The 54,259-nt window shown below is 50.9% G+C and overlaps 5 protein-coding genes across 5 annotated transcripts; 3 read left to right on the top strand and 2 right to left on the bottom strand.

Moving 5' to 3' along the window:
* Window positions 1-1,816: 1,816 nt before the first annotated feature.
* LOC127396310 (olfactory receptor 14J1-like) lies at window positions 1,817-2,338 on the bottom strand (the record flags this gene model as incomplete). Its single annotated transcript, XM_051643937.1, has 1 exon — window positions 1,817-2,338. A coding segment is annotated over one exon (522 nt), but the record flags the coding sequence as incomplete, so codon positions are not given.
* A 10,310-nt stretch (window positions 2,339-12,648) lies between these two features.
* LOC127396309 (olfactory receptor 14J1-like) lies at window positions 12,649-13,584 on the top strand. The gene has a single exon (XM_051643936.1). The coding sequence runs from the start codon at window positions 12,649-12,651 to the stop codon at window positions 13,582-13,584; it is 936 nt and encodes a 311-aa protein (XP_051499896.1).
* Window positions 13,585-28,683: 15,099 nt separating this feature from the next.
* On the top strand, window positions 28,684-29,640 carry LOC127396308 (olfactory receptor 14J1-like). The gene has a single exon (XM_051643935.1). The coding sequence runs from the start codon at window positions 28,684-28,686 to the stop codon at window positions 29,638-29,640; it is 957 nt and encodes a 318-aa protein (XP_051499895.1).
* An 8,585-nt stretch (window positions 29,641-38,225) lies between these two features.
* Window positions 38,226-39,191, bottom strand: LOC127396307 (olfactory receptor 14A16-like). Its single transcript, XM_051643934.1, has one exon. It carries the CDS (start codon window positions 39,189-39,191, stop codon window positions 38,226-38,228), a length of 966 nt encoding a protein of 321 aa, XP_051499894.1.
* Window positions 39,192-49,505: 10,314 nt separating this feature from the next.
* Window positions 49,506-50,471, top strand: LOC127396306 (olfactory receptor 14J1-like). The gene has a single exon (XM_051643933.1). It carries the CDS (start codon window positions 49,506-49,508, stop codon window positions 50,469-50,471), a length of 966 nt encoding a protein of 321 aa, XP_051499893.1.
* Window positions 50,472-54,259: the final 3,788 nt, after the last annotated feature.

Here is a 54,259-nt window from a genome sequence, read left to right as displayed (position 1 = left end):
TCACTGGGTGTCACTGGGTGTCACTGGGTGCACCAGGCCCCATTGGGTGTCACTGGGTGTCACTGGGTGTCACTGGGTGCACCAGGCCCCATTGGGTGTCACTGGGTGTCACTGGGTGCCACCAGGCCCCATTGGGTGTCACTGGGTGTCACTGGGTGTCACTGGGTGCACCAGGCCGCATTGGGTGTCACTGGGTGACACTGGGTGTCACTGGGTGCCACCTGGTGCCACCAGGCCGGCCGTGGGGCTCGGCCACCGCCTGCCAGGCCGCCGTGGGGCAGCAGCACCACATGCAGGGATGTGTGGGGCAGAGCCCGGGCTCCTCCTGCCCCACGGATCTATGGGGCACCATCCAGCTCCGGCCCTGCTACAACATCCAGGGCTGTTCCTGTGAGTCAGCCTCCCCTATAGCGACCTACAGCTGCCCACAGCACCCTATAGAGTCCTATGGAACTCTAGAGCTGCCCTGTACTGCCCTATGGAGCCCTATAGCTGCCCTATAGCCACCCCATAGAACTCAATATCCACCCTATAGCTTCTCCCATAGGCTCCCTCTATAGGGGTCCTGTGGGCTGAGGCCTCCCCGTGCCCTCCCAGTGCAGGGAACTGGTCAGACTGGAGCCCCTGGAGCCTCTGCACCCCCCTGTGTGGGGCCAGCCCCACATGCAGCCGCCAGCGCCGCTGCCAGCCCCGCCTGCCCCTCCCTGTGCATGGGGGCCAGGGAGGCTGGGGGGGCTATAGGGTCAATGGGGGATCTGTGGGGTCCGTGGGGGGCTATTTAGCTGGGGGGCTGTGGCATCAATGGGGGTCAGTGGGAATCAATAGGGGTCAATGGGGGTTAATGGGGTCAGTGGGATCAATAGGATCAGTGCAGTCATTGGGGATCAATGGGGCTCAATGGGATCAATGAGGGTCAGTGACAGCAGTGGCGGTTAATGGGATCAATGGGGGTCAGTGGGATCAATGAGATGAATGGAGGTCAATGGGATCAATGGGGAGGTTATGGAGATCAATGGGGGGGCTGTGGCATCAATGGGAATCAGTGGGGGTCAGTGAGATCAATGCGCAGCAATGGGTGTCAATGGGATCAGTGGGGATTAATGGGGTCAATGAGGATTAATGGGATCAATGGGGATTAATTGGGTCAATGGGGATCAGTGGGATCAATGGGGGTCAATGGGAGTAAATGGGGACATATGGGGTCGGGGGACCAGGGTGGATCTGTGGGGCTGGTGTTGCCTTTCGTGAAAGGCGTGACGACCTGGTTCAAGAACGGCACGGCGGCCAACCCCAGGCCGCTCGGTCCATCAGCTCACAGACACCAATGTGGTGGATGGCAAATGGCGTTTATTAGTGTTTACCGCGGTGTTTATATGAGTTAGGTCTGTGGTGTCACTTCCGTCTGCTTACACCGTGAACTAAGTGCTATTGGCTATTAGGAGAGGGGCCTTATCTTTCTGTTGGACAGCCAAGGACTCAGAGCACGTGTTAGAAACTGTAATAATGGATCAAAGGAAACAAAGCAGGTCCGTGTCTCAGTTGTAGCAACACAAGTGCAAACATCCTTGCAGGAACAAAACCATGGATGACAATAACAACAGTAGTAATGATAAATAAAATAATAATACTAACAATAAATATAGCAACAACAAACCCCCACAGAGCAGAATACCAAGAAAGCAAAAAACAAAAACAAATTAACAAACAAACAAAAAGGGTGCAAAGACATAAAGGAAATAAATATCATAAAAGTTATAAATGACAATTGTGGAAAGAGGCTATAAGTCTCTCACTCTTGAACAATGAAGAAATCACTTTACTTGTGGCATCCTTGAGCTCCTGGTTCCTCATGCTGTAGATGAGGGGGGTTCAGTGCTGCAGGTAACACTGAGTACAGAACTGCCACCACCAGGTCCAGGGATGGGGAGGAGATGGAGGGGGGCTTCAGGTAGGCAAACATGACCATGCTGATGAAGAGAGAGACCACGGCCAGGTGAGGGAGGCAGGTGGAAAAGGCTTTGTGCCTTCCCTGCTGAGAGGGGATCCTCAGCACAGCCCTGAAGATCTGCACATAGGACACCACCATGAAGACAAAACAGCCAAATCCTAAAAGGAGACTAAATACAATAAGCACAACTTCCCTGAGGTAGGAGTGTGAGCAGGAGAGCTTGAGGATCTGGGGGATTTCACAGAAGAACTGTCCCAGGACATTGCCCTGGCAGAGGGGCAGTGAAAATGTACTGGCTGTGTGCAGCAGAGCATTGAGAAACCCAGAGGCCCAGGCAGCTGCTGCCATGTGGACACAAGCTCTGCTGCCCAGGAGGGTCCCGTAGTGCAGGGGTCTGCAGATGGCCACGTAGCGGTCATAGCACATGATGGTGAGAAGGAACCACTCTGCTGTGATGAAGAAGACAAAGAACAAAATCTGTGCAACACATGCTGAGTAGGAGATGGCCCTGGTGTCCAACAGAAGATTGGCCATGGCTTTGGGGAGGGTGGTGGAGATGCAGCCCAGGTCGAGGAGGGAGAGGTTGAGCAGGAAGAAGTACATGGGGGTGTGGAGGTGGTGGTCCCAGGCGATGGTGGTGATGATGAGGCCGTTGCCCAGGAGGACAGCCAGGTAGATGCCCAGGAAGAGCCAGAAGTGCAGGAGCTGCAGCTCCCGCCTGTCTGCAAATGCCAGGAGGAGGAACTGGCTGATGGAGCTGCTGTTGCACATCCCAGCCCTTTCCTCAGCAGGTGCTGCCAGAGGAGGAAAGCACACTCACAAGTCAGGACAGCCCTAAGGAAATCTCTTCCCATTCCCTCCCTTTACACCCCAGCCCCTGAAAACAGACATTGTCTCCATTTTTACAGAACCTTCTTGGATCTCCCTGGCTGGAGCTCTGGTCATGTGGGTCAAGTGTGCTGTGAGGAGCTGAGCTCCCAAGGAGCTCTCCCTGCTCCACAGCAGGGGGGAGCTGGGAAAAGTGTGATTCTTTCACAAATACCCTCTTTTCCTCATCTGTGATCCACTTGTGCATATTCCTGTAGGAGAACCTCCACGAAACTCCTACAGCTGTGGTGCCACCAGCAGAGCTGGCTGGTCCCAAGTCCTCCAGCCCAGCATGTCCAGAGAACCTCAGCTGGGCTGGGCCCAGCGGTTTTGCTGCCCTGGCCACAGCTGCCTGAGAGCTCCTGCAGAATCGGTGTCTGAGCTGCACCTTAGACACCCTTGTCCTTAGGGAGCCTGAGGGGAAGGGCAAGGACAGCACAGGCAGGAGGGCCAGATGGAGAAATGCCCCGATGCTCCCAGAGAGGGAGGACAGGCACCCTGAGGTGGCACTTGGACGCTTCTCCTCCGCAGGGATCAAGCTGCTAAGCAGGTGAGTCAGGCTGAGATCCCAGTGCCTTGGAGCCAGGAGCTCTGCTGTGGAGCAGAGGAGACCAAGGGCTTGCTGCGGGGAAGGGACCTGACTGCAGCTGCTCCTGCTGGAAGCTGTCCCCACCTCTCCTCCCTGGCCCTGCTCACAGCCCCATCCCACCCAGCCTGTGCTCAGCTCTGCCCTGCAGAGCCCTCCTGGCAGCAGGACCCTGCCCAGGGGCAGCTCTGTGCTGGCCACTCCTGAAGAGGAGACCAGATCAGCCCTGGGGAGAGCACAGAGCTGAGGGCAGTGCTTCCTGCAGGCAGAGGAAAGGCTGAAGGCACTTTCTCAGGGGCCTTGACAAACCTGCTCCTCTCTCCCTGCAAAGCTGCAGGAGTCTGGGTCTCCTGTCCAAGCCAGCAGCTCCAGGACTGGTTCCTCCCCCCCGCACAGAGGGGCATGCAAAGAGACACTCACCATGCCCAGGGCTGTGAAGATGTCTCCTCCAGCAGCTCTCAGCCCTCCTGCCCCTCCTGCCTGCCTTTATCCTCTCTCCCTGCCTGGCTCCTCTCCCCTGCTGCCTGCAGGCAGTGCCCTCAGCCCCTGCTGGGGCTCCTCTCCACAAGGCAGGCTCAGCTGCACACTCCAACTTTCTGCAGCATTAATGGGTCCCAGGGAGGACCATTACCAGGAAAGGCTGCACAGGGGCTGCTTAGAGCAGGAACCTGGAAGCACTCATGGCAGGCAGGGAAAGGCCATGGCAAGGTGGCTCTGATGAGCAGTGAAGCTGAAGAAACCTCTCCAGAAGCCAGAGTCAGGTGCAAACTCCAGAGTTTCTGGCAGTGTGAAGGGGTCCCACTGAGGGACATCCCTGACAAAGCTGCCTGGGCTCTGGTGAGAGCAGGAACCTGGAGGCCCTGCTGACAGGCAGGCAAAGGCAAGGACAAGGTGGCTCTGAGGGGGAGTCAGCCTGGCTGGGGGAGATGATTCCAAGGTGCAAGCCCTGACCCAAAGGCCCTGGGAGAAGAGATCCTGCCCCTCACATGTTGCTCAGGGCTCTGCCCGGGCACTGGGATGTGGGGATGTGCAGTGCCTGGAGCAGGACGAGGAGACACTCTTTCTCAGGCTCACAGGTGTGATGAGGAGCCCATGGAGTCCTGCTGCTCTCATGAGAAGGTGTCTCCTCGTAGGCAGCAGCTGCAGAGAGAAGCTCCACAGCCCAGGAGATCAAGACCTGGGCTGGGGGCTCTCAGCCATGGCTGTGCCCCCAGCTGTCCCCACCACAGGCTGTCCTACAGAGTCTGACTCCTGCAGCTCTTTCCCTGCAGGCTGTGGACATCCCCCTGCTTCCCAAACTGGCCACCCATGGTGATGTCATGGCCATACATCCCATTTAAGGCTCTACTGCCCTATTTTGATGTCATGGCCATACATTCCATACAAGGCCATATGAGGTACTGAGGCCTGAACCAAAAAGGACCTCTAGAGGAATCTCACAACCCAGCACTATATATATATGTATATTTTGATGACAACCTCTAAATACCTAGTGCAACACTTACTGTGTAGCTGTAACCAGCAGACAGATCTCTCTTTATTTAGAGGCACGCTGCAAGGCCATGAAACCAGACATCTGGCCTTTGGGAGACAGATGTGGTTCAAGCCAAAACAGGGAGAGATACCACCCACCCACTGGCAGAAGAATGGACAATAGATGCCTCTGACAGAGCACGTACCTGGCCAGTGCTAATTGGCTAATTTGAACAGAGGTACTTTCTCAAACAGTGATTTCTGATCTATAAAAGAGGGCAAGATCTGCAGGCCGGTGCTCTCTGCCTGCCCAGGAGGAGACCCTGCTGCAGCAGCAGAAGCCATGGGAACCTAAGCAGACCCTGCTGCAGCAGCAGAAGCCATGGGAACCTGCAGCAGACCCTGCTGCAGCAGCAGAAGCCCCTGGAACGCCAGCCCCGCTGTCCGGAGGAGCCGAGAGGGAAGGGGGGGCTGCCCCGCGACCGCTGCCCGGAGAAGCGGAAAGGGGGGCACCTGTGCCCGCTCCCCGGGGACCCTGCCTGCCCAGCCTGAACCAAACCAGACCAAAGTAGGAGCTTGCCCAGCCTGCGTTTGTCATCTGCTTCAGGACTGGAGCCGTGCTTGGTGCAGCTGCTGCTGCTGGGAGGGGTCGCCCCGGTTCCCGGGAAGCCCCCCCACGGATCTCCTGCCGAGCCTGCCAGCGCATCCCGGGAACCACGCGCTGCGGAAGGAGGGTAAATACACACACACAGACACACACACACAGACACACAGAGACACACACTCACACTCACACACACACACACACACTCACACACACACACACACACACTCTAACTTTCCTGCCGGGCTCAACTCCTGCCCTTTCACTCCACTGATTTTACACTCCTCCTCGTAGTGTGCCTTTAATAAGACCATAGTACCTTGGAATCCCTTTTCCAATACACACCTGGACAACCTCTCCTGAACCTTGTTCCCTTAATTTGTGTTTACCCTTAATAAACCGATTAATTCATAAACTAAACTTTGGCCTCAGTAGCAATTTGTGAGCGTGGTGGGAGGGTGTTCTGATCTACCCTCTAAGATACGGCCCCGCGGTGGCTGTTCCTCCGTGAGAGGCAGCGCCGCGTGTGACCCTCGGGCTCATTCACAAACCCCTCCACATTGGGGGGCAAGTCACAGAAACATCCTGACAGCCAGGAGCCCCCGGTACCAGCCCGTGACACCCTTGTTATCATAGATCACCTCTGGCACCTCTGGGGGCTGTGATACACCCACTCAGTGCCCTTTGGCCCAGTCTGACTCCATCCTTGCTGGGTACCATGTCACATAGGACTTGTTTTCCAAAGGCCAGGACAGTGTGTGGGTGGTGGCAGGGGACACAGCAGATGTTTCCAGCCATCCGGTGGTTCCTTCCACCTTGGTGAGCACATGGCACTTGCCTTGGTGGTTGGTGGCAGTGTGATATGATCCACGTGCCAGACCTCCCCAGAGTTCTCTTTCAGTCATTGTCCTCCAAAGCAGGGAGGCTGGAACTGCTGGGCTTGTTTGATTGCAGCAGGTGTTTCAGGGCCCCTGAATGCCAGAGATATCTGTTCCATCCATGGGTTCAGCGGGGAGAAATGGTGAGGACTGTCATTGTTAACAGTCTCCAGGAGGTTGCAGCTGAAGGACAGAGGTGACAGCAGTGCTGACTCTGGATCCCGGGTCAGTCTCACCATCAGGGTCACACAGCCCAGCCCAGTGATGCCCTTGAGCCAGGCTCCAGAGGTGACCACCAGCACCTCCAGAAGCATGGAAGGTGTGACATCCCACAGCTCTCATAACAACTCAGAGAGCAAAGCAACCAACACGGTGCCCAGTGACTGTGAAACCAATACAATGAACAATTATAACTGCTTCATTTTACCATGCTCTGATCAGAGCTGTCCTTATCTGAACCCTTCCAGCCCCACGTTGGGCACCACAAATCAAAAGGACTGTTCAGGTTTAACCCCAGCCAGCAACTCAGCAAGACACAGCCCCTCGCTCACGTGGCCTCCTCCCAGTGGGACAGGAAGGAGAACTGGGGGAAAAAGGAAAGAACTTTGTGGGTTGAGTTGAGAACTGCTTAATGATTGAAACAAAATATAATCCTAATCCTAATATCAAAAATAAAATATATTTATATGACCAAAAATAATAAAAAATCCAAAACCAAACTGTCACAGCATTTCCTTTCCCTTGTCATTGCTCCCCCTCAGCCCCCACTGCCCCCAGGAAGAGCCCTGAGCCCTGTGAGAGGGACAGGATCTGCCTTCCCAGGGCCTGGGCTCAGGGCTTGGCCTTTCTGCTCCATCCAACAAAGCAAAGGGTTTCTCAGCAGGACAGGCACCTGCCCAGGGCCTTTGCCTCCCTGCACTCATGGCCTCCCATGATCTGCTCTAGCGAGGCCCTGGGGAGGCTTTGTCAGGCTCAGGGGGACCCCTGAGTGCTTCAGGGTCCTTCCTTTTGTTCAGGCTTCTCTCAGTATCTGAGGTTCATGTCATTAGCCCTAACGAGCTAGATCATCCTCATCCTAACAAGCAAGGATTACAAAGCACTAACAAGCTTTTCTTGTTGTTGTTTTACAGTTTTTTTAATTACTTTGACAGTGGCCTCCAATTACCTGCTGTAAGGAGTCCCTGGGGAGGCTCTGTCAGCAATAGCCCTCAGTGGGGCCAATCACTGCTTCAAGGTACTTTCAGTTTTGCTTCTGGCTTCCTGAGCACTTTGTTCAGTCTTCCCTCAGCACCTGAGGATCATGGACTCAGCACCAAACACACCCTGGGAGTCATTAAAGTGCAGAGAGCCCTGAGGAGCCTTTTGTCTCCCTGTCTCTTCAGGTCTTCAAGACCCTTACAGCTCATTGGGAGCATTTTCATCATGTAGTTCGGGAGGAAGATTTCAGACAGTACCTCAAAAATGGGGGTTATGTCAATGGGTATTTTGGATGATTTTCAGTTGAGAGAAGAGCTGATAGAAGCATTCTGCAAGTGATATTGGTCTAGGGTGTCTTTTTTAATAATTTATTATATTTTAAATACTGTTTTAAGATATTTAATAACAAAAGAGTTTTAAAATGTATGCTAAGCAAATGCAATTATACAACATATAAGAGAAAAATACAACATCATGAAATAGAGCAGAATGAAGTATAACATCACAAAATATCTACAATACAGAAATCACTGAAAAATAGAATGTTTCAAATATTTTTAAAGCAGTTATGAAGGAAAATGCAGCTCTGAAACTGATGTGAAGCAGAAAAAATATTTTTATGTTTTACTTGCATTTGTTTAACATTAATTTTAGAACAAGTCTGACTAATGATTTATTTGGCTTTATCTCATTGTTAGTTTTTCCTTTCTCATCTTGTATTGAGTTGCCTTTATCTCTCCTCTAAGCTGAGAAGCCACAAAAGAGAGCCTTTCAAATAAAGAAATCCAAGCCATTTTCATTAGGCACATAATGAAAGATTCCTCCTTAACTACATTATGAAAAGACTCCAATTAGCTGTTCAAGTTGTGAGGACCTGAAGATCATTACAGGAAAAGTCACAGCTCGTTAGGGTTGTTGTATTTTAATGAGCCCCACAGTATATTTGGTGCTGAGTCCACGAACCCAGGTGCTGAGAGATGGATGAATGAATGAATAGTTTCAAGAAGCCAGAAGCAAAACTGAAAGTACCTTGAAGCAGTGATTGGCCCCACTGAGGGCTATTGCTGACAAAGCCTCCCCAGGGACTCGTTAGAGCAGGTAATTGGAGGCTGTGATTGCAGGGAGGCAAAGTCCCTGTGCAGGTGGCTCTGAAGCTAAGAATTCTTAGTGTCTTTATTTATTCTATGAAGCAGTGAGGCCAAACTCTGAGCCCCAGGCAATAGGAAGGCAGATCCTACCCCTCACTTGTGGGTCAGGACTCTTCTTGGGGGCAGTGGGTGGGAGGATGAGCAACACCAACTGTAGGAAAACTGTGCAACACCTCCTGGCTACCCCAAGAAGGGACAAGGAAGAAACCAAGTCCAGAGCCTCAACACAAAATTTTGCCTGGTGGTCATGAGACAATGGCCCTTTCTAAAGCTGTCCTTCCAGGTGCAGACTGTCTAGACAAAGGCCATTTCTATTCCCATCCTGAGTCAAACCGTGACAGCAATTATTGGTGCCAGACGTGGGGCTGAATCTTTAGCCCAGGCTCGAAAGTCATTGGTGAATGTTGAAGATTCCAGCTCTGATGGCAGGAATCCCTCAGGTAGCAATGGGCTGCACTTCTGCTGAATCTACTGACGGGTGAAAAACTGAACAGACACTTCCTGCAAAGTTTCTGCTGCAGCTGTTTCCCAAGATGCAGTTGTACATGTGGTGTGCAGCTGGGATCATCCTGCTCTGTGGAGCTGCTCTGCTGATTCTTTTATGTAGATGTGATTGGTTCATGTATGTGATTGTTTTTTATTTATAAGACTGTAGCCAAAGCCATCATCTCTCCTGTGAGAAGATATTGAGTGCTCACAGGGGTTTTGATACTGATCTATAGGGTGGCAGTGTGTAGTAAGGGCTTTGATGTGAACAGAAAGGTCCATGTTGGCAATGGCAGGGTCAGCTTTACCTCTGCGTTTTGTCTCGGGCTGAATCTCCCAGCTCTGGATCTGAATGGCAGGTTTCAGTAGGGATGCTTCTGCTGAATGTTTAGAATGTTCTGTGGATGGTAGAGCAAGATGTTGTTCCCCTCACTGCCACTCCCCCCAGGCAAGGCTGCTGCCACCACTGCTGCTGCTGCAAAGACCAAGGCCACTCGCCCTCCATCCAGTGAGTAAAGGTTCATCCTGTCATCAAGGGAAAGGCAAAGACAACTGGTCCCAGAGCTCATCCCTGTCTGAAATCTCCACAGCTTCCACAGGACCAGGAAGAGAGTGATGGAGAAGATTCTTCTCAAGCAGATGGAGGAGCAGGCCCTTCTCAAGCAGATGACAACGATGACCTTGTCCAACCTTTCTCTCTAAAGGAACTGCACCTCATGAGAAAGGACTTGACCCTCCATGAAGGTGAGCCCCTTCTGCCTTGGTTGCTCTGCTGCTTTGATAGTGGGGCTGAAATCTATGACATGGACGAAAGAGAAGGCAGGCAGTTGGGATCCCTGGCCAGAGATGCTGCATTGATAGAGCCCTTGGGAGTAAGGCAGGAACTCCCAGCCTGTGGAGCCAACTTCTTTCAGCTGTGAGGCAGAGATACCCCCACAAGGGTGACATCGACTGGCGCCGAAGCAGAACAGCCACTCTTGAGAGAGACATCACGTGTCTGAGAGAACTGGCTGTGCCTGAGGTGATCTATGATAACAAGGGGTTACAGATCCTGGTGACCTTCTGTGCCACACACAAATGCTCCAGAGGTCTGTGCAGGCTGTGCCAGCAGCACATGCCCAGATGTTCTCCTTCAGGGGATGATTTGATGACTACAAAAGACCAACTGTGAGTGAAGTGGCTTTCAAAGCACGACAGTATGGAGACATGATCTCTGATCCCCATCAGTTCCACACCTCAGCCATGGAAGAAATGACTGAGGGAAGGAATGAGATGCCTGAGAGATGGGAAGGCTGGTGCTGCAGCCATGAAGGGGACACGTCCTGCTAGGAGACAGCAGCAAGAGAGGCAGGACCCACTTGGATGCCACCTGTGGTCTCTCTAGTGTGATCTTATAAAGAGGACATGAGAACCTGAGACAATAAACCCACTGCTGTTCTCCTGAGACGTGTACAAGGGCTGCTAAATAGAAGGAATGAAGGAGATGGTCCTTCCAGGAAGACTTGAGTCAGACAATGGGACTCCTTTCAAAACCAGTCTAGTGACTGGCTGGGCCAAAGGGGGGTGGGTGGGTGGTATCTCTCCCTATTTTGGCTTGAACCACATCTGTCTCCCCAAGGCCAGATGTCTGGTTTCATGGCCTTGCAGCGTGCCTCTAAATAAAGAGAGATCTGTCTGCTGGTTACAGCTACACAGTAAGTGTTGCACCTGATAGTTAGAGATTGTCATAAAAATATACATCTATATGTAGTGCTGGGTTGTGAGATTCCTCTAGAGGTCCTCTTTGGTTCAGGCCTCAGTACTTCATATGGCCTTGTATGGAATGTATGGCCATGACATCACCATGGGGCAGTAGAGCCTGAAATGGGATGTATGGCCATGACATCACCATGGGTGGCCAGTTTGGGAAGCAGGGGGATGTCCACAGCCTGCAGGGAAAGAGCTGCAGGAGTCAGACACTGTAGGACAGCCTGTGGTGGGGACAGCTGGGGGCACAGCCATGGCTGAGAGCCCCCAGCCCAGGTCTTGATCTCCTGGGCTGTGGAGCTTCTCTCTGCAGCTGCTGCCTACGAGGAGACACCTTCTCATGAGAGCAGCAGGACTCCATGGGCTCCTCATCACACCTGTGAGCCTGAGAAAGAGTGTCTCCTAGTCCTGCTCCAGGCACTGCACATCCCCACATCCCAGTGCCCGGGCAGAGCCCTGAGCAACGTGTGAGGGGCAGGATCTCTTCTCCCAGGGCCTCTGGGTCAGGGCTTGCACCTTGGAATCATCTCCCCCAGCCAGGCTGACTCCAGCTCAGAGCCATCTTGTCCTTGCCTTTGCCTGCCTGTCAGCAGGGCCTCCAGGTTCCTGCTCTCACCAGAGCCCAGGCAGCTTTGTCAGGGATGTCCCTCAGTGGGACCCCTTCACACTGCCAGAAACTCTGGAGTTTGCACCTGACTCTGGCTTCTGGAGAGGTTTCTTCAGCTTCACTGCTCATCAGAGCCACCTTGCCATGGCCTTTCCCTGCCTGCCATGAGTGCTTCCAGGTTCCTGCTCTAAGCAGCCCCTGTGCAGCCTTTCCTGGTAATGGTCCTCCCTGGGACCCATTAATGCTGCAGAAAGTTGGGAGTGTGCAGCTGAGCCTGCCTTGTGGAGAGGAGCCCCAGCAGGGGCTGAGGGCACTGCCTGCAGGCAGCAGGGGAGAGGAGCCAGGCAGGGAGAGAGGATAAAGGCAGGCAGGAGGGGCAGGAGGGCTGAGAGCTGCTGAAGGAGACATCTTCACAGCCCTGGGCATGGTGAGTGTCTCTTTGCATGCCCCTCTGTGCGGGGGGAGGAACCAGTCCTGGAGCTGCTGGCTTGGACAGGAGACCCAGACTCCTGCAGCTTTGCAGGGAGGGAGGAGCAGGTTTGTCAAGGCCCCTGAGAAAGTGCCTTCAGCCTTTCCTCTGCCTGCAGGAAGCACTGCCCTCAGCTCTGTGCTCTCCCCAGGGCTGATCTGGTCTCCTCTTCAGGAGTGGCCAGCACAGAGCTGCCCCTGGGCAGGGTCCTGCTGCCAGGAGGGCTCTGCAGGGCAGAGCTGAGCACAGGCTGGGTGGGATGGGGCTGTGAGCAGGGGCCAGGGAGGAGAGGTGGGGACAGCTTCCAGCAGGAGCAGCTGCAGTCAGGTCCCTTCCCCGCAGCAAGCCCTTGGTCTCCTCTGCTCCACAGCAGAGCTCCTGGCTCCAAGGCACTGGGATCTCAGTCTGAGTCACCTACTCAGCAGCTTCTCATCCTCTTTCCCATGTTCCCCCTCCTGTGGAGCAGGAAAAGCTCTTTTGGCAGCTGGGCTTCTCACAGCACCCTTGGTGAGCACAGACCAGAGCTCCAGCCGGGGAGCTGGGGTACGAAGTGGGGAAGGGAAGAGATTTGCTCAGGGCTGTCCTGACTTGTGAGTGTGCTTTCCTCCTCTGGCAGCACCCCATGAGGAAAGGGCTGGGATGTCCAACAGCAGCTCCATCAGCCAGTTCCTCCTCCTGGCATTCGCAGACAGGCGGGAGCTGCAGCTCCTGCACTTCTGGCTCTTCCTGGGCATCTACCTGGCTGCCCTCCTGGGCAACGGCCTCATCATCACCACCATCGCCTGGGACCACCACCTCCACACCCCCATGTACTTCTTCCTGCTCAACCTCTCCCTCCTCGACCTGGGCTGCATCTCCACCACCCTCCCCAAAGCCATGGCCAATTCCCTCTGGGACACCAGGGCCATCTCCTACTCTGCATGTGCTGCACAGGTCTTGTTCTTTGCCTTCTTCCTTGAAGCAGAGTGGTCCCTTCTCACCATCATGTGCTATGACCGCTACGTGGCCATCTGCAGACCCCTGCACTACGGGACCCTCCTGGGCAGCAGAGCTTGTGTCCACATGGCAGCAGCTGCCTGGGCCTCTGGGTTTCTCAATGCTCTGCTGCACACAGCCAGTACATTTTCACTGCCCCTCTGCCAGGGCAATGCCCTGGGACAGTTCTTCTGTGAAATCCCCCAGATCCTCAAGCTCTCCTGCTCACACTCCTACCTCAGGGAACTTGGGCTTCTCGCTGTTAGTGTCTCCTTAGCATTTGGCTGTTTTGTCTTCATGGTGGTGTCCTATGTGCAGATCTTCAGGGCTGTGCTGAGGATCCCCTCTCAGCAGGGAAGGCACAAAGCCTTTTCCACCTGCCTCCCTCACCTGGCCGTGGTCTCTCTGTTCATCAGCACTGGCATCTTTGCCTACCTGAAGCCCCCCTCCATCTCCTCCCCATCCCTGGACCTGGTGGTGGCAGTTCTGTACTCAGTGGTGCCTCCAGCACTGAACCCCCTCATCTACAGCATGAGGAACCAGGAGCTCAAGGACGCCCTCAGGAAAGTGATTTCTTCATTGTTCAAGAGAGAGATTTAAAGCCTGTTTCCACAAATGACACCACTTTATGTCATTCCACTCTTTTTGTTTGTTTGTTAATTTGCTTTTGCTTTTTGCTTTTTCGGTATTCTACTCTGTGGAGGTTTGTTGTTGTTTTATTTATTATTTGTATTATTATATTTCTCATTACTGCTGTTGTTATTGTCATCCATGGTTTTGTTCCTGCAAAGATGTTTGCACTTGTGTCGCTACAACTGAGACACAGACCTGCTTTGTTTCCTCCTGATCCATTATTAAAGTTTCTAACACTTGCTCTGAGTCCTTGGCTGTCCAGTAACCCAAATCAGCTGCTCTGCATGGCATCCTGTCCCCCAGCCATGTCACTTGCACCACTCAGCTCTCTAGGTCATTGATACAGATATTAACCAGGACTGGTCCCAGGACGGACCCCTGAGGGACACTTGTCACCATCTCCATCTGGACACTGAGCCATTCACCACTGCCCTCTGGATCTGACCATCTCACCCATTCCTCATTCCCTGAGCAGTCCACACATCAAACCCTTCTCTCTCCAGGTTAGAGAGAAGGATGTTTTGAGGGACCACGTCAAGGGCCTCACACAATCCAGGGAGGTGACACCCATGGCTCTTCCCTTCCCAATGATGCAGTCACTCTGCTGCCCTATTTGCAACTGGCCTTATCACTCTGAGCACACACCACTGGCTCCTGGGACACTCCTTGAATGCCCAGGCCCTTCTTCTCAGGGTCACTGCTGAGTTGCTCAGCTCTCAGCCAGCCCTCATTCTGGGGATGATTCTGCCCCTGGCAAAGGACTGACTGCTTCTCTGGGTAAAACTTTGTGAGGTTTCTTCTGACTAAATCCCAGAGTTTTTTGAAGTCCCCCAGGAGTGAAGCTGTGTTTGGACCCCTGTTAATGTGTGTGTACAGGTGGCTCACCCTGACATGGGGGGCCTCTGGCAAGATCAGAGCATGAGGAATTGCAGAACACCACATATCTCAGGTGAAGGCAGTAGTTTTATTCAGAATGTGGCCAAGGTAGGAATGCCCATGGTGACAAGCTCAGAAACACCAAATGAAGGTACAAAGGAAGCCAAAGCAAGGGCCAGGGAGGAAAGTGTGAGCAGAGTTGGGGTCTTTGTGTGGGAGGGCACAGAGATCACAGAATCACAGAACTGTCAGAGTTGGAAGATCATCTAGAGACCATCTAGTCCAACCCCCTGCCAGAGGAGGTTCACCTAGAGCAGGCTGTACAGGGGGTTTTACTGTCTCCAAAGAATCATAGAATCATTAAGGTTGGAAGGGACCTTAAAGATCAGCAAGTTCCAACCCCCATGCCATGAACTGGGCACCCTACCACTAGTCCAGGCTGCACAAATCCTCGTCCAACCTGGCCTTAAAATCCTCCAGGGATGGGGCATCAACAGCCTCCCTGGGCAGCCCATTCCAGCTCCTCAGCAGCCTCAGAGTGAAGAATTTCTTTCTAATATCTCACTAAATCTCCCCTCTCTCAGTTTAAAACCATTACCCCTTCACCTATCACTGTCCTCTCTCATGAAAAGCCCCTCCCCAACTTTTCTGGAGCCCCTTCAGGCACTGGAAGGTGCTCTAAGATCCCCCCAGAGCCTTCTCTTCTCCAAGCTCAACACCCCCAACTCCCTCAGCCTGTCTTCATAGCAGAGCTGCTCCAGCCCTTTGATCATCCTTGTGGCCTTCTCTGGACCGTCTCCAGCAGCTCCATGTCTTCCCTGTGCTGAGGGCTCCAGAGCTGCTCTCAGTACCCCAGGTGGGGTCTCACCAGAGCACAGCAGAGGGGCAGAATCCCCTCCCTCACTGTGAGGTGTGTTCACCTGATTCATGTTAAAATGGAAAATCACAGGGTGAGGAATAATCTTTTATGGAACAATGTTAGAGTCATAGAATGATGAATAATTCTTTGTGTATAGTATCTTTGCTTGTGCTGCCTGCTTTTGTATAGTGTAACAAAATTTGTATCTTCTGCTTGCATTGAATGAGATTTTTGTATTATGTAGCAGACATTGGGCAAACATCTTAAAGTTATTTTTTAGCATAGACCGGCTTTGTTGTAAAACAATGAGAATAGTATAAAACAGTTTCATGGAAATAATTAACATAACCCAACCCTTTTCTCAAAATAGTAATGCATATGTATTAGTCAAAAAGGATAAAACCTGAGAGATGAAACTGTTTGGGGCACGTCTTGGTGGAGCAGAGACTCCCGGCGCGCCCAGCGCTGTTTGCTGCTTCCGTTCGCTTAATAAATTACTGATTTGGATAAAGATCCCACTTGGGAACAAGTCATTTATCACAGCTGGGGGCTCGTCCGGGATGTTCTCAGTTCCAGAATTCTGACTTGATCTAGGAGGGGCACCCCACTGTTTGGTAGCTCCTGACCAGGTCAGGTTGGGACTAACGCCATCCTGAACCTGAACAGGTCTTCCAGCCGCGGTTCCAATCTCCCGCCAGGGACTTGGCCGGTGAAGGACTGAAGCGATTCTTGTGGTATTCGTGGGTGGGTGACAGGTCCTAGACCCCCTGCAGGACACTCTTACTGGGGACCAAGGGCTGGAGGAATTGCCACAGTAAAATTCCTAGGACCAGAAAACAGGGAGCAAACTCCCGGATAATGATTAGAAATTGGGATGAAAGGGGCCCCAGAAAAAGAAAAACAAAACAAAACAAAAGAAAACAACATCGGGTTTGTGGTAGCCCTGTTAAATACTACAGATGTAAGAAATTTTAGGAAGGAAATGGGGACCCTATTAGATGATCCCCTCAGAGTAGCTGAAAAGCTGGATCAATTCCTAGGTCCCAATACTTATACTTGGGAAGAAATACAATCCATTTTAGGAATATTATTTACTGCTGAAGAGAGAGGGATGATTAGACAGGCTGGGATGAGAATTTGGGAAAGACAGAATCAGGCAGGACTCCCGGGAGACCAGAAGTGGCCAAATGTGGATCCCCACTGGGATCATCAACAACTCCAGGGGAGACAGAATATGAGAGATTTCAGAACACTAATCATACAAGGAATAAGGGAAGCGGCCCCTCGAGGACAAAATATTAATAAAGCATTTAATGAATAACAAGGAAAAGATGAATCTCCAACAAAATGGTTAGAAAGGCTGAGAAAAAGCCTACAAATGTATTCTGGAATTGATCCAAATACAGTGGCTGGAACTGCACTTCTTAGGACACAATTTGTAGCTAAATCGTGGGGGGATATAAGAAGAAAGTTAGAAAAACTCGAAGATTGGCAGGAAAGAGGATTAGAAGAGTAACTTAGAGAAACCCAGAAAGTCTGTGTAAGGAGAGACAAGAAAGAACAAGAAGAAAAAGCAAAAATCCTTGTAGCAGCAGTAAGAGAAAGTCAGAAAAATAAAACTCCATCTGGAGAGAAAGAGGAAAAAAGAAAAGAACAGGCGTCTCCAGGACAACATGATAAAAAAAGATTCACGGCTCCTGTCTGTTATTATTGTAACAAAAAAGGACACGTTCAGAGGAACTGCCGCAAGCGGGAACAAGGTGAGAAAATGTTTAAAGAGGAATAGGGGTGTCAGGGGCTTTATTTTTTGGGGACTTCAACATCAACAGAGCCCTTGATAAAATTATTAATAGGTCCCCTACAAAGAGGAAGTTTTATTTTCAGTGGATACAGGGGCCGAAAAATGAACCATTCAGAAACTTCCAAAGGGAGTAGAAAAAGGAAAAGATTATATGTCAGTAATAGGGGCAAAAGGAGAGCCTTTTAAAGTACCCATCTTAAAAGATGTAGAAACAGAAACAGAAAAGAAAATTAGTCTTAATGACTTACTTTTGCTCCCTGAAGTAGAATATAATTTATTAGGAAGGGATCTGATTTTAAAATTAAATTTGAGCATTCAAAGCCAAGGGGAAAAATTTCAGATTGAATTATATACATTAGCACAGGAGGACGAAAAAGCCATCAACCCCTCGGTGTGGTATAAAGAAGGAGAAACTGGAAAAATAGAAATGGACCCCATAAACATTCAAATAGTCGATCCCCAATGACCAATCAGAATCAAACAATATCCCATCCCTATGGAAGGTCGAAAAGGATTAAAACCTGTAGTTGAAAGGCTTTTAGAAAAAGGAACTTGAGAACCATGTACGTCACCTCATAACACACCCATTCTCCCTGTAAAGAAACCAGATGGGTCATGTAGGATGGTACCAGACCTGAGGGCTGTGAATCAGCGAACAATTACTAAATTCCCTGTGGTGGCAAATCCTTATACTTTATTGAGTCATGTATCTCCCAAATATACTTGGTATAGTGTCATAGATTTAAAGGATGCTTTTTGGGCCTGTCCTTTAGATGAGAAATCCAGAGATTATTTTGCCTTTGAGTGGGAGGATCCCGAAACGGGACGAAAACAACAACTAAGATGGACTGTATTACCACAGGGGTTTACAGAATCACCCAGTTTATTTCGACAAACTTTAGAAAAAAAATTTTACAAGATTTTCTTTTACCTAAGGAAGTAAAATTATTGCAATATGTGGATGATTTATTAATTGCAAGAAAAAGTGAAGAGGGGACCCGAGAAGCCACCATTAAACTTTTTAGGAGAAAAAGGATTAAAGGTATCCCAGTCAAAGGTACAATTTGTAGAACAGGAGGTAAAATACTTAGGACATTGGCTGAGTAGAGGAAAGAAAAAGTTGGATCCTGATAGAGTATCTGGGATCCTATCCTTAAGACCCCCACAAACCAAAAAGGAAATTTGGCAAGTCTTGGGATTATTGGGGTATTGTAGACCATGGCTTGAAAGTTAACTAATAACAAACTTAAATGGTCCGCAGAAGATGATAAAAAAATTGAAGAAATAAAAAGGATATTAATACAAGCACCAGTATTAAGTCCCCCAGATATGGAAAAACCTTTTTATCTCTTTGTGAATACATCAAACCAAACTGCATACAGGGTCCTCACTCAAGACTGGGCAGGAATCAGAAAACCTGTGGGGTGCTGTTCTAAGTTACTTGACCCAGTGAGTAGAGGATGGCCTGCTTGTTTACAAGCCTTGGTTGCTACAGCATTATTAATAGAGGAAGTCAGGAAGATTACTTTTAATGCTCCTTTAAAGGTGTACACCCCACATAATGTTAGAAATGTTTTACAACAAAAAGCAGAAAAATGGTTAATGGGTAGCCAGATCCTAAAATACGAAGCAATCCAGCACAATTTTTGTTTGGAGAACCATCAGAGGAATTACAACATAAGTGCTTAGAAGTAATTGAGACCCAGACTAAGGTGAGACCAGACTTAAGGGACATTGAGTTGGAAAGAGGAGAAATACTTGTTATAGATGGCTCCCCCTGAGTAGTAGAAGGAAAAAGAAGATCAGGATATGCATGAGTTAATAAGAAATTAAAACTTGAGGAATCAGGATCCCTAAGCCCCTCATGGTCAGCTGAGGCTTGTGAGTTATATGCCTTATACAGGGCCCTGGAGTTATTAAATGGAAAAAGTGGGACTATATTTACAGATTCTAAATATGCATATGGAGTGGTCCACACTTTTGGAAAGATTTGGGAAGAGAGAGGTTGAATTAACACTCAAGGAAAGAACCTTGTACATCAGGAATTAATAATAAGAATTTTAAGGGCATTAAGAGACCCACTTTTTAAGAGCCCACAAATGTATTCCGGAATTAATTTGAATACAGTGGCTGAGACTGCACTTCTTAGCACACAATTTGTAGCAAAATCATGGGGAGATATAAAAAGGAAATTAGAAAAACTCGAGGATTGACAGGAAAGAGGATTAGAGGAGTTACTTAGAGAAGCCAAGAGAGTCTTTAAGTTAGGAGAGACAAAGCTGTTAGGAGAGAAAAAGGGAAAAGTTGTATGTACACAGCTTCGGTTGAACACTAGTGATGGGGAGGATGTGTACAATTGTGTGCAGATGTGTTCGGGGAAAAGAAGGGAAGAAGAAGCAGGAAGGAAGTTGTCTTCTGGGATCTCTGACCTTCCTCTGGGCTCACATAGCTCTCTGGAATGGAAGATCTCTGGCCAGTTTTGCTGTCTGTCTCACTCAGCCTCCTCCGGGGGGGTCAGAGATCTCCCTGTAGCGTCTGAGCCGGCAGAGTGAAGGTGCGACCTTGAAGCCCCAGCAGTTAGAGAAACATTCCAGTGTCTTATCAGCTCTAGCTAGGACACTGTTGCTAGTTAAAAGAAAGAAATTAAACTTGAGCATTCAGTCAAGGGGACAAATTGCAGATTAAATTAAAGACTTTTGGAAAAAGGGAATTTTAAAACCATGTACGTCACCTCATAACACACCCGTTCTCCCTGTGAAGAAACCAGATGGGTCATATAGGATGGTACAAGACCTAAGAGCTGTGAATCAGCGAACAATCACAAAGTTCCCTGTGGCAGCAAATCTTTATACTTTACTGAGTCATGTATCCCCCAAATACACTTGGTAGAGTGTAATAGATTTAAAGGATGCTTTTTGGGCCTGTCCTTTGGATGAGGGATCCAGAGATTATTTTGCCTTTGAGTGGGAGGATCCCGAAATGGGACAAAACAACAACTAAGATGGACTGTATTACCACAGGGGTTTACAGAATCACCCAGTTTATTTGGACAAACTTTAGAACAAAATTTTTTACAAGATTTCCTATTACCCAGGGAGGCAAAATTATTGCAATATGTGGATGATTTATTAATAGCAGGAGAAACTGAAAAGGGGACCCAAAAAGCCACCATTAAATTGTTAAACTTTTTAGGAGAAAAGCCTGGGGACAGTTGCTGTATGTTCCTGAGGCAGGTTGTAACTTACTGGGCAGGAACATGACTATACAATTGGGCTTGCAAATCAGAACACACTCAGAATGTGTGGTTATAACAGAACAAGATGAGGCTGGAATAGATCCCTTGGTGTGCGGTCTTATGAGAGATCGGGCAGAACCCCCTTGCTTTCACCGCAGTGGGAGGCTGGTGTGGCTGGATTCTGCCTTCGCTCTCCTGGGACGAGCTGCACGGCAGCTGCACACTTTGTTGTGGGGCAGGACCTGAGAAAAGGTTTAAAGATGATCCTAAATGGTGAAATTAAGATGCAAACAAGGTCAGATATCACCTGCACAGCAGATTTTTATTAGTGTAACAACCACCCTCAACCTAAAGTCCCCGGAAGTCCAAATGTTTTTTTTTTTTCTCTGCTACCACTCTCCTCGGGTCAATGATGTCTCCTTTGGCTGTAACAGTCCAATCGGTGTTTTCCGTCCACAGTGATAGCAGAAAGGAACCGAAAAGCTTAACAATTATAACAACTAACAATCAACATTAACAATTAACAATTTCTTAACAATCAATAATCAACATTAACAATTAACATTTTCTTAAACCGGGGTCTCTTGCTGGGAAGAGTTAGAGGGAATAGATTCAGTATTTTCAGGGGATGAGGGTGACCATCTACAGAAACAACTCTATACTCCACGCAACCAGAGACACAAACGACTACACACTCCACGCAAACGATTACAAGGCCAGAGCACATACAAAATAAAACCACAAAAAACGATAATAAGAAGAGCAAGCATGATGAGGTAGGCATGTACGGCACCTTCCAGGATTGCAGTTTGTTTTTCCATAAGCCCCTGGATGTTATTTTGCAAGGCCTTCATGTCGCTTTGCAGAATTTCGAAGCTGCTCATGGCTGGTCCTTTGTGTCCGGGTCTGGTGTCCTGGGGTGCGATGGGTGCGATGTGCAGAGGTGCAGCGCGCTGGCCTGGCCCGAGCTGGTCTGTCTGTGCCTGCGCTGGTCCGGCCACACAGAAGGATAAAGGATGCCCACGCCCTCGTCCCATCAAGGCGCCTGTGCAGCTCAGTTGTTTGTTTTTTGCTTCGTAGATCATTTTAGTTTTTAAGCTAGCTATGTAAAAACAAACTATAAAACACATGATAGGGAATCTGTGAAATAGCGTTTGCTCATAGAATCCTTACCTTTGATGGTTTTGGTTGGTAAACTGCACAAATGTGTTTAACACCGTCTAGAGATAAAATAGTTATAAACTGTGTCTTGGCTACTACATATTGGATAAGTTGGATAGAACATGGAGTCTACCCATTGTTCTGCTAAGAATCAGGACTGCTCCTCGCAAAGACATACAGGTGTCACCTTATGAAATGCTGTTTGGACTGCCATATTTAGGCAAAGGTGATGGACTTCTGAAAAAGGATGGACCCATGTATTGTGAGTAAAAGGTCTTCTATGAACTTTTCGGATGAAGAGGAATATGGAGAACTGTTCACACAACAAACTAAAGAGACATCAAGTTTATACTCCTGGTTCACCATACAGTCAGAGGAAACACTAAGACAAGTTCAATATATTTTCTGGAGAGATCGGGCCTTACCCCCTCAGACAGGAGGGGCAGGACTTTATAGGACTATACCATTATCTGTAACCTATGCTTTAGCTTGTGATTTAGAAAAGGACAATATTGTGATCCTCCAATACCAACTCACACTCCATGTATTAAACACCCCAAATTGAACCATTTAGGATGGGTTATGTGTAAATGTCAAATATGTCACCAATATTGGTCATGTATTTCATATAAACGAAGGCCCAGTTCTGAGAATACCAGAGAATTGGGAAGTATTTGAACAAAATTGGAATATGACTCTAAATTATTGTAGGCAAAAATTTGGAGGACAACTAGTTTAAATTAAGGGCAAAAACAACATACAAATTGGAAGGAGCTAACCTGAAAACCCTGCGAGTGTTCAGAAAAAGCCACCCCTTAAAATAAAAGACAGACAAGAGAGCAAGACCGGGTAGGGAACCGGTGGTGCGGCTTAAAAGGTCTGCCAAGGGCTGCAACCCCTTCGGGCTGTGACCGCCGACCACTATGGCCCTTACCAGACCTCTGCTAGTCCTGTTTGGGTGAGTTCTTTAGCCCTAACTACAGCCACCAACTGCACTCAATGTGTAGTTACTACTAAATGGGGACAGGTAAGCTCTCAAACTTTGGTGTATCATACTATCTATGACTGTAAAGGTCAAAAATTAAGACACTGTATTCATAACGAGCCCCAGTATGCTTTATGCAAAGAAGGAAACAGGACTATATGCTATGATCCAAAAGAACTCCCCTATCAATATTGGGTGGAGATTAGAACAAATGACCAGAATGGGAGATTGATAGGATCAAGTAAGGTGATTGGGAATCTGACTACACCTGTCTGAGTGTCTTTTGATGCATGTGACGCTATTGATGGTGACCCATACACTAATTGCGGGAACATGGGTTGGAGGAAACATTATAGTCAGAGTGAAAAATATGTATGTGTTAAACCTAAGTCGTCACTACCCACCAACTGCTATCACAGTGAGGTGGAAGAGACTGCCAGGAGCTATTACTGTTGTGCTGCCGGGTGGAGTTGTGCCTGTTGGAGTACAGCTCCTAGCTGGAGATGGCCTCCACAAGGTAAAGGTACCGGATTAGAGGCAGAAATAGCAAAAGGAATAATCCACTCCAATTGTACAGCTCATTCTTGTAACCCTGTTAATCTAACTATTTGGAATCCAGAAAAATGGAAACAACAAGAGGTGAAAATTGGAATACTGATTTATGGACCTGGAGAAGATCCAGGTGCTGTTTTACAGATAACAATTAAAGAAAAATCTAGAGAGTCAATACAACACCGGTTATTGTTTCACTCCTTTTATCATGAACTAGAAACAGGAGTAAAATATGAAATTCCCACCGTAGCCAAAAATTTATTTGTAAATCTTGCTGAAAACATTGCTAAATCATTAAATGTAACCAATTGCTATGTTTGTGGTGCAACAAATCAAGGAGAACGATGGCCATGGGAGGCTATGGAAAGCAATATAAGTGATCCAAACAGATGGAGAACAGTAGAAAAGGGAAACAGGAAACAACAATGGGTACTTCAAACAAGTATAATTGGAAGAAGTTGATGGCAAAATTTAAGGAATGATGGAAAACAAGTAGATGACCTGGAATGTGAAGGAGGTTACTTGTGGAATGAAACTCGAAAGGATTGGGACCAGTGGGGAAGCCCACTAGAGATGAATGGTCAATCTAAGAATTGGACCAATGGAACGAATATACCAAATGGTTGGTCTTCAAGACACTTACAGCTCATTGGGAGCATTTTCATCATGTAGTTCAGGAGGAAAATTTCAGACAGTACCTCATAAAAATGAGGGGTTAATTTAAAGTATATTTTGGTTGATTTTCAGTTGAGAGAAGAGGTGATAGTAGCATTCTCCAAGTGATGGTGGTCCAGGGTGTCTTTTTTAATAGTGTTGTGGGGTTTTTTTAAATACTGTTTTATGACATTAAATAACTAAATGCTTTTAAAATGTATGCTCAGCAAATGCAATTATACAATGTTTAAGATAAAAATCCATCATGAAATACAGTGTAATGAAGTAGAACATCACAAAATATCTACAATACAGATATCACTGAAAAATAGAATGTTTCAAAGATTTTTAAGGCAGTTATGAAGGAAGATACAGCTCTGAGACAGATGTGAAGCAGAAAAAATATTTGTATGCTTTACTTGCATTTGTTTAACATTAATTTTAGAACAAGTCTGACTAATGATTTATTTGGCTTTATCTCATTGTTAGTTTTTCATTTCTCATCTTGTATTGAGTTGCCTTTATCTCTCCTCTAAGCTGAGAAGCCACAAAAGAGAGCATTTCAAATAAGGAAAACCAAGCCATTTTCATTAGGCACATAATGAAAGATTCCTCCTTAACTACATGATGAAAAGACTCCAATTAGCTGTTCAAGTCTTGAGGACCTGAAGATCATTACAGGAGAAGTCACAGCTCGTTAGGGTTGTTGTATTTTAATGAGCCCCACAGTGTATTTGGTGCTGAGTCCATGAACCCCAGGTGCTGAGAGATGGATGAATGAATGAATGGTTGGTTTCGAGAAGCCAGAAGCAAAACTGAAAGTGCCTTGAAGCAGTGATTGGCCCCACTGAGGGCTATTGCTGACAAAGCCTCCCCAGGGACTCGTTAGAGCAGGTAATTGGAGGCTGTGATTGCAGGGAGGCAAAGTCCCTGTGCAGGTGGCTCTGAAGCTAAGAATTCTTAGTGTCTTTATTTATTCTATGAAGCAGTGAGGGCAAACTCTGAGCCCCAGGCAATAGGAAGGCAGATCCTACCCCTCACTTGTGGGTCAGGACTCTTCTTGGGGGCAGTGGGTGGGAGGATGAGCAACACCAACTGTAGGAAAACTGTGCAACTCCTCCAGGCTACCCCAAGAAGGGACAAGGAAGAAACCAAGTCCAGAGCCTCAACATGAAATTTTGCCTGGTGGTCATGAGACAATGGCCCTTTCTAAAGCTGTCCTTCCAGGTGCAGACTGTCTAGACAAAGGCCATTTCCATTCCCATCCTGAGTCAAACAGTGACAGCAATTATTGGTGCCGAACCTGGGGCTGAATCTTTAGCCCAGGCTCTAAAGTCATTGGTGAATGTTGAAGATTCCAGATCTGATGGCAGGAATCCCTCAGGTAGCAATGGGCTGCACTTCTGCTGAATCTACTGACGGGTTGAAAACTGAACACACATTTCCTGCAAAGTTTCTGCTGGAGCTTTTTCCCAAGATGCAGTTGTACATGTGGTGTGCAGCTGGGATCATCCTGCTCTGTGGAGCTGCTCTGCTGATTCTTTTATGTAGATGTGATTGGTTCATGTATATGATTGGTTTTAATTTATAAGACTATAGCCAAAGCCATCATCTCTCCTGTGAGAAGATATTGAGTGCTCACAGGGGTTTTGATACTGATCTATAGGGTGGCAGTGTGTAGTAAGGGCTTTGATGTGAACAGAAAGGTCCATGTTGGTAATGGCAGGGTCAGCTTTACCTCTGCGTTTTGTCTCGGGCTGAATCTCCCAGCTCTGGATCTGAATGGCAGGTTTCAGCAGGGATGCTTCTGCTGAATGTTTAGAATGTTCTGTGGATGGTAGAGCAAGATGTTGTTCCACTCACTGCCACTCCCCCCCAGGCAAGGCTGCTGCCACCACTGCTGCTGCTGCAAAGACCAAGGCCACTCGCCCTCCATCCAGTGAGTAAAGGTTCATCCTGTCATCAAGGGAAAGGCAAAGACAACTGGTCCCAGAGCTCATCCCTGTCTGAAATCTCCACAGCTTCCACAGGACCAGGAGGAGAGTGATGGAGAAGAATCTTCTCAAGCAGATGGAGGAGTAGGCCCTTCTCAAGCAGATGACAACGATGACCTTGTCCAACCTTTCTCTCTAAAGGAACTGCACCTCATGAGAAAGGACTTGACCCTCCATGAAGGTGAGCCCCTTCTGCCTTGGTTGCTCTGCTGCTTTGACAGTGGGGCTGAAATCTATGACATGGACGAAAGAGAAGGCAGGCAGTTGGGATCCCTGGCCAGAGATGCTGCATTGATAGACCACTGGGAGTAAGGCAGGAACTCCCAGCCTGTGGAGCCAACTTCTTTCAGCTGTGAGGCAGAGATACCCCCACAAGGGTGACATCGACTGGCGCCGAAGCAGAACAGCCACTCTTGAGAGAGACATCACGTGTCTGAGAGAACTGGCTGTGCCAGAGGTGATCTATGATAACAAGGGGTTACAGATCCTGGTGACCTTCTGTGCCACACACAAATGCTCCAGAGGTCTGTGCAGGCTGTGCCAGCAGCACATGCCCAGATGTTCTCCTTCAGGGGATGATTTGATGACTACAAAAGACCAACTGTGAGTGAAGTGGCTTTCAAAGCAGGACAGTAGGGAGACATGATCTCTGATCCCCATCAGTTCCACACCTCATCCATGGAAGGAATGACTGAGGGAAGGAATAAGATGCCTGAGAGATGGGAAGGCTGGTGCTGCAGCCATGAAGGGGACATGTCCTGCTAGGAGACAGCAGCAAGAGAGGCAGGACCCACTTGGATGCCACCTGTGGTCTCTCTAGTGTGATCTTATAAAGAGGACATGAGAACCTGAGACAATAAACCCACTGCTGTTCTCCTGAGACGTGTACAAGGGCTGCTAAATAGAAGGAATGAAGGAGATGGTCCTTCCAGGAAGAATTGAGTCAGAAAGTGGGACTCATTTCAAAACCAGTCTAGTGACTGGCTGGACCAAAGGGGGGTGGGTGGGTGGTATCTCTCTCTATTTTGGCTTGAACCACATCTGTCTCCCCAAGGCCAGGTGTCTGGTTTCATGGCCTTGCATCGTGCCTCTAAATAAAGAGAGATCTGTCTGCTGGTTACAGCTACACAGTAGGTGTTGCACCAGATATGTAGAGGTTGTCATCAAAATATACATATGTATATAGTGCTGGGTTGTGAGATTCCTCTAGAGGTCCTTTTTGGTTCAGGCCTCAGTAACTCATATGGCCTTAAATGGGATGTATGACCATGACATCACCATGGGGCAGTAGAGCCTTAAATGGGATGTATGGCCATGACATCACCATGGGTGGCCAGTTTGGGAAGCAGGGGGATGTCCACAGCCTGCAGGGAAAGAGCTGCAGGAGTCAGACACTGTAGGACAGCCTGTGGTGGGGACAGCTGGGGGCACAGCCATGGCTGAGAGCCCCCAGCCCAGGTCTTGATCTCCTGGGCTGTGGAGCTTCTCTCTGCAGCTGCTGCCTACGAGGAGACACCTTCTCATGAGAGCAGCAGGACTCCATGGGCTCCTCATCACACCTGTGAGCCTGAGAAAGAGTGTCTCCTAGTCCTGCTCCAGGCACTGCACATCCCCACATCCCAGTGCCCGGGCAGAGCCCTGAGCAACGTGTGAGGGGCAGGATCTCTTCTCCCAGGGCCTGTGGGTCAGGGCTTGGACCTTGGAATCATCTCCCCCAGCCAGGCTGACTCCAGCTCAGAGCCATCTTGTCCTTGCTTTGCCTGCCTGTCAGCAGGGCCTCCAGGTTCCTGCTCTCACCAGAGCCCAGGCAGCTTTGTCAGGGATGTCCCTCAGTGGGACCCCTTCACACTGCCAGAAACTCTGGAGTTTGCACCTGACTCTGGCTTCTGGAGAGGTTTCTTCAGCTTCACTGCTCATCAGAGCCACCTTGCCATGGCCTTTCCCTGCCTGCCATGAGTGCTTCCAGGTTCCTGCTCTAAGCAGCCCCTGTGCAGCCTTTCCTGGTAATGGTCCTCCCTGGGACCCATTAATGCTGCAGAAAGTTGGGAGTGTGCAGCTGAGCCTGCCTTGTGGAGAGGAGCCCCAGCAGGGGCTGAGGGCACTGCCTGCAGGCAGCAGGGGAGAGGAGCCAGGCAGGGAGAGAGGATAAAGGCAGGCAGGAGGGGCAGGAGGGCTGAGAGCTGCTGAAGGAGACATCTTCACAGCCCTGGGCATGGTGAGTGTCTCTTTCCATGCCCCTCTGTGCGGGGGGGAGGAACCAGTCCTGGAGCTGCTGGCTTGGACAGGAGACCCAGACTCCTGCAGCTTTGCAGGGAGAGAGGAGCAGGTTTGTCAAGGCCCCTGAGAAAGTGCCTTCAGCCTTTCCTCTGCGTGCAGGAAGCACTGCCCTCAGCTCTGTGCTCTCCCCAGGGCTGATCTGGTCACCTCTTCAGGAGGGGCCAGCACAGAGCTGCCCCTGGGCAGGGTCCTGCTGCCAGGAGGGCTCTGCAGGGCAGAGCTGAGCACAGGCTGGGTGGGATGGGGCTGTGAGCAGGGCCAGGGAGGAGAGATGGGGACAGCTTCCAGCAGGAGCAGCTGCAGTCAGGTCCCTTCCCCGCAGCAAGCCCTTGGTCTCCTCTGCTCCACAGCAGAGCTCCTGGCTCCAAGGCACTGGGATCTCAGCCTGAGTCACCTGCTTAGCAGCTTCTCATCCTCTATTCCATGTTCCCCCTGCTGTGGAGCAGGACAAACTCTTTTTGCAGCTGGGCTCCTCACAGCACCCTTGGCCAGCACAGACCAGAGCTCCAGCCAGGGAGATGGAGGAATCTTCTGTAAACAAGGAGAGAGTCAATGTCTGTTTTCTGGGGCTGGGGTTTGAGGGGATGGAATGGGAAGAGATTTGCTCAGGGCTGTCCTGACTTGTGAGTGTGCTTTCCTCCTCTGGCAGCACCTCGTGAGGAAAGGGCTGGGATGTCCAACAGCAGCTCCATCAGCCAGTTCCTCCTCCTGGCATTCGCAGACAGGCGGGAGCTGCAGCTCCTGCACTTCTGGCTCTTCCTGGGCATCTACCTGGCTGCCCTCCTGGGCAACGGCCTCATCATCACCACCATCGCCTGGGACCACCACCTCCACACCCCCATGTACTTCTTCCTGCTCAACCTCTCCCTCCTCGACCTGGGCTGCATCTCCACCACCCTCCCCAAAGCCATGGCCAATCTCCTCTGGGACACCAGGGCCATCTCCTACTTAGCATGTGTTGCACAGCTCTTGTTGTTTTTATTCTTCATCTCAGCAGAGTGGTCCCTTCTCACCATCATGTGCTATGACCGCTACGTGGCCATCTGCAGACCCCTGCACTACGGGACCCTCCTGGGCAGCAGAGCTTGTGTCCACATGGCAGCAGCTGCCTGGGCCTCTGGGTTTCTCAATGCTCTGCTGCACACAGCAAGTACATTTTCACTGCCCCTCTGCCAGGGCAATGCCCTGGGACAGTTCTTCTGTGAAATCCCCCAGATCCTCAAGCTCTCCTGCTCACACTCCTACCTCAGGGAACTTGGGCTTCTTGTGGTTAGTGCCTGTTTAGTGTTTGGGTGTTTTGTCTTCATGGTGGTGTCCTATGTGCAGATCTTCAGGGCTGTGCTGAGGATCCCCTCTCAGCAGGGAAGGCACAAAGCCTTTTCCACCTGCCTCCCTCACCTGGCCGTGGTCTCCCTGTTCATCAGCACTGCCATCTTTGCCTACCTGAAGCCCCCCTCCATCTCCTCCCCATCCCTGGACCTGGTGGTGGCAGTTCTGTACTCAGTGGTGCCTCCAGCAGTGAACCCCCTCATTTACAGTATGAGGAACCAGGAGCTCAAGGACGCCCTCAGGAAAGTGATTTCTTCGTTGTTCAAGAGTGAGAGATTTAAAGCCTCTTTCCAGAAGTGATTCCACTTTATGTCATTACACCATTTTGTTTATTTGTTTTTGGTTTTTGTTCTTTTGGTATTCTGTGCTGTTGGGTTTTTTAATGATTTTTTAATAATTAAGTTATTTCTATTTTTTTAAATTTTATTTATCATTACTATTGTTGTTGTTTTCATCAATAGTTTTGTTCCTGCAAAGATGTTTGCACTTGTGTCGCTACAACTGAGACACGGACCTGCTTTGTTTCCTTTGATCCATTATTAAAGTTTCTAACACTTGCTCTGAGTCCTTGGCTGTCCAGTAACCCAAATTAGCTGCTCTGCATGGCATCCTGTCCCCCAGCCATGTCACTTGCACCACTCAGCTCTCTAGGTCATTGATACAGATATTAACCAGGACTGGTCACAGGACAGACCCCTGAGGGACACTTGTCACCATCTCCATCTGGACACTGAGCCATTCACCACTGCCCTCTGGATCTGACCATCTCACCCATTCACATCCCCTGAGCAGTCCACACATCAAACCCTTCTCTCTCCAGGTTAGAGAGAAGGATGTTTTGAGGGACCACGTCAAGGGCCTCACACAATCCAGGGAGGTGACACCCATGGCTCTTCCCTTCCCAATGATGCAGTCACTCTGCTGCCCTATTTGCAACTGGCCTTATCACTCTGAGCACACACCACTGGCTCCTGGGACACTCCTTGAATGCCCAGGCCCTTCTTCTCAGGGTCACTGCTGAGTTGCTCAGCTCTCAGCCCGCCTTCATTCTGGGGATGATTCTGCCCTGGCAAAGGACTGACTGCTTCTCTGGGTAAAACTCTCTGAGGTTTCTTCTGACCAAATCCCAGAGTTTTTTTAAGAATTGAGAAAACAACACAGTGAGGTGCTGTGCTGGACCTTGATCTCACCTGCAAGGAAGGGCTGGTGAGGGATGCCAAGCTCAAGGGCAGCCTTGGTTGTAGCCAATATCGGCTCCCGACACCAGGGTAACCCCATTGCCCCTCACTCCATCACTCCATGCCCTAGGAAAAAGCCACTCCCCAGCTTTCCTGGAGCCCCTTCAAGTACTGGAAGGTGCTCCAAGGTCTCTCTGGAACCTTCTCTTCTCCAGGCTCAACACCCCCAACTCTCTCAGCCCTTTCATCTTCTTTGTGGTCTCCTCTGGACTCCCTCCAGGAGCTCCATGCCCTTCTGGTCTTGGTCACCCCAGAACTGAACACAGCACCGCAGGGAGGGTCTTCCCACAGCAGAGAAGAGGGGGAGAGTCACCTCCCTCGACAAGAGAAGGCCTGAAGAAACAGCAATACCAGTGATACTAATAAAAGACAAGACAGCATGCTGCACAAGACACCTGCTCACCACCCGGGACACCGTGCGCGTGATTCTTCCGAGCAACAATTCCCCACCCCAGCAACCCCCGAGCTGAGATGCTGAGCCTGACATCCTATGTGTTGAATCAATTCTTACCTCGTGTCTTGGTTTAAACAGACAGGGCGAACCACAGGAGGCCGAATTGCTCCCTATTACCCCTCTCCAGCCTCCCAAGGGAAGATAGAAGTGCAATAAGGAAGATAGACTGACGGGCTGGAAATGGAAACAGGAAGGAATTCACTCTAAAACCGGGAAGGGAGGAACAGGTCGGGGGGAGAACAGGTCTCTCCACTGATACACAAACACATACAAACCCCATCTAGCTGATGGCAGGAACGGGTGGGTGAGGGTCCCTTGCAGCAAGGCCACTTCAGGAGAGGCGTCCACAGCTCCTCACAGCACCTGGTGGAGTTGGATTCCAGAGAGCACCTGGTGAACTGAAGAATCCCCAGGCAGCAGCAGCAGCAGCAGCAGAAAGGAAGGAGGCAGAGGAAGGAAAGGGCCTGAGCTTCTGGTTCTCCTGCTTTTGTAGAGTATGGCAGGAACAGGGGGAATATTGACCCATCCCTGTTCCGACCCTCCTGGGTCTTTCAGGGAGTTAAGGACCCTCTCTCTAGTTCCTCTTACAGGTGCTCAACACCAGGCCAGAATCACTCAAACCCAAACACCCCTGACCCAGGTGCCATTGCCTGCTCAGGACCGACCTTCCAGCCCATGAATCCTGCAGACAGAGGCAGGTGACAGCAAGCCCAGCCCTGAAGGCAGGCTGTGGCCACCAGCAGGAAACACTCCAAGCTGCAACAGGCTGACAAATAGGACTCACAGCCCTGTGGGCAGAGATGGTGGCCAGCAGCTGGGACAGGCTGGTGGCCCTTGGTTCAAGGAAGCACATCCCTCAGCTGCATCCAGGTGGTTTGCAGGGGACGTTGCTGTCAACATGGAGTGACCTGGAGACACTGTCTGTCCTACAGACCCTCACAGCCCCTCAGGAAGAGCTGGGGGGGTTGTGCTCTCTGGGGTTCATCTCACCACCCACACATGATGCTCATGCTCAGGTCTTGTCTGCACAGGGCAAACAGGGACTCCTGCCCTTGCTGACAATGTGTCCCTGTGGGAGGGACAAGCAATCTCTGTCAGCTGTGGTGAGAGGCCAGTGCTGGGGTTGTTCTGGCTGCTGAGTGACAATGGCCATGGAGAGAGTGTCTCTCTCTTCCTCGGCCGGGCACAGAAGGCAGCAGCAGGACAAGGAGCTGCTGGGCTGATGGACCCGGAGCTGCTGAAGCTGCCCCTCGGGGTCAAGGTCCCTGTGCCGCCCGGCTCCAGGGCTGTGTTCCACAGGGCAACGCTGGGGAAACGGTAAAGGAAGCAGCAAGGGGTGGATGCTCGTTGGCTCTGGACAGTGACACTGACTGGACAGGTGGGTCAGGGGGTATCAAAGGGGCGAGGGCAGCAGGTGGGCCCTTCCCTCCTCCCTGAGGCCCGTTCGGACGCTTTCTGCCTGGGACACCCCCCTGCTGCGGACACTGGTGCTGGGACCCTGCCTGCCTGCCTGCCCCGGGTCCAGCCTGAGCCTCAGCGCCGAGCGTGCCGGGGTCCCGAGCCCTGGGGTCGGGGCCGGAGCCCCCTCCCCGTGTTGCTGCCACTGGAGGGGAAACCAGCGGCCGCTGCACCCGCTGCCGAGAGGCTGCCCCTCCGACACCACGGACCTGCCGTCCTGCCTGGCCAGAAGGGGCCACCGACCAACCCTGCCGCTGGGAACGGAGCCTGGGGACAGGCTGGGGGTGACACCACCTCACACACACACACACACACACACACACACACACACACACACACCCCCCACAACCTCTCCAGCAGGACTGACGTCGAGTTTCCTTCCCTCCCCCCTCCTCCCTTTGCTCCTTAACCCTCTCCCTCAAAAGCTCAGGACCTCTTGCATTGCCTCCCTAAAGGACACTTTCTCACCACACACATATTGATATCCCTGGTAGCCATTCACATTTGCATTGTCCCTAAACATCATCCCTGGGTTTGTGTTAACCCTTAATAAACCGATCAGTTTGTGGAGCAACCCTTGGCTTCAGAGGCAATTTCTGAGCGTGGTGGGGTGGGGGTGCTTTCTAACTCCCCCCCTGAAATACGGCCCCGCGGTGGCCGTTCCTCCGTGAGAGGCAGCGCCGCGTGTGACCCTCGGGCTCATTCACAAACCCCTCCACATCGGGAGGGGCAGTCGCAAAAGGATCCTGACAGCCGGGAGGCCCCGGTACCGGCTCGCTACAGCTGATATCATAATGGATGATGTCATAGTTGGTGATGTCATAGTTGGTGATGTCATAATGGGTGATGTCATAATGGGTGTCATCATAGTTGGTGACGTCATAATGGTTGACATCAAAATGGGTGACGTCATAATGGGTGACGTCATAAAGGATTACGTCATCATGGATGATGACATAATGGGTGATGCCGTAATGGATGACGTCATAATGGGTGATGTAATAATGGATGATGTCATAATGGATGATGTAATAACGGGTGACGTCATAATTGGTGACATCATAAAGCATGATGTCATAATGGGTGACGTCACAATGGGTGATGTCATAATGGTGATGTCATAATGGGTGACGTCATAGTGGATGACGTCATAATGGGTGATGTCATAGTTGGTGATGACATAATGGATGCTGTCATAGTTGGTGATATCATAATGGGTGACTTCATAATGGGTTATGTCATAATGGATGACATCATAATGGGTGATGTCATAATGGATGACATCATAATGGATGACAACATAGTTGGTGATGTCATAATGGGTGACATCCTAATGGGTGACATCATAATGAATTTCCACATAATGGATGATGTCATAATGGATGACGTTATAATGGGCGATTTCATAATGTATGATGTCATAATGGAATGGTTGACATCATAATGGGTGATGTCATAATGGGTGACATCATTGTTGGTGATGTCATAATGGGTGACGTGAAAATGGATGATGTCATAATGGATGACTGTTGAAGAATGGCTTGAGCAGCAAGGCCATGGGTCCTTGCAATCTCCTTGAGACTTAAACACAAGTAGCAACTGTACAAGCAATCTCCTTGTTAGCCTAACACAAGTATAACAGTCTCTTTGTTAGCTTAACAAAGGGAGGCACTGGGCCTTGTATATAAGAATGTAACAAGCAAACTAACACAAGGACAAGACAGAGAAGTAGAATAACAGAGAATAAGGAAGAACCCTGAGAACTCTGTGTGTATGTTACCATACAGAAGGTGGAGCATGTAAATAGAGCTATCCAATGATATCATGACTATCCAATGCAATCACTACAAGTAGTTTTGGAAAAGGGTATAAAAGTAACACTGTGTATTCAATAAATCGAAGCTTGCTTGATCAATCACACTGATTCTGGACTGCTTGCCTCCCTCGGCACCGGCAAGTGGCGCCCGAACAGGGACCCCCATTCCTTGTTGTCACCCAAGTCGGCGGGAGCTCCGGAGAAGCACCGGCAGCAGCGACTGGGGAGCAGAAGATCAGCCGCAGAATGCTGGCATCGACAGGCTGATCCCTGCTTGAACCGACCTGAGAGCAGAGGTTCGCCGTCCGGATTGTTGGGCTACTCATGACGATTTTGATGAAGAGCGCGCTCTAAGACAAGGTAAAAGGCTGCACTAAATTATTAGGGTCAGGGATATATAGGTATACTGGCTGAAAATGGAAAGTGAGGTAGCCCTTGGTTTATTATTACGCTTTTTAGAAAAGCGGGCAGTAAAGGATATTGACCTTAAAAAGGAGTTAGCGGGGTTGGTAGCTTTTGGGAAAGATCAAGGGTGTTTTAAGGATCCAGGTGCGTTGTTTCAGGTTGAGGCGTGGCGAGAGTGCGGTGATTTGCTATGGAATAGGGTAATAGATGGTGATAAGGGTGTGAAAAAGTTAATGAAGCCATGGCGGGCAGTGATAAATTGTCTTAAACAGTATCAGGCAGAGGAAAAAATAGCAGCAGTTGCTTCCAGTCACTTGAAAGGAGTAGGTACAGAAAAAGAGGCAGGCAAGCTCCAGTTAGAGGTTGATTATGTGCCCACCCCCCGACAGGGTGTTCGGTGTTAGTGAAGCCTTTGATTGCTAGTGCTTCTGGGGGAGGGGGGCCATCGGCTCCGCAGTTAGAAGAACATAATGGAGAAGGCAGACTGCCAGAGAATGCCGAGGAGGAGTTGAAACGAGAGACAGCAGAAAATCATAAGAATGAGCTGGTAGTGAAAAGTGATAGTAATCAGGAAGGGAAGTTCAGAAAAAGTTCCGCGGGAGTGTTGTGTATAAACTGGCAGGAGATCTCTCAGACAGCTATCGAGAAGGGTGATCATGACTTGTTAAGTGTTATGCAGGAATCTTGTGCCTTTCCGGTGTTCTTTGAAGTTACAGATCAAGGGGCAAGAGGAGAGTATAGTCCTCTTGATTGGAAGCTGTTGTCACAGTTACGTGCTACGGTAAATGAATCTGGGTTACACAGTGAACCCACCAGGCAAATGTTGAATTATATTTGGGGCAGTGGAATTCTTTGCCCAGAAGATATTAAGACGATTGTGAGAATGATTATGACGTAGTCGCAATTAATGTTGTGGCAAGCGCATTGGAATAGACTTTGTGACAGGGCAGTTAACATCCCCCGCGGTCAGCAGGACCCATTGCAGGGTGTCACGGTGGAACATTTGATGGGCGTGGGTCCTTTTGCTACTGTGGATATGCAGGTACAGCTAGGTCCGGCAGTACTAAGGGAATCAATGCGGTTAGCCCGCATAGCTATATCACTGGTTGAGACAGCACCACCCACCCCGCCCTATATGTCTATTAAACAGGGCAGGGAAGAGCCGTTTGCTAGTTTTGTGGGCAGAGTTACTGATGCAATTGATGGTTCAGATGCGCAGGAGTGGATGAAGGGAGCATTATCACGGCAGTGTATTATGGAGAACTGTGATGCCGCTACTCGGGCTATTATTGTGACGCTGCCCGGGGATGCTTCTGTAGAGGAAATGTTAGAGCGGATGAGTAGGGTGCCGGTCGGACCGCAAGCAATGTTGGTAGAAGCAGTGAAAGAATTAGGGAACAATTTAGTGCAAGCCCAGAGCCAAGTCTTAGCAGCCCTTGTGCCTCTTCCGCAAGATCGATCTTCAGGCAGAGCTCCAGGAACTGCGGCGCGGACACCAACAGCAGTTCATGTAGCAACAGCTCCATCTTGCGACGACAACTGCGAACTACCGACGAATTACAGCCTACAACATCCAGAAGCCTCGGCTTGGACTTGGCAACCGCAATAGATGTGACCCTCATTGATAACAAACCTTAAAGGATTCCTACTGGAGTTAAAGGACCAGTGATGATTAAGGGACAGACACATGGGGCACTATTGTTAGGACGTTCGTCCAGTGGATTAAAAGGACTATTTGTACTTCCTGGTGCCACGGTGCCCCCACCTCCTCCACCTCCAGGCCTTCCATCAGCAGTTGATCATGAAGGCAATGCACGGGCAGATCAGTTAGTGTCAGTGATGGTGCCCACTAATGAATTGACCGAGGCTTGAGAGGCCCATGCGACGTTTCATCAAAATGCTCGAGGTCTACACAAGCAGTTCAACATCAGGATGGAAGGAGCGAGAGGAATCATGAAGGCGTGTCCTACCTGCAGCCATCATGCTCCAGGTCTCGGTGTTGGGGTGAACCCTCGGGGTCTAGGCCCAGATGAAGTATGGCAGATTGATGTCACGGATTTGACGTGCATTTGTCACGCCTTTGAGTTTGGACGACTGAAATATGTCCATATTACCATCTGGACAATCAGCTTTTTGTTTCTCTCTTGCATCAGCTGCTGACCCATTTCGTACATGCTTAATAGGGATGCCCTCTTATGACTGGAGTCAGTTTAAGGAATACAGTAACAGTCCATTTGACTCCTGCCTGACATCCATATTTGGAGGAATTTCTCCTTGGCTGATATCAATCATTGCAGAGGGATTGCGTTGGGTCACTATGCTATTGCCTATTGTACTTGTAATCAAGATAGCTTACCATTGTATTACGAAAAATGTAACAAGATTGTCTGATAAGATATTGCTTGTACAAAAAGAAAAAGGGGGAATTGTTGCAGAATGGCTTGAGCAGCAGGGCCATGGGCCCCTGCTATCTCCTCGAGAGGCCTTGAGAGTGTAACACAAACAGCAGCTGTACAAGCAATCTCTTTTTTTAGCCTAACACAAGTATAAACAATCTCTGTTAGCTTAAACTAACTCAAGGACAAGGTAGAGAAGTAGAATGATAGAAAACAAGGAAGAACCCTGGAACTCAGATGTGTGTTATTATCCAGTAAAATCACTGCAAGTAGTTGCCGTCCAGTGAAATCACTACAAGTAGTTACTATCCAATGAACTCACTATGCGTGGTTACTATCCAATGAATTCACTACATGTAGGTTTGGAAAAGGGTATAAAAGTAACACTGTGTATTCAATAAATCGGAGTTTGCTTTATCAATCACATTGATTCTGGACTGCTTGCCTCCCTCGCCGCCGGCAACAGGATAAGAGGAAATGGCCTGAAGCTGCACCAGGGGAGGGTTAGAGTGGATATTAGAAAGAATTTCTTTACCGAAAGAGTGATTGGGCAGCGGAACAGGCTGCCCAGGGAGGTGGTGGAGTCACCATCCCTGGAAGTGCTTATAAGAAATGTAGATATAGTGCTTAGCAACATGATTTAAGCACTGAACAGGTAAATTAGGTTATGGCAGGGGGATTTAGGTTACGGTTGGACTTGATAATCTGCAAGGTCCCTTCCAACCAGGATGATTCTATGATTCTATGATTCTAAGGATATTAAGCTTCCTGTGAGCCCCCTTTGCTGCCCTGAGTATCTTGAACTCCACCATTTCATGGTCTCTACAACCAAGGCTGCCCTTGAGCTTGCACAGAGGCTCTGAGAAGGTCTCCAAGGAAGGATCTGTGAGTGCCTGGAAGGTCTGGATTCTGTTTAAACACACAGAGAGCACGGCTCCTAATTTACAGACTCTGGGTCAAACACAAGCTGGACAGACACAGAATTAGAAAGGGCACAAGTACTGACATTCCTTTCTGGACAACAACAGAAGAAAAACACAGCAACAAAATCACTGTGAAGTTGATAATCAAACCCCAGAAAAACTAGCAAAGATGGACAGGACATATAACGAGATACATCAGTAGTGATTTGCACAAGAAGACAACCAGGTGAGCACTTCTGAAAATCCTCCAGTCACCAGTTTCTGCACAGCATCCTTGAGCTGCTGGTTCCTCATGCTGTAGATGAGGGGGTTCACTGCTGGAGGCACCACTGAGTACAGAACTGCCAGCACCAGCTCCAGGGATGGGTAGGAGATGGAGGGGGGCTTCAGGTAGGCAAAGATGCCAGTGCTGGTGACCAGGGAGACCACGGTCAGGTGAGGGAGGCAGGTGGAAAAGGCTTTGTGCCTTCCCTGCTGAGAGGGGATCCTCAGCACAGCCCTGAAGATCTGCACATAGGACACCACCATGAAGACAAAACAGCCAAACACTAAACAGGCACTAACCACAAGAAGCCCAAGTTCCCTGAGGTAGGAGTGTGAGCAGGAAAGCTTGAGGATCTGGGGGATTTCACAGAAGAACTGTCCCAGGACATTGCCCTGGCAGAGGGGCAGTGAAAATGTACTGGCTGTGTGCAGCAGAGCATTGAGAAACCCAGAGGCCCAGGCAGCTGCTGCCATGTGGACACAAGCTCTGCTGCCCAGGAGGGTCCCGTAGTGCAGGGGTCTGCAGATGGCCACGTAGCGGTCATAGCACATGATGGTGAGAAGGGACCACTCTGCTGTGATGAAGAAGGCAAAGAAGAAGAGCTGAGCAGCACATGCAGAGTAGGAGATGGCCGTGGTGTCCCAGAGGGAATTGGCCATGGCTTTGGGGAGGGTGGTGGAGATGCAGCCCAGGTCGAGGAGGGAGAGGTTGAGCAGGAAGAAGTACATGGGGGTGTGGAGGTGGTGGTCCCAGGCGATGGTGGTGATGATGAGGCCGTTGCCCAGGAGGGCAGCCAGGTAGATGCCCAGGAAGAGCCAGAAGTGCAGGAGCTGCAGCTCCCGCCTGTCTGCGAATGCCAGGAGGAGGAACTGGCTGATGGAGCTGCTGTTGGACATCCCAGCCCTTTCCTCACGAGGTGCTGCCAGAGGAGGAAAGCACACTCACAAGTCAGGACAGCCCTGAGCAAATCTCTTCCCATTCCATCCCCTCAAACCCCAGCCCCAGAAAACAGACATTGACTCTCTCCTTGCTTACAGAAGATTCCTCCATCTCCCTGGCTGGAGCTCTGGTCTGTGCTGGCCAAGGGTGATGTGAGGAGCCCAGCTGCAAAAAGAGTTTGTCCTGCTCCACAGCAGGGGGAACATGGAATAGAGGATGAGAAGCTGCTAAGCAGGTGACTCAGGCTGAGATCCCAGAGCCTTGGAGCCAGGAGCTCTGCTGTGGAGCAGAGGAGACCAAGGGCTTGCTGCGGGGAAGGGACCTGACTGCAGCTGCTCCTGCTGGAAGCTGTCCCCACCTCTCCTCCCTGGCCCTGCTCACAGCCCCATCCCACCCAGCCTGTGCTCAGCTCTGCCCTGCAGAGCCCTCCTGGCAGCAGGACCCTGCCCAGGGGCAGCTCTGTGCTGGCCACTCCTGAAGAGGAGACCAGATCAGCCCTGGGGAGAGCACAGAGCTGAGGGCAGTGCTTCCTGCAGGCAGAGGAAAGGCTGAAGGCACTTTCTCAGGGGCCTTGACAAACCTGCTCCTCTCTCCCTGCAAAGCTGCAGGAGTCTGGGTCTCCTGTCCAAGCCAGCAGCTCCAGGACTGGTTCCTCCCCCCGCACAGAGGGGCATGCAAAGAGACACTCACCATGCCCAGGGCTGTGAAGATGTCTCCTCCAGCAGCTCTCAGCCCTCCTGCCCCTCCTGCCTGCCTTTATCCTCTCTCCCTGCCTGGCTCCTCTCCCCTGCTGCCTGCAGGCAGTGCCCTCAGCCCCTGCTGGGGCTCCTCTCCACAAGGCAGGCTCAGCTGCACACTCCCAACTTTCTGCAGCATTAATGGGTCCCAGGGAGGACCATTACCAGGAAAGGCTGCACAGGGGCTGCTTAGAGCAGGAACCTGGAAGCACTCATGGCAGGCAGGGAAAGGCCATGGCAAGGTGGCTCTGATGAGCAGTGAAGCTGAAGAAACCTCTCCAGAAGCCAGAGTCAGGTGCAAACTCCAGAGTTTCTGGCAGTGTGAAGGGGTCCCACTGAGGGACATCCCTGACAAAGCTGCCTGGGCTCTGGTGAGAGCAGGAACCTGGAGGCCCTGCTGACAGGCAGGCAAAGGCAAGGACAAGATGGCTCTGAGCTGGAGTCAGCCTGGCTGGGGGAGATGATTCCAAGGTGCAAGCCCTGACCCAGAGGCCCTGGGAGAAGAGATCCTGCCCCTCACACGTTGCTCAGGGCTCTGCCCGGGCACTGGGATGTGGGGATGTGCAGTGCCTGGAGCAGGACTAGGAGACACTCTTTCTCAGGCTCACAGGTGTGATGAGGAGCCCATGGAGTCCAGCTGCTCTCATGAGAAGGTGTCTCCTCGTAGGCAGCAGCTGCAGAGAGAAGCTCCACAGCCCAGGAGATCAAGACCTGGGCTGGGGGCTCTCAGCCATGGCTGTGCCCCCAGCTGTCCCCACCACAGGCTGTCCTACAGTGTCTGACTCCTGCAGCTCTTTCCCTGCAGGCTGTGGACATCCCCCTGCTTCCCAAACTGGCCACCCATGGTGATGTCATGGCCATACATCCCATTTCAGGCTCTACTGCCCCATGGTGATGTCATGGCCATACATTCCATACAAGGCCATATGAGGTACTGAGGCCTGAACCAAAGAGGACCTCTAGAGGAATCTCACAACCCAGCACTATATATTTATACATATTTTGATGACAATCTCTAACTATCAGGTGCAACACTTTCTGTGTAGCTGTAACCAGCAGACAGATCTCTCTTTATTTAGAGGCACGCAGCAAGGCCATGAAACCAGACATCTGGCCTTGGGGAGACAGATGTGGTTCAAGCCAAAATATAGAGAGGTACCACCCACCCACCCCCCTTTGGCCCAGCCAGTCACTAGACTGGTTTTGAAAGGAGTCCCATTTTCTGACTCAAGTCTTCCTGGAAGGACCATCTCCTTCATTCCTTCTATTTAGCAGCCCATGTACACGTCTCAGGAGAACAGCAGTGGGTTCATTGTCTCAGGTTCTCGTGTGCTCTTTATAAGATCACACTAGAGAGACCACAGGTGGCATCCAAGTGGGTCCTGCCTCTCTTGCTGCTGTCTCCTAGCAGGACGTGTCCCCTTCATGGCTGCAGCACCAGCCTTCCCATCTCTCAGGCATCTTATTCCTTCCCTCAGTCATTTCTTCCATGGCTGAGGTGTGGAACTGATGGGGATCAGAGATCATGTCTCCATACTGTCGTGCTTTGAAAGCCACTTCACTCACAGTTGGTCCTTTGTAGTCATCAAATCATCCCCTGAAGGAGAACATCTGGGCATGTGCTGCTGGCACAGCCTGCACAGACCTCTGGGGCATTTGTGTGTCGCACAGAAGGTCACCAGGATCTGTAACCTCTTTTTGGGGAACGGTCCATCTTCTCTCCCCCCACATCAGACTAAACAAAATGCCTTTCAAGCCGGCAAAGCAAGAGTGGTGTCTTTTTGCTCATTTAGCCAAGGAATAACTGGAAGAGGCCTCCTGTTCTACCAGATAACTCCACAGCAAGAAAAGAGCATAAGGGTTCTGATAACTGGCAGAAGAATGGACAATAGGTTAAAGATGCCTCTGACAGAGCACGTACCTGGCCAGTGCTAATTGGCTAATTTGAACAGAGATACTTTCTCGAACTGTGATTTCTGATCTATAAAAGAGGGCAAGATCTGCAGGCCGGTGCTCTCTGCCTGCCCAGGAGGAGACCCTGCTGCAGCAGCAGAAGCCATGGGAACCTGCAGCAGACCCTGCTGCAGCAGCAGAAGCCATGGGAACCTGCAGCAGACCCTGCTGCAGCAGCAGAAGCCATGGGAACCTGCAGCAGACCCTGCTGCAGCAGCAGAAGCCATGGGAACCTGCAGCAGACCCTGCTGCAGCACCAGAAGCCCCTGGAACGCCAGCCCCGCTGTCCGGAGGAGCCGAGAGGGAAGGGGGGGCTGCCCCGCGACCGCTGCCCGGAGAAGCGGAAAGGGGGGCACCTGTGCCCGCTCCCCGGGGACCCTGCCTGCCCAGCCTGAACCAAACCAGACCAAAGTAGGAGCTTGCCCAGCCCGCGTTTGTCATCTGCTTCGGGACTGGAGCCGTGCTTGGTGCAGCTGCTGCTGCTGGGAGGGGTCGCCCCGGTTCCCGGGAAGCCCCCCCACGGATCTCCTGCCGAGCCTGCCAGCGCATCCCGGGAACCACGCGCTGTGGAAGGAGGGTAAATACACACACACACACAGACACACACACACAGACACACACACACACACAGACACACACACACTCTCACTTTCCTGCCGGGATCAACTCCTACCCTTTCACTCCACTGATTTTACACTCCTTCTCGGAGTGTGCCTTTAATAAGACCATAGTACCTTGGAATAACTTTTCCAATAGACACCTGGAGAACCTCCCCTGAACCTTGATCCCTTCATTAGTGCTTACCCTTAATAAACCGATTAATTCATAAACTAAACATTGGCCTCAGTAGCAATTTGTGAGCGTGGTGGGAGGGTGTTCTGATCTACCCTCTAAGATACGGCCCCGCGGTGGCCGTTCCTCCGTGAGAGGCAGCGCCGCGTGTGACCCTCGGGCTCATTCACAAACCCCTCCACATTGGGGGGCAAGTCACAGAAACATCCTGACAGCCGGGAGCCCCCGGTACCAGCCCGTGACACCCTTGTTATCATAGATCACCTCTGGCACCTCTGGGGGCTGTGATACACCCACTCAGGGCCCTTTGGCCCAGTCTGACTCCATCCTTGCTGGGTACCATGTCACATAGGACTTGTTTTCCAAAGGCCAGGACAGTGTGTGGGTGGTGGCAGGGGACACAGCAGATGTTTCCAGCCATCCGGTGGTTCCTTCCACCTTGGTGAGCACATGGCACTTGCCTTGGTGGTTGGTGGCAGTGTGATATGATCCATGTGCCAGACCTCCCCAGAGTTCTCTTTCAGTCATTGCCCTCCAAAGCAGGGAGGCTGGAACTGCTGGGCTTGTTTGATTGCAGCAGGTGTTTCAGGGCCCCTGAATGCCAGAGATGTCTGTTCCATCCATAGGTTCAGCGGGGAGAAATGGTGAGGACTGTCATTGTTAACAGTCTCCAGGAGGTTGCAGCTGAAGGACAGAGGTGACAGCAGTGCTGACTCTGGATCCCAGGTCAGTCTCACCATCAGGGTCACACAGCCCAGCCCAGTGATGCCCTTGAGCCAGGCTCCAGAGGTGACCACCAGCACCTCCAGAAGCATGGAAGGTGTGACATCCCACAGCTCTCATAACAGCTCAGAGAGCAAAGCAACCAACATGGTGCCCAGTGACTGTGAAACCAGTACAAGGAACAATTATAACTGCTTCATTTTAACATGCTCTGATCAGAGCTGTCCTTCTCTGAACCCTTTCAGCCCCACGTTGGCACCACAAATCAAAAGGACTGTTCAGGTTTAACCCCAGCCAGCAACTCAGCAAGACACAGCCCCTCGCTCACGTGGCCTCCTCCCAGTGGGACAGGAAGGAGAACTGGGGGAAAAAGGAAAGAACTTTTGTGGGTTGAGTTGAGAACTGCTTAATGATTGAAACAAAATATAATCCTAATCCTAATATCAAAAATAAAATATATTTATATGACCAAAAATAATAAAAAATCCAAACCCAAACTGTCACAGCATTTCCTTTCCCTTGTCATTGCTCCCCCTCAGCCCCCACTGCCCCCAGGAAGAGCCCTGAGCCCTGTGAGAGGGACAGGATCTGCCTTCCCAGGGCCTGGGCTCAGGGCTTGGCCTTTCTGCTCCATCCAACAAAGCAAAGGGTTTCTCAGCAGGACAGGCACCTGCCCAGGGCCTTTGCCTCCCTGCACTCATGGCCTCCCATGATCTGCTCTAGTGAGGCCCTGGGGAGGCTTTGTCAGGCTCAGGGGGACCCCTGAGTGCTTCAGGGTCCTTCCTTTTGTTCAGGCTTCTCTCAGTATCTGAGGTTCATGTCATTAGTCCTAACGAGCTAGATCATCCTCATCCTAACAAGCAAGTATTACAAAGCCCTAACAAGCTTTTTTGTTGTTTTACGTTTTTTTTAATTACTTTGACAGTGGCCTCCAATTACCTGCTGTAAGGAGTCCCTGGGGAGGCTTTGTCAGCAATAGCCCTCAGTGGGGCCAATCACTGCTTCAAGACACTTTCAGTTTTGCTTCTGGCTTCCTCAGCACTTTGTTCAGTCTTCCCTCAGCACCTGAGGATCATGGACTCAGCACCAAACACACCCTGGGAGTCATTAAAGTGCAGAGAGCCCTGAGGAGCCTTTTGTCTCCCTGTCTCTTCAGGTCTTCAAGACCCTTACAGCTCCTTGGGAGCATTTTCATCATGTAGTTCAGGAGGAAGATTTCAGACAGTACCTCAAAAATGGGGGTTATGTCAATGGGTATTTTGGATGATTTTCAGTTGAGAGAAGAGCTGATAGAAGCATTCTGCAAGTGATATTGGTCTAGGGTGTCTTTTTTAATAATTTATTATATTTTAAATACTGTTTTAAGATATTAAATAACAAAAGAGTTTTAAAATGTATGCTAAGCAAATGCAATTATACAACATATAAGAGAAAAATACAACATCATGAAATAGAGCAGAATGAAGTATAACATCACAAAATATCTACAATACAGAAATCACTGAAAAATAGAATGTTTCAAATATTTTTAAAGCAGTTATGAAGGAAAATGCAGCTCTGAAACTGATGTGAAGCAGAAAAAATATTTTTATGTTTTACTTGCATTTGTTTAACATTAATTTTAGAACAAGTCTGACTAATGATTTATTTGGCTTTATCTCATTGTTAGTTTTTCCTTTCTCATCTTGTATTGAGTTGCCTTTATCTCTCCTCTAAGCTGAGAAGCCACAAAAGAGAGCCTTTCAAATAAAGAAATCCAAGCCATTTTCATTAGGCACATGATGAAAGATTCCTCCTTAACTACATGATGAAAAGACTCCAATTAGCTGTTCAAGTTGTGAGGACCTGAAGATCATTACAGGAAAAGTCACAGCTCGTTAGGGTTGTTGTATTTTAATGAGCCCCACAGTATATTTGGTGCTGAGTCCACGAACCCAGGTGCTGAGAGATGGATGAATGAATGAATAGTTTCAAGGATCCAGAAGCAAAACTGAAAGTACCTTGAAGCAGTGATTGGCCCCACTGAGGGCTATTGCTGCCAAAACTTCCCCAGGGACTCGTTAGAGCAGGTAATTGGAGGCTGTGATTGCAGGGAGGAAAATCCCTGTGCAGGTGGCTCTGAAGCTAAAAATTCTTAGTGTCTTTATTTATTCTATGAAGCAGTGAGGCCAAACTCTGAGCCCCAGGCAATAGGAAGGCAGATCCTACCCCTCACTTGTGGGTCAGGACTCTTCTTGGGGGCAGTGGGTGGGAGGATGAGCAACACCAACTGTAGGAAAACTGTGCAACACCTCCTGGCTACCCCAAGAAGGGACAAGGAAGAAACCAAGTCCAGAGCCTCAACACAAAATTTTGCCTGGTGGTCATGAGACAATGGCCCTTTCTAAAGCTGTCCTTCCAGGTGCAGACTGTCTAGACAAAGGCCATTTCTATTCCCATCCTGAGTCAAACCGTGACAGCAATTATTGGTGCCAGACGTGGGGCTGAATCTTTAGCCCAGGCTCAAAAGTCATTGGTGAATGTTGAAGATTGCAGCTCTGATGGCAGGAATCCCTCAGGTAGCAATGGGCTGCACTTCTGCTGAATCTACTGACGGGTGAAAAACTGAACAGACACTTCCTGCAAAGTTTCTGCTGCAGCTGTTTCCCAAGATGCAGTTGTACATGTGGTGTGCAGCTGGGATCATCCTGCTCTGTGGAGCTGCTCTGCTGATTCTTTTATGTAGATGTGATTGGTTCATGTATGTGATTGTTTTTTATTTATAAGACTGTAGCCAAAGCCATCATCTCTCCTGTGAGAAGATATTGAGTGCTCACAGGGGTTTTGATACTGATCTGTAGGGTGGCAGTGTGTAGTAAGGGCTTTGATGTGAACAGAAAGGTCCATGTTGGTAATGGCAGGGTCAGCTTTACCTCTGCGTTTTGTCTCGGGCTGAATCTCCCAGCTCTGGATCTGAATGGCAGGTTTCAGTAGGGATGCTTCTGCTGAATGTTTAGAATGTTCTGTGGATGGTAGAGCAAGATATTGTTCCCCTCACTGCCACTCCCCCCCAGGCAAGGCTGCTGCCACCACTGCTGCTGCTGCAAAGACCAAGGCCACTCGCCCTCCATCCAGTGAGTAAAGGTTCATCCTGTCATCAAGGGAAAGGCAAAGACAACTGGTCCCAGAGCTCATCCCTGTCTGAAACCTCCACAGCTTCCACAGGACCAGGAGGAGAGTGATGGAGAAGATTCTTCTCCAGCAGATGGAGGAGCAGGCCCTTCTCAAGCAGATGACAACGATGACCTTGTCCAACCTTTCTCTCTAAAGGAACTGCACCTCATGAGAAAGGACTTGACCCTCCATGAAGGTGAGCCCCTTCTGCCTTGGTTGCTCTGCTGCTTTGACAGTGGGGCTGAAATCTCTGACATGGACGAAAGAGAAGGCAGGCAGTTGGGATCCCTGGCCAGAGATGCTGGCATTGATAGAGCACTTGGGAGTAAGGCAGGAACTCCCAGCCTGTGGAACCAACTTCTTTCAGCTGTGAGGCAGAGATACCCCCACAAGGGTGACATTGACTGGCGCCGAAGCAGAACAGCCACTCTTGAGAGAGACATCACGTGTCTGAGAGAACTGGCTGTGCCTGAGGTGATCTATGATAACAAGGGGTTACAGATCCTGGTGACCTTCTGTGCCACACACAAATGCTCCAGAGGTCTGTGCAGGCTGTGCCAGCAGCACATGCCCAGATGTTCTCCTTCAGGGGATGATTTGATGACTAAAAAAGACCAGCTGTGAGTGAAGTGGCTTTCAAAGCACGACAGTATGGAGACATGATCTCTGATCCCCATCAGTTCCACACCTCAGCCATGGAAGAAATGACTGAGGGAAGGAATAAGATGCCTGAGAGATGGGAAGGCTGGTGCTGCAGCCATGAAGGGGACACGTCCTGCTAGGAGACAGCAGCAAGAGAGGCAGGACCCACTTGGATGCCACCTGTGGTCTCTCTAGTGTGATCTCATAAAGAGGACATGAGAACCTGAGACAATAAACCCACTGCTGTTCTCCTGACATGTGTCCAAGGGCCGCTAAATAGAAGGAATGAAGGAGATGGTCCTTCCAGGAAGACCGAGTCAGACAATGGGACTCCTTTCAAAACCAGTCTAGTGACTGGCTGTGCCAAAGGGGGGTGGGTGGGTGGTATCTCTCTCTATTTTGGCTTGAACCACATCTGTCTCCCCAAGGCCAGATGTCTGGTTTCATGGCCTTGCAGCGTGCCTCTAAATAAAGAGAGATCTGTCTGCTGGTTACAGAGACACAGTAAGTGTTGCACCTGATAGTTAGAGATTGTCATAAAAATATACATCTATATGTAGTGCTGGGTTGTGAGATTCCTCTAGAGGTGCTCTTTGGTTCAGGCCTCAGTACTTCATATGGCCTTGTATGGAATGTATGGCCATGACATCACAATGGGGCAGTAGAGCCTTAAATGGGATGTATGGCCATGACATCACCATGGGTGGCCAGTTTGGGAAGCAGGGGGATGTCCACAGCCTGCAGGGAAAGAGCTGCAGGAGTCAGACACTGTAGGACAGCCTGTGGTGGGGACAGCTGGGGGCACAGCCATGGCTGAGAGCCCCCAGCCCAGGTCTTGATCTCCTGGGCTGTGGAGCTTCTCTCTGCAGCTGCTGCCTACGAGGAGACACCTTCTCATGAGAGCAGCAGGACTCCATGGGCTCCTCATCACACCTGTGAGCCTGAGAAAGAGTGTCTCCTAGTCCTGCTCCAGGCACTGCACATCCCCACATCCCAGTGCCCGGGCAGAGCCCTGAGCAACGTGTGAGGGGCAGGATCTCTTCTCCCAGGGCCTCTGGGTCAGGGCTTGCACCTTGGAATCATCTCCCCCAGCCAGGCTGACTCCAGCTCAGAGCCATCTTGTCCTTGCCTTTGCCTGCCTGTCAGCAGGGCCTCCAGGTTCCTGCTCTCACCAGAGCCCAGGCAGCTTTGTCAGGGATGTCCCTCAGTGGGACCCTTCACACTGCCAGAAACTCTGGAGTTTGCACCTGACTCTGGCTTCTGCAGAGGTTTCTTCAGCTTCACTGCTCATCAGAGCCACCTTGCCATGGCCTTTCCCTGCCTGCCATGAGTGCTTCCAGGTTCCTGCTCTAAGCAGCCCCTGTGCAGCCTTTCCTGGTAATGGTCCTCCCTGGGACCCATTAATGCTGCAGAAAGTTGGGAGTGTGCAGCTGAGCCTGCCTTGTGGAGAGGAGCCCCAGCAGGGGCTGAGGGCACTGCCTGCAGGCAGCAGGGGAGAGGAGCCAGGCAGGGAGAGAGGATAAAGGCAGGCAGGAGGGGCAGGAGGGCTGAGAGCTGCTGAAGGAGACATCTTCACAGCCCTGGGCATGGTGAGTGTCTCTTTGCATGCCCCTCTGTGCGGGGGGAGGAACCAGTCCTGGAGCTGCTGGCTTGGACAGGAGACCCAGACTCCTGCAGCTTTGCAGGGAGGGAGGAGCAGGTTTGTCAAGGCCCCTGAGAAAGTGCCTTCAGCCTTTCCTCTGCCTGCAGGAAGCACTGCCCTCAGCTCTGTGCTCTCCCCAGGGCTGATCTGGTCTCCTCTTCAGGAGTGGCCAGCACAGAGCTGCCCCTGGGCAGGGTCCTGCTGCCAGGAGGGCTCTGCAGGGCAGAGCTGAGCACAGGCTGGGTGGGATGGGGCTGTGAGCAGGGCCAGGGAGGAGAGGTGGGGACAGCTTCCAGCAGGAGCAGCTGCAGTCAGGTCCCTTCCCCGCAGCAAGCCCTTGGTCTCCTCTGCTCCACAGCAGAGCTCCTGGCTCCAAGGCACTGGGATCTCAGTCTGAGTCACCTACTCAGCAGCTTCTCATCCTCTTTCCCATGTTCCCCCTCCTGTGGAGCAGGAAAAGCTCTTTTGGCAGCTGGACTTCTCACAGCACACTTGGTGAGCACAGACCAGAGCTCCAGCCGGGGAGCTGGGGTACGAAGTGAGGGAATGGGAAGAGATTTGCTCAGGGCTGTCCTGACTTGTGAGTGTGCTTTCCTCCTCTGGCAGCAGGTCCTGAGGAAAGGGCTGGGATGTCCAACAGCAGCTCCATCAGCCAGTTCCTCCTCCTGGCATTCGCAGACAGGCGGGAGCTGCAGCTCCTGCACTTCTGGCTCTTCCTGGGCATCTACCTGGCTGCCCTCCTGGGCAACGGCCTCATCATCACCACCATCGCCTGGGACCACCACCTCCACACCCCCATGTACTTCTTCCTGCTCAACCTCTCCCTCCTCGACCTGGGCTGCATCTCCACCACCCTCCCCAAAGCCATGGCCAATTCCCTCTGGGACACCACGGCCATCTCCTACTCAGCATGTGCTGCACAGCTCTTGTTCTTTTTTTTCTTCTTTGGAGCAGAGTGGTCCCTTCTCACCATCATGTGCTATGACCGCTACGTGGCCATCTGCAGACCCCTGCACTACGGGACCCTCCTGGGCAGCAGAGCTTGTGTCCACATGGCAGCAGCTGCCTGGGCCTCTGGGTTTCTCAATGCTCTGCTGCTCACAGCCAGTACATTTTCACTGCCCCTCTGCCAGGGCAATGCCCTGGGACAGTTCTTCTGTGAAATCCCCCAGATCCTCAAGCTCTCCTGCTCACACTCCTACCTCAGGGAACTTGGGCTTGTTGTGTTTAGTGTCTCCTTAGCATTTGGCTGTTTTGTCTTCATGGTGGTGTCCTATGTGCAGATCTTCAGGGCTGTGCTGAGGATCCCCTCTCAGCAGGGAAGGCACAAAGCCTTTTCCACCTGCCTCCCTCACCTGGCCGTGGTCTCCCTGGTCACCAGCACTGGCATCTTTGCCGACCTGAAGCCCCCCTCCATCTCCTCCCCATCCCTGGACCTGGTGCTGGCAGTTCTGTACTCAGTGGTGCCTCCAGCACTGAACCCCTTCATCTACAGCATGAGGAACAAGGAGTTGAAGGAAGCGGTGTGGAAACTCATTACCAAATGTTTTCCTGAATTTCTAGTGTGTCCATCTTCCTCAACATTTGACTTATAACTCATTACAGGCCCTGCTTTTTTCATCTTTTGTTGTTGTCATTGTTTTTGGGTGAGCTTTTTATTTTCTGGATTGCTTACTTTTGATAATACTCTCCACAAAGAAATGTGGACACTCACTTCTGCATCATTACCTTCCTCACTATTGTGACCCAACAACAGTGTAAATAAGGAGCTATACTCCTTTTCTGCCTCAACAATTAAGTATCTTGCACTGACTTGTCTATCTAAGACCCAAGCAACTAAAACTGAAAAATGCCTTTCGGCTCTGGTTCCCTGCCAAGTTAGAGGGCAAAAGATGGACCCAAAAGCTTCCTTGGGATAGCAAAATGGGACAGTCATGGAGTCCCTGATACATGGAATGGGCAATTGTCCTGGTTTGGGCCCAACACGACAACAAAGGAACAGCCCCATGGCCGCTCACTCATCTCTCCCCTCACACACACTCTGGGATGAGGAGAACAAAGCTCATGGGTTGAAACAAAGGACAAGGAGGGTTCTTCACCAATTAAGGTCCTGGGCAAAACAGACTCATCTTGGGGAAAAAAATAATAATTTGATTTCACACTAATCAAACACACCCAGGACACGGACACACACAGAGCAGGGCTTGCATATGTTACCCCACCCCTCCCTTCTTCCCAGGCCCAAATCCCTTTGCTCCCGGTTTCTCTCCCTCCTTCCCCCCAGCAGCACAGGGGGATGGGGTTTAGAGTCACTTCACAGGCTGGTGGTTCCTGCTGCTCCTTCCTCCTTCCCTGCTTCCCCACGGGGTCCCTCCCATGGGAGAGAGTCCTCCACCAACCTCTCCTTCACAAGTCCTTCCCACGAGGTCCGGAGCTGCTCCAGCCTGGGCTTCCCACAGAGTCACAGCTGCATAATCAGAGTCCACAGGCAGCAATTCCACTGGCCACAAAATCCAAGTCTGCTGGCCAAGTTCACCCCCCCCTGGGGCCTTCAGGGAATGTTCCACCATGTTCCTCCATGACTGCAGGGGGAAAGCTGCCCTCTCCCCATGGGTTGCAGGGAAACTTCTGCTTGGGCACCCTCTTCCCCTTCTTCCTCACCATCCACCAGCATTGCTCTCCCTCTCCAGCACAGCTCTTCCTCCTTAAGTGCTTCTCAGATGTTATCTCAGTTCTTTCTATTGTCCCTCTAATGGCTCCTTGGCTGGGTTTGGAGCAGGGGGAGCTTCTCAGCTTCTTGCCAGAGCCACCCTTGGGCCCCTTCCCGCACTACCAAAACACCCCACCAAACCAGAACAGGAATGTTCCCAGCTCCTAGATAAATCTCTTCCTCCTCTGTCTCTCATGACCTGTGTGATGTTTGTGCTTGGGAAAACTCTCATCATCATGCTAGTGGTGGCAAACCAGCATCTTTACACCTCCATGAGCTTCTTCTTGGCACAATTTTCTTCCCTGAAGACCTTCTACAGATCCACCATACTGCCCCAGCTGATGGCCAGCTCTGTGACTGTGGACACCAGCATCTTTGCTCATCACATTGTTGGTACTCTTTCCTACATCTGTGGTGTGTACAGACAATTTGCTACTGCTGACCACATCCTACCATCAGTACTGGGCTGGGTGCCACCTCCTGCTCTTCAGAGGAGTCATGAAATGGGGCATTTGTCTCCAGATGACAGCTGCACATTGCTGTGGGAAACTGTTCTTTTCTTCCCCACATCAGTCTAAACAAAATGCCTTTTCAGGCAGCGAAGGCCTCTCCTGATTATCCCCAGCTAAGGGACTAAAACAGACTTGCTTCTCAAGGACAACTGAACCCAAAACAACAGCTGTGGCCCGGGACAGAAAGGATGGAAGACAAGCCACCCTGTGCCCCTGGCAGTCACCGCCCTAACGTGGGGCTGATGGACGCTTGTTGGCTCTGGGCAGTGACACTGACTGGACAGGTGGGTCAGGGGGTATCAAAGGGGCGAGGGCAGCAGGTGGGCCCTTCCCTCCTCCCTGAGGCCCGTTCGGACGCTTTCTGCCTGGGACACCCCCCTGCTGCGGACACTGGTGCTGGGACCCTGCCTGCCTGCCTGCCCCGGGTCCAGCCTGAGCCTCAGCGCCGAGCGTGCCGGGGTCCCGAGCCCTGGGGTCGGGGCCGGAGCCCCCTCCCCGTGTTGCTGCCGCTGGAGGGGAAACCAGGGCCGCTGCACCCGCTGCGGAGAGGCTGCCCCTCCGACACCACGGACCTGCCGTCCTGCCTGGCCAGAAGGGGCCACCGACCAACCCTGCCGCTGGGAACGGAGCCTGGGGACAGGCTGGGGGTGACACCACCTCACACACACACACACACACACACACACAGCACAACCTCTCCAGCAGGACTGACCTCGGGTTTCCTTCCCTCCCCCCTCCTCCCTTTGCTCCTTAACCCTCTCCCTCAAAAGCTCAGGACCTCTTGCATTGCCTCCCTAAAGGACACTTTCTCACTACACACACATTGATATCCCTGGTAGCCATTCACACCTGCATTGTCCCTAAACATCATCCCTGGGTTTGTGTTAACCCTTAATAAACCGATCAGTTTGTGGAGCAAACCTTGGCTTCAGAGGCAATTTCTGAGCGTGGTGGGGTGGGGGTGCTTTCTAACTCCCCCCCTGAAATACGGCCCCGCGGTGGCCGTTCCTCCGTGAGAGGCAGCGCCGCGTGTGACCCTCGGGCTCATTCACAAACCCCTCCACATCGGGAGGGGCAGTCGCAAAAGGATCCTGACAGCCGGGAGCCCCCGGTACCAGCTCACGACACTCCCATTGACCCCCATTGATCCCACTGATCCCCGTTGACCCCATTAATCCACATTGATCCCATTAATCCTCATTGACCCCATTAATCCCCACTGATCCCATTGACACCCATTGCTGCGCATTGATCTCACTGACCCCCACTGATTCCCATTGATGCCACAGCCCCCCATTGATCTCCATAACTTCCCCATTGATCCCATTGACCTCCATTCATCTCATTGATCCCACTGACCCCCATTGATCCCATTAACCGCCACTGCTGTCACTGACCCTCATTGATCCCATTGAGCCCCATTGATCCCCAATGACTCCACTGATCCTATTGATCCCACTGACCCCATTAACCCCCATTGACCCCTATTGATTCTCACTGACCCCCATTGATGCCACAGTCGCCCAGCTAAATAGCCCCCCACGGACCCCACAGATCCCCCATTGACCCTATAGCCCCCCAGCCTCCCTGGCCCCCATGCACAGGGAGGGGCAGGCGGGGCTGGCAGCGGCGCTGGCGGCTGCATGTGGGGCTGGCCCCACACAGGGGGTGCAGAGGCTCCAGGGGCTCCAGTCTGACCAGTTCCCTGCACTGGGAGGGCACGGGGAGGCCTCAGCCCACCGGACCCCTATAGAGGGAGCCTATGGGAGAAGCTATAGGGTGGATGTTGGGTTCTATGGGGTGGCTATAGGGCAGCTATAGGGCTCCATAGGGCAGTACAGGGCAGCTCTAGAGTTCCATAGGACTCTATAGGGTGCTGTGGGCAGCTATAGGTCGCTATAGGGGAGGCTGACTCACAGGAACAGCCCTGGATGTTGTAGCAGGGCCGGAGCTGGATGGTGCCCCATAGATCCGTGGGGCAGGAGGAGCCCGGGCTCTGCCCCACACATCCCTGCATGTGGTGCTGCTGCCCCACGGCGGCCTGGCAGGCGGTGGCCGAGCCCCACGGCCGGCCTGGTGGCACCAGGTGGCACCCAGTGACATCCAGTGACACCCAATGGTGCCTGGTGGCACCCAGTGACACCCAGTGACACCCAGTGAC

The sequence above is a fragment of the Apus apus genome, unplaced genomic scaffold (assembly GCF_020740795.1).
Source record: "Apus apus isolate bApuApu2 unplaced genomic scaffold, bApuApu2.pri.cur manual_scaffold_66_ctg1, whole genome shotgun sequence".
In the NCBI taxonomy this organism is placed as follows: Eukaryota; Metazoa; Chordata; class Aves; order Apodiformes; family Apodidae; genus Apus; species Apus apus.
The sequence above is the reverse complement of the archived record's forward strand: the minus strand, read 5'-3'. Positions and strand labels throughout refer to the sequence as shown.

Bases quoted from the DNA above. Each gene is read 5' to 3' on its own strand.
- LOC127396306 (XM_051643933.1), top strand. From the start codon at position 49,506: ATGTCCAACAGCAGCTCCATCAGCCAGTTCCTCCTCCTGGCATTCGCA.
- LOC127396309 (XM_051643936.1), top strand. From the start codon at position 12,649: ATGTCCAACAGCAGCTCCATCAGCCAGTTCCTCCTCCTGGCATTCGCA.
- LOC127396307 (XM_051643934.1), bottom strand. From the start codon at position 39,191: ATGTCCAACAGCAGCTCCATCAGCCAGTTCCTCCTCCTGGCATTCGCA.
- LOC127396308 (XM_051643935.1), top strand. From the start codon at position 28,684: ATGTCCAACAGCAGCTCCATCAGCCAGTTCCTCCTCCTGGCATTCGCA.